Genomic DNA, 72,089 nt, shown 5'->3' with positions numbered 1-72,089 from the left:
GTTCCTTTTGATTCTTCACCATATATTTTCCGGCTGGCATTAGGGATACATCTCAGAAACACTTATAATGGAATGAACAATATTTATCTACATCTACACACTACCCCGCAAGCGATCGCAAGGACGTATGGCAGGGTATGTTAGGCCACCAGCCATTCCACACCAATTAAACTACTTTCGCATACACATGGCACCCGATTATATTCCCTGAGACACACCAAGGCTCAAATCTATGATATCATAACTAACTCAGTCAAGGGTAACCTTCTGTTCCCGTTCTGACTGAAAGTCTTCAACCCAGTTGAATGCGCTCTTATTTACGCCGGCTAGCTTTTATTTATCAATTATTTCTCCAAAAAAACAATTATCTATTTAAAATCTTAAAATATGCATCTACTTACTTACGATTTTTTCCCGATAAAATTAAGCCATACGTGAATAAAATCTAATTGAGTTGCGTTGCGGCCTTTTCTGAATCCGTGCTGATCGTTACCTTTGAAATTTATGCTGTCGAGATATCCCATTATCGAACTGTCATTTATGCGGTCCAAAAATTTGCAGCAAATCCACGAAATGGAAATGGATCTGTAAGTACTGGGATAAAAAAATAACCTCACCACAGTTTGTTCTCAAATCTTGGAATTCTCGTCGCTTGGAGAATGTGGCCCCGTAACTAGCACTCCATCCAAAGTCTCGAGTAGACTTGACGCGTCTTAATTCATGTGGGCGAGAGGATTTGGCATTTGCAGCGGCGAATGGCGGGAGTAGAGTAGGAACTTTCAAACGTGATGTGAGCTCTCATACATACGTTATCTCCAACTTCTCCTACATTCATCCTCGTTCATTTCCTTATGAAAACATTTTACGAGCGCCGGGTGTCACCTGCCTTCCGGGATCCCTCATCAAAACTATGAGTTTTGATGACTTTGTGACCTGGCAACTCTCCGCAATGTGCATTCGAATCGCATTAACTAACTATTGAGCTCGTCGTCGTTGAAAACGAGTCTCTTATAAGATAATGCGTTGAGGGCCGTGGTATCCAAGTGGGTTAGTATTCGACCATTAATCGGAGAGCCAGAGTTAGAATACTTGTGAATTGTACACCCGCAAATTAAACCAACCCTTTTTAATTTATGTCATACTAGGTCTTCCTGGGGAATGAATTTTTTTAGGTTTTACAATTTTAGACTCAAAATAAAAATTACCGTATTCCATCTTAACCTCCTATGGTTAGAGGGGCGGAGTAAAACGTAGAGCGTTCGTCTACCCACCGAAGGGCCTGGGTTAGATTACCGGTGATGTTTTAACCAAAGCAACTGAGTTTTTGGTTATATTGTGCTCGTTTGAAACCACAACTTGAATAAGGAGAGGAACTCTTCACCCTTACCATCATGTTTGATCCCCATTTTACATTGGTTTTCTTAACAATTACTCTAACAGAGTCATAATACTGACCCTTAATCAAACATATATTTTTTTCAAACTAACCTTCACTTTTTACTTTAGGGTCATAAACTAGGTATGCTCCCGAAAAAATTGAGCAACTGATGATCCTTCTGCACACAAAAATCGAATCGCAGCTCGCACTTCGCAACTGGCGGGAGCAACGCTTTTCGCGGAGATTGTTATCTAAATTCATCTACAGTTAAGACGACTACTGCATCAAAACAATAACTTCAGTGGGTTTGGAAACAATATATAGATGGCGCTGCATGCGTAAAAAATCTGCTCTGACCCGCCAATATTTAAATATAAGTAAACGGCCCTTTCTCTCTCGAATGTGCCTCGCATTAGTGGTTGATGTTCATTTTGACTATCTCTTATTTCATATGCCTGAAAAATTTTGTAGCATTAACAATGAATTAAAATTACGTTTATCGGTAACATTTATATATGTATGCATCGCCATGCACGTCCTTTTATGGAATTTTAAGGGTTTTTTTCGCTTTCTCTTAACACCCTCCTCCCTTATATCTTTCACCTGGTACTTGCACCATCTGCCACACATCTTTTTGATGGATCGACGGCCATCTTTGAAGATGTGGATGTGTTGTGTATCTTCCGGTTACTAGTCATGCAACAAACTTTAAACACATGATGAATGTTTTACTTTTAATTACTTCTAAATACAGAAATCAAACAGGAAAACCCATGAAAAGGGCAGGCTGGCATTCAACGTAGTCCTTAATTATCTGGCAGCCTTCTAATCATGCAGGACGGACAATTCGCAAATAGATTAGGCCCACAATTTTATTTACACGACACACAATCTTTTGTCCTTAGAATGCGTGGCGGGGGGCATTAAGACGCCAGCCATGAAGTAAGCTGAGGGGCAATTCAAATTCTATGTTCGTAACTGTTTTCGCCAGTGCTTACCCAATTGTGTCTCGTTAGTAGAGTTATATAAGATCTAGAATTCCATACATCATTCACCTTGTCGTGCCCTAGTATTAATAATTTTTATACGCGTTGCACTATCTAGGATACCCGATCTATTTCGAGAATTTACTTTGACATGAACATGTTGAAGTTTGTGTGCGTGCCGAAGTAGTTATTCCACGTAGGTATGCTGAGTGTTAACGTTTTCAGTATTATTCTAAAAAATTACAAATGGACCCTTTCACATTCTTTGGAAACCGTTGTAACCCCTCTTATTAAAGAGGTGCGTTTCTCTTTGAAGCTTCATATTTCATCCTGAATATTGGGAAAATTATGGTATACTACACTTTTGCTGATAATTCATGTAAAAGTTTCAATATTTTATGCCTTTTTCGGTATGTTTGTAGCTAATAAACCAAGAATATTACTATCCTTAGTTTAATAGCACAAAAGCTAGTGTAAGAAGTACGACGTTTAGGAATGAAATTCATCTCATAGGTACCGTTGTCTTTACAACCTGTGCTCCATCTATACAGTGAAATATCCACCAAATTAAGTCTCTTTCGTTGCTTAGGATTGACAAGCATTTGATTTGCTTATGTCTAACTTTCTCAGCTTAACTTTAAAATTAGCTGACGCAATATTTTTTTATTGCAAGTAGCATACCCCTACAGTTGTATGCGGTCTTTAAAATCTGTTAACCCAAAAAAGATTTTGGGAAATTTTACTTAGGGCCATTTCAAAGGATATCCAGCTTTAAATTGCAACACAAATACCCAGGAATACATAAAAAATGTGGGTGGTAGGGATTGCAAGTAATGCCCCCCAGTGATGCCTGTATTGAGGATAACCTGGAAAAACAGAATAGGGGAGGTTTTCCTCCCCGAGTTTGTTCCAACATTAAACCCGGGAAGATGGTTGCCGCCCCGGTTCGGTTAGCCTCGATAGAGATAGTCGTTGTTTATCGATGTCCCCTCTTTCATTTACTTTTTAACGTTCTTTTTGCACCGATGACGGACAGATCATACTTGGGTTTCACTAATATGCACACCTTCCTTTTCCTTGCTACTGATCCCTTCACTTTCCAAACCCTATGAAGCACCACCGATCTTTCCAGCCAATAGGGGTTTTCCACCCTTGAATTCTTTCATCTACATCTACGAAGGCTGTTAAGAAAGTAACAAAAGTAACCATCTTGGTGAAATTAAACCTGTATTTAAACGTATGGTTAACTACTGGCCCCCATCCCGATCAAGAGTATCGTGAATCTGCTACCTTGTTATAACCTTATAACAAATTTTCCCAAACCTAGCTGCTCCTATGTTTCACTCGAACTAATTCCAAAATTAAGCTTACCTTGCGAGGATTCCATGAATCCGCAGTATACTTTCAGTGGAGCCTAACTAACATGAAATAACCAAGCTTTTTGACCCTATCATTACAATTTCCTAGTATCCATTGTATGAATCCTAGCTTTTTATTTGCTACTCCGCAAATTTCTCAAATGTTTTTCCCCAGGACATACATGTAGTTATCGTTACACTGAAGTATTTTACCGATACCACGTGCGTAATGTTGGTTCCCTGTATAGTTTAGGTGTTTTCGGGCAATTTACTCTTCCCCAAAAATTAATCGATACACATTTACTCAAATTTAGTTCTAGATCCCATGTCTCGCACCACTTTTGGATTGCATTTAGGTCGTTAGTTAATGATGCGTCTGAGATAATGGTGTCCAATGATACCACCATTTGAATAAATTGAGTAGCTTCAGGCGTGATGTGGTAGATGATGATGTAATACATCAAAACCCGGTCGTAAATAAAAATATTTTTATCAAGTGGGAAAGTGCTACGATCAGTTATTCATTATACCACCATTTGTTCGTGATCTTTTAAGAAATGATTAATACAGTCTATTGTACACTTATCTATCCCGTAGCTTCCCAAATTTAGGAGCAACTTTCTTTGAGGGACTTCGTTGGATGCATTTTAAAAATCTAGATATATAGCATCGCATTGAACGCTATTTTCTCTCGAGACCAAAATATCATGAACGAAAAGTTCCAGTTAGGCCTCGCAAGAACTACCCTTTCGGAAACCGAGTTAGTTTTTTGTGAGTAGTCTCTGAGAATCAAGGTATTTCATGATTGAATTGACGATCATGTGATCAAAGATTTTGAATGAGATGGATCGTGAGAAAGATGGGTCGGTAATTACTCGGATCTTCTTTGTTTCCTTTTTCAAATAGGAACGTGCTATTGCCTACTTTCAGTTTTTCGGTGCAGCTCCATCATTTGGGGATTTCTTAAATATTATTTCCAAATAAGGAGTGATTTCAAAGGCCATTGTTTTGTATACGCGAGTAGGGATTTGATCCGGCCCAGGTGATTTGTTTGGACTGATGTCTTTTAGTATGTGTTCGATTCTAAGAGAAAAAATTACAATTTTAGGCATAGTCATAGTGGGTTGTGACTCGCATTTTTTTCTGTGAGCGATTATTAAAAACGCTATGAAAATAGTGGTTTAATGTACAAGCATTTTCTGAACTGGTTTTGATTTTTCTTTCCGTTGCTATTTAGGGATGGCACTGTAGACTAGTTTCTCAGAACCTCCCGCTCGAATGACCAAATTGGTTTTGGGCTATGGCCAAGGTATTCACCTAATCTTTTATTTTTGAATTCTCTTACGCCTGGCAGCATTTGTTTCCTAGCCAACCGTTTAGCTGTTTCACGGTAACGTATTATTTCATATTGTTTGTTACTAGACTCTTATTTTGCATGATCTTCTCATTTTTTAATACACTGACCTTCGGTGTTTTAATGCTTTACGTACTTCCACCTTGTACCAGTTAGGTTCCGTCCCGTAACTTTTAAACTTACTAGGTATGTATTTTTCTATTGCAGCCCGCGCAACGCCGAGAAAAGCGTCCCACAAACTATCACTGTCTCTGCTGGTACTACTTTCCTTAAATAATTCATAAGATGCTGCAACTCACGCCTCAATCCGTCGTTTTCGACCCAGTCGGACAAGTAAATCCTTTCTTGGGTTTCTGAAAGTTCTTAGTCATCGAATTAATTTTGACTAGCGCTATTCTTTGGTCACTAAGTTCTTCAAGTTTTGCTGTATTTGGGACGTCTTCCGATAAAATTGGGGCTAATAAATCAAGTATATTATTTCCTCTGGTGGGTGTTAGTACTAACTGGTTTAACGAATGTGATTTAATAACACGAAACAGGGACTTGCATGACTGCTTGTCCTTACCTCCTGCTATAAAACTATAATTTTTCCAGTATATGATTGGAAGATTGAAATCCCCTTCGACAAATGTAGAATCGCGTAACGTGAGTTTGTGGCGCTTGTTCTTCAACCTCCCAGGTGAGATTCCCATTTGACACCTGCTATGTATAGGGAATAAATGGTTTCACTCGTGCGTATGAATTCATTTTACATTAACCGCGTATGTTTCGATGATAAATTCTCGTAAAGAACCTCCCTCTTCCTCATCCTTTACCATTTTCACCTGGTGCTTGCACCCCCTGAAACACACATTTTTGATGGATCACGGGGTATTTGTATATATTTAAATGAGCTCAAAATGAACCTACTTAAGAATCACTCTTGGATTGATAAACAGGTAGTTTCCTGTAGTTTAAATTGAATGCAAAGCACTTGAGTTTTATCATGCTATGCTTTCGTACGTGGAACGAATAATTTACTTTCAGAGGACTTCTTTTTAAACACACGCGCTTGCAAATGATAATATTAATAGGAAAAATCGGTTAACGCATACATCTTAACCTTGAAAGTCACCCAGGAGGCTTGTGGCAGCGAGTCCACGAGATCCCTATAATCCATGAGAAAACTACGAAATATACTTTTGTGAATTTCATCTTACTATTTATAGGAATTTCGTAAAATCCTCCACATCTATCTTCAGCTGTCGTCTGGTTTCGTTGTCGTCGCATTGCGAGAAGACTGCGGAGGCGGTAATGACTCCCGTAAACACTTCAGTCATCAGCGAATATGTGACCTTGCCTTGGGATCGTATGTGCAGAGTAGACGTGGGGACATCCTTACCCCCTCTCCCCCTATAAGGAAGTTTGGCGCAACTTCTCCGAGTCCTAAAGCGGAAACATGCGCGACGGAAGTGCAGGCAGCGATGCTCCTTGCGGTTCGCCACCGGCGAGCCTTTGATCCCACTGAGTACTCCTGCGATGAGTGCGACTAATTTTACTCAGTATCTATCATGGGCATGTGCACCTCAGTTCGCTCAGCGGACCTTGGTGCTTGGTTCGATTTCCCATCTCCTTAGCATCCACTGTTTGCTTCAGCCAATATCAAAAACGAACTCACTATCATGCCGTGCGTAAAATTACGAGGAGAAGGGGAGGAGCGATGTAATAGTTCTAATTCTACTAATTGCACTCCATTTCTCAAATTGTTCCTGGAGGGCTCGGAAATCATGAAATTTATTAATTATTTTTCAACTGATTGAACTATTTTTCACTCTCTTCTAACTATTGGATTACCTAACTGCATTATATTATTATTTTTTCTTATTTTCCTTACACGACCAGAAGTGAATTTCTCTGAGGTAACACTGAAGACGACGGCCTTGTGCGTATTTCCTGACTCGGAAACTTTCTATTCAATTGCAACTTCACGGTGGCATTCTAACCGCAGAAATTGTATTTTTTGCTTATGCATATTGTATTGATGATAGTTTTATTATAGGATGACGAGAATGTAACTTTGACAGCCAATTTTGAAAAATATTTTTTATATTACAAAAAATTATCTTTGAATGTTACAAATGTATTGTTCTCTTTTAATGGCTTCGAAGTTAAGTTATGCAGTTTATTGCAACTTCAATAGGTTTCTATACTATCTAAGAACCCAGTCGTGAGTGGGAGTCGACGCCGCACATCAATACACAACGAAATCTTTAGCACGACAAATTCTGATTTCACCCAGTCTCTTCCCCAAAACTTTGCTGCCACCAGTGCAACTCTATTTCGCGGGGAAACATCAAGAAGACGTGTTCATCTTTAAACCGGAGACGTGGAACAAACTTCGCCACATTCCGCGCGCAATGCAATCTAATCCGCGCGGCAGCCGACCGACGCCGTGGGCTGGCCTTGTGTACAAGAGGAATCATTTATCCGTCGTTAAGGCGACTACGACGGCTCTCGGAGGTTTATCTTAGGCAACGCGGGGGGGAGGGAGCGGCGAGAGAAGTAGGAGGAGGGAGAGGGGGCCGGAAGAGCGGGATTCTGGAGACGCCGAAGGGCCGAAATCGTGTAAGGAGACCTGGTGGGTGGATCTGGGGGGTGGCTCTGGCTGAAAGTCGGCTCGTCTCTCTGTATGGATGGCATTCTTGAAAGCGACGAAGCGGGGGGTTGTGAAAAATGTGAGGAGGGCGAGTGGGGATTGGGGAGGGGCCGAGGATTATGCTGGGGAGTATGTGGTGGGGCGTGTACTTTGGGGACGGAGTGAGCGGGGTGAGTTCCCTCTCAGGAAGGAGGTAAGGGTACAACAGGGATGGGTTCGAACAGGGGAAACGGTTTGGGAGGGGGGTGAGTGTGGAGCATGGAAACTTTCCTTGAGAGTTCTGAAAGGGTTCCCTTTCCCAATGAAAAGGGATGAAAGGGTTGTTAAGTAAAGCTTTGAAAAGAGGAGTTGGAGGGGATGCCTGGAGGGTGGCTGTGGAGTATATAGATGGGGTGGAGGGGGGTGGGGAGGTAGACATGTTTTGAAGGGCCGTCTATGGGGAGCGATGGGTGGAATATAATGACATCACCCAAGGTTTATGGGACATAGCGTCGTGGGGTGCGGGGAGAAGGTTTGGCGGGGAGCAGTACACGCGCGCGTGCTTTCTTTTCTTGGAGAATGGAAATGGTTTCCTTTTTCAAGCCTTCTCTACCCTTTCTCCAACCCTCGCCTTGGTGTATCTTTTAGCGTAGCTCGTGAGAATGGGATGACGGAATCGGCTTAAGGGACCTCCCCTCTCTTCTTCCCTGCCGCTCCTGGCTGAAAAAAAGAATATTTCCTCTGGCCCTCTGGTCCACCATCTCAGTTTTCCCCCAAAAGTTGATCCTCTTTGCTTCTTTGTCAGCTACAATCCTGATTCCTCCTTACGACCGTAATATCACGTCCTATTTCCACTCTTTCTCTCCACCCCTTGAGGCGAGCAAATCCTCTCCCTTCAAATACGCAGTGACCAGAGCTGGAGCCATTACACGAGTTTTTGGTGAAACACGGAAATGGTCGACAGCGATTTGGATTTGTTTTCTATGACGTATACAATTAATGTTCGGGTATTTGTGCAACTCAAGCTTGACATTGCACTTCGACGTGTTATTCGAAAGACGAAAAAAGCAAGGAATGAGCTTAATTCTTAACCGAAAAATATTGAAACCTCATTGAAGTCTATCAATATATTTTTGCACTCTTTCAGTACAAACGCACGCAGTAATCGAAGTCATTCAGCTGAAAAAATTTCCCTATTAACCTCTAGTGGTCCTTATAAATCCTAATTCATGTGTGTCGTTGGAGAAGTGAGAGTAAACTCTTCGCCACGTAAACGTAAGACACCGTTTCCGAAATCTGAAACAAAAATCAAATAAGAGAGAGCAGGCTCAACATTTTTTCTTGAAATTGTTATCATTTTGATGGTACATGCTTTCTTTCTTTTGATAAAGTAACCTGAAATATTTCAGCTCCAAATCCAAGTTAGTCGAGCGGATTAGTCGGCTGAGTAATGCACCCACCCTCTTATCTAACTCAAAGGTGGGTTGGGGTACCGCCTCGGGGATGCACATCCTGCCAACTCATGATGTTTGGCCCCTGGGTAACCTTATGAATTGTCAACCGAATATTCAATTTCACTAAAAACATATCAGGTGATAAATTTAATATTTAAATTATAATTTTTTAGATATAGAAACATAAAATGAACTTGAATATTATTTTCTCCCGACACCAAAATATCATGAACGAAAAAGTTGGGTCTTACAAGATCTACCCTTACGGAAACCGTGTCGGTTTTTCGTAAGTATACTCTGGGGATCGAGATATATCATGATTGAACGTAAAATTATGTCTACTATGATTTTGCTTGGGATGGATACGATGAGTCGGTAATGACTCGGATCTTCTCTATCGTCTTTTTTAAATATGGGCATTAAATCGGCTACTTTCCAGTCTTTGAGTACTGTGAGATCATTTTGGCATTTCTTAAATATTATTTTATAATAAGCTGCTATTTCTGAGGCCATTGTTTTGTATACGCGAGTAGGGATTGATCAGGACTTGTGATTTGTTTGGACTGATGTCTTTAAGTTTGCGTTCGATTCCAAGAGGAGAAATTATAATTTTAGACATAGCCATGGAAGCGGTGGGGTAGTGACTCGAATTGTGCTTGTTAATTATCATTAAAAACGCAATCATTTTAATGTATTTATATCGCTCATCACCAGACTCGTCTCTATTAACATTCTCGCACCATATTATTTGGTGTTTTAGGACTTAACGTACTCCCACATTGTACCATCTAGGTTCCGTCCTGTTACTTTTCAATTTACGAGGCATGTATTTTTGTACTGCATACCGCGTAACGTCAAAAAAAGCACTCCATAAATTCTAAATGCCTCATTTGCGCCTAGATTCCTCAAATACTACTTCGTAAGATGCTGCAAATCACGCCTTAATCCGTCGTAATCAGCCCTGCCTAACAAGTATATCTTTCTTTTGGGTTTCTGATTTTTGCCAGTAATCCTATTTAATGAGCTAAATATGCTCAATAAGTTCTTAAAGCCTTAATATGTTTAGTCCGTCTTCCGATTAACTTTGTTGCTAATATATCAAATAATTTTTTTCCACTGGTAGGAGTTATTATTAACTGGTTTAACGAACGTGACATAAAAACAAAGAAGAGACCATCATGATTCCTTGCCCTTGCTTCCATAAAATTGAAGTTGTTCCAGTCTATGGCGAAAAGATTACAATCCTGATCGATTTTAATTCTCCTCTTGTTGTGATGGGAATTTACACCAGCAACCTCACTTTTTAATTTTAAAATTAATGAATCTCCGGAATCGGGTAGACCATAATTGGCGGATACATGCATATAGAATTCTGGACCCAGAGCTTTTAATGAAAAGCCAAACGCTATCGTACTATAGGAGAAAGATTCATTTCTGCTATCATGAATAACCTCAACAGCTATAGATACGCCTCAAAGTGGTGTCGAGTAACTCGGAAGCCTTTCTGGAAAACATTGCTCGTTTACGATGTCTTGCGATAACTAGCTCTCGGTTCCTTAAATAAATAAATATATCGGCTACGGTTCTATCGGTTAAAGATATCGGCTACGGTTCCTAGATTGTATGCTTAAAGTCGACTACTTTGTTTTTCCAACTTCGGCAGTTGATTACCACTATGGAGATAGCTTCATCTTCGCATAATTTTCTGTATTATAGTCTTTGCGTGTCTAATGGTGCCCATCCTAGATCTTTAAGCAAATTGTCACGCTCGGTGTTATTTCGTACAAATTTATCACAAATCTGACATCTTCTCATGATCAATCGATAAATATTCCTTGAATATTGCTCAGCTTTATAATAAGTGTTTATTGATATGGATCCCTGGCACTTGCCGCATATGCTAGGTGAGGTTTTACTAAAGGAAAATAGCGCGTCTCTTTCACTTATTCATCGCTACATTTTCCAGCTTTACGTTTGATGCCCCTTGAGGGTCCCTCCGCAAATAGATTCAAGGATGTAAAGACGTAACAAAGTGTCTCTTTTTATTGCATCGGTGTTACCTTGAGATTAGGGCATCTTGTGTGTAAATGTTTTTGTTCGACAGGTTTATGACATGACGCAAGGTCCTTTAGACTTCCCTCTCAGTTCAATCCTTCCTGTTTAATTCAAACGGTCGTGCCCCGTGCCTCGGGATGATATTTGTGCAAACCTAATGCTTTCGTTGCCTATCCTTTTTCCTCCCACACCGAGCGAGAGATTGAATGCGCCGAAAGGCATGTGTGTGTGTGTGTGTTTCCCCAGCACTCTACTTCGTGCTCGCATTGCAGCGCCTTCGTGCTTCTTTCCTCATTGCTATTCTCGCGTGGCTGTGCGCGTCGACTTCAACTTGCGCGGAGGAAAATCAAATAACCATATAAGCATCTCTTGAGGTGTGGCAACGAATAAATATTTATGAAAGACTTTCTGTGGCTCTCGTTGATAAATCTAGAGTGAAAAAATGAGAGGGCGCTTCGGTTGAAAAGTTCCACGTAGAAGCGATGAAACAATAAGCGTCGTAAAGTTTTGGAGAGTTACTCATACATACGTACGTGGAGTTGGATGAAAAAAGCGAGCGTTTCAAAATTCAGTAACACACTGATTCATTCAATTATCTTCTTACAGGGACTACCGTTGGTCACAGTCGAGAATTTTCAGATATTTGATATAAAATGAATTCAATGATTTTGAAGACAAGTTGATCGGAAGGACGTAATTTGGCAGTCTGAAGCAGAAATTTACTTTTGCAAATAGTTAATTCTGCGTTTGGTTATAATTTATGGTACTATGGTTCATGTTGTAAGGCATAAAAATTGGATTTTTTTCAAGAACTGCATCAATCGTACGCTAAAACGTGATTCACGAGAAATCTAATTAACGAGAAAAAAAGGCTGCACAAACTTAGTAGTAATGTTTCGAGGATTGCATTTTCTAAATTTGTGTTTAACTTAATTGTAGACCTTTTTGGGATGCAATGAAAATTAGCCGGAATAGTCACGTTTCCATAATGCCACGTGCTAATGTTTTGATTTAGTCTGACGCCATCACGTTTGTTGGGAACATTGGGACAAAATATACTCGCAGAGCGCATTTTCTGTTTGCCAAAATGCGGGGGACATTCACCAAGGAAGACGAATGGACCCCGTTGTGGGACCGAGGTCCCATGTGGTGGGATTAACCCGCTTGAAGGGACAAATCCCCGTCTATCTGGTCGCTGTATGCACCAAACAACTGTACGGACTTTTTGAATTAAAGCTCGGAGACAGTTTCCCGCAAAGCCACGTCCTCATTAATCACACTCGCCCGTTAGTTAGGAGCAGGTAGAGCATTTATTCGCAGCTCTTCTGCTTATTTTGGACAAAAGGCAGTATAGTGGTGTAAAGTTCGAAAGTCTGCGGGCAGTAAATTTTCAAAGGAATTGAATAGACAATATTTGGATAAACCTCGAGTTAAAATTAATGAGTACCTTTCCATTATTTTGGCGGTAAGTTTGATTTATTAGTTGTTTCGCTCTTTTAAGCTCTTATTGAAATTGAGATTGTGACATAACGTTAAATGTTTTGTGATCTTAAAAGTAATTTTTATTTGTGTTTCATCGACCATCGAAGTCTAGGAACTTTTTCTTAAAAATGATGTAATCACGACCTGAACTCATTCTTCGGTTTATATTTCTGTCTTAGAGTATCATAACATTTATTTTTGGAATGAATAGTCCCAGAAGTCTTGGGCTTTATATTTCTCATGATGTGCTTTCCAGGTCAGTTGACTGGAGTAAGCATGAATTATTCGTTTTGTATTTTGTATTTCTAAAATTCTATAATTTTCTATAATTTTTTTCTTTGATCTTGGAGTTTGTTTAGTATAAGGAATTATTTCCCTTTTATCTTGATGACAACCTTAGTCTAAAAAATAGTTGTTATGAACATTTTGGCCGACCCAATTGACGTAACAACACGTCTATCCTATGTAGAAATGAGACGAACTGTCATGGCAGTTCCTCGTCTATCCCAAAAAGAGCCAGGCGGACGTGGGCTGCAATATTTTATAATGAAAAAGTATTGCGTCACAGTCCCACCCACTTCAGGATATTAAAAATTCAGTCATTTAGATTTGATAAAAAAATCTTGAAACTAATAGATGAGTAGTTCCTTTTCTCGTTTTGTACAAGAAATTACCTCTTATGTCTTGATTAGTACTTCACACATGTGTTACTGGCACAGATAATTAGTTGGCCTTTCCGTTACCACTTTTTGTAAACAATATTAAATATTGAAATACTGTTATTTATTTTCCAATGTCTCCTCTTCCTCTCTTTGAATCCGTTTTAGTGCCAACCGTCTACCTTATTTGAATCATATATAGCCTTTGAAACATAAGGAATCATTTAATGGGAAAGCAATTACACTACTTTGTATAATTACTACAAGAACTTCGCAGGATGGATTAGCTGAGGTTTATGGCAGAAATAATATAGATGTGTATACAATGATAAAATTATTTGTGTAGAAATGATCTTTCAGCTTTACCATGCTGAATAACTTTAGTTTTGCTGATTCCACGAATAGAATGATTGAAAAAAAATAAATTCGTGAATAACGCTACATTCTGTGTTTAGACACAAGAATATATACATGCTCTTTCGAGTCTGACAGTTTTTACTGCATTTTCATCCTTTCAATACGTATCGAATACTGTCAACAGTTTTACAACGTGCCCTTGCATATTTTGGACGAAAAATCATTGCAAAAATTTGCATTTATTCTTTAAGTGAATCCAACTAATTTTAACGTAAATATTATTTTCATAATTCATTTAGCATGCCATCTCACTCACTTCCACCCTATGGAACAGAAATGTACTTCGAATATTAAGTGGACATAATGAGAAATGAGATAAAGATGTCTAGACGGCCATTACAATAGCGCTGCATTTTAGTACTCGGAGAATGTAAACAATCGTTTAACGTGATTCTGCCTGAATATAAAGATTAATCGAAAATTCGTAAAAACAGAAAATATTAAGTCCTGAAGGCACCTCAAATAAGACTGCTTGTTATTTCTGAAAGAGCCTACATTTGCTTTTATTTCTTCTCCTGATATGGAGTTGTATTCACCCATTATATTACAGGCCATTTTCTGAATAGTGTGCCATCGTAAGGATTTTCTACTCTTTATTTATTTCTTCTGTATTTGAAGGCAAAACGTGCAAAATCTTAATATCTATGTCTTTAGGAAAATTCTTGTCCTATTTGTTGGGAGTACCACGTGAATAGATAGACTAGATATAAGACTTATTGCTAAAGGAGATAAATTCATTAGCCTTGGAGAATAAATACCGTTCATAGCAATTTTTGAATGATCGTAATTTATTTTCCTTTTAAAAACACCATAAGAAATCTTCTGCAAAAATTTGATGAATATATTTTGTAATGCAATTATTGGCGAACCTTTAGGAAGGCCCTCGAATGTAGTTGAGCAATGATTGGAGAAAGAAACTTTTTAATGAAAAGCAATCAATCCTTTATTTCCAGAATTCTCCAAGCGATTAATTTAAACAAGTTCACCGGAAAACGGCTCACAGTGGGATTCAAACTCATTGGATTTAATTTATTTCCGGTGATTGAACTTGATTCAGATGGAGCAAACGAGTGTCCTTATTGGGATTTTTAAAACGAATGCAAAAAAAGATCATCGAAAATGATATCCCGAATGTTACTTTTTCATATCGCCAATTCCCACTGCAATTGTAGTTGTATCTAATTCTCGCTACTTGTAACTGACGTCAAGGGACATTGAAAATCTGTAAAAAATCAGTATTAACCATTTTAAATTAGCGACGCACATTATTGAAAGTATCGCACAATTTTCTCGCTTAAAAAAGCTCATTTTAAAAATGGAGAATCCTCATACTTCGTCTACAATCGCATGACGAATAATGTTGTCTTGGAACAGGACAGTTGCCTCCTACACTGATCTCTTAAGTAGAAGAAGAAAGTTAATTTAATAAATTGTAAAAGGACTTCAATAAAGTCATCATGGGCTATTTTATTCACATTATTCCTTGTGAAAATATCTATTTTTATATTATATTGTTATGATTATGTGTGTTTCAAATTTCGCCGAGTACTGCGTATCGCCAGCATTGTGTCAGCGGCAGTTGTAGAAAATTCAAACATGTTCAGTTTGCTGTAAAAGTGCTTTTGGACCATCGATAAATTCCATTACATTTGTTAAATCCTCATCTCAGCCCTCAGGTTATTAACTCTTGACGCATTAAATCACATACTCGTACAAAGAATACATTACAAAAGAATTAATTAAAAATTGGCAATTTTCCACAGAATAAAATTCATTCATTGCCAATTTTTAATTTTTAATTAATTATGATTTTCCACCATATCACGCCTGAAACGTCTCTTTTTATTACACAAGAATGTCTAAAATACCTTATTCCAAAGTTGTATTGGACATTCCACATCAATGCAAATGCGTTACCCTTCCATTGAGTAGTATTAATAGTTAAACATTAGCAGAGGCGACCGACAGCACCGGAAGGGGTATGTTAGTAATACGGTTGGGACCAAGGGGTCTATAATTTAACATCCCATCCGACGGGCGACGAACTCACTTAAAGTGCTCTCCACATAACACCCCAAGTAGGAATCGTGTTATCACTAAAAAATCTGCCCACCACTGGAATTCAAAACCGGAGCCGTTGGCGTGGGAAGTATTTAAGCCACCGCTTTACTACTCGTTGCTGAGGTTGCATTTCATTCATACAAGACGCACAATTCAGAAATACATTAGATCTACAATTTATTTCCACGACATCCCGGCCCGAGGGCGCGTGCCAGGGGGTGTTAGGACGCCAGCCATGAGGTGAGTACATAAGGCATGTTAATCATATGTTCCTAACTATTTTGGCCGGTGATTACCCATTTCCATCTTAGTGTTTCCCGTATCGCCGCGAATAGTACGCGGAAAAACGAATGCTTGAATATATTCGTTCGACCGTATATCTACATGTATCTTATTTTGTGACAATTGTAAGTCCTACTTATAAAATTGCCGGACTAAATTATATCTACCAAGTCGGATGCGAAACCACACGAATGATATCTTTGCAATAGATTTAATCTTTCTCGACCTCTTCGTATTTCTAACGATTCTCAGATCTTGTAGCAAATGTGTGACGCTCCGTGTTCTTTCGAACAAAATTTCCACGAATCTGGTGGCCCTTTAAATCTTATTCAATTCTTTAGGCAGGGATTTTAGACGAAATCCATATGCTCGTTTAGATATAGATGTGAACACCCCATAAGCCGTCGCAAGGGCGTGTCGCGGGGTATACAAATACACTCGTACACCTACACACATGGATGTAATTTTAACCATAAACACCGTAATCAACCCGAAGGTCGGTTGGGTAGGTGATGGTAGAGTTTCCACAATGAGATAGGTGATGGTAGAGTTCGCCCTACGTCGGGTGAAATTCACTTATCGGGATAGGTGGGCCAGTTCCTTTCCATGTGCCGTCTTTGGTTTCCCAGGAAGATCTGGTACTCGAAAAATCACGCTGCTTGGATAGAGCTGAGGGTGCCCGGAATGGTTGCCCGGGAATCGAACCCGGACCCTTTGCTCAGTAGTCCAACATACTGCAATAACGCGTCCCCACATGTGATATATCGGCATATAGTGATTGACTAAATCTTTATATTTTTGCTTTTAAGTAAATATATTTGGGTGCTTACGTTCAGTTTTGTTATGGTTGCGTATCATGAGAGAGAACAACGCTACTAGGATCTGTCTGCGAAGGCGTCTTTTTTATTTTATCTCCGTGGTCGAATCTAACAATACAATGTGGTACCATAATAATAGTTTCCTCGATTTTCCAAAAAAATTTAGGTAACCTGTAACTTATTTATTAGGATGTATCCTGTACCTTGTATAGTAACTTATGCATAGTCTTACCTGTTATCTTCGTGAATTAATAGGTTCCTAATCTAATTCCTCCAACCTACCCGTGATGTTTTCCCTCTTTTTGTGGCAATCTTTCACCAACTGGGAGAATTTTCTCTGAAACTTAACCACTTCCTGAAAATAAAAGTTTCTTCCATGGATCCCAAACACTTGCTGCGTACTTAAAATGTGGGATAACTAAAGTGGAGTTACATTTCTGTCTTACTAATTCTTAAATATTTTCCTACAGCCCGTCCAATGAAAGCGTGGATTGATGGTGTTTGAAATGTGATGAAGGTTGGAGGAAAAAAAGGGAGAAAAAGGTCAAACTCCGAGATCATGAATGTGAAAGAGGAGGTTTATGGAGAAAATTAGGAGAACTCGGAGATTTGGAGACAGTGAGAGGAACGGTGATGATGCATGAAGGCGTGATGAAAGGGAGAATGTAGCGCACGTGGGAAGATGGAGGAAGGGAATTGGGTTTTGAATAACAAATAAAGATACAGTTAAGCTGTAAAAAGGATACAGTTTCAGGCATTGCTGAGTGGAATTTCATCTTAAACTTGATACAAGAAACAACCATTCTGTGGATTTGATGACTCTGCTATCAAGTATTAGAGCTATATAACCAAATAATGTACTACAAAAAGAGGAAGTACACTTGAGATGTTACACTTTATAGTGTCAGGGGCATCTAAAACCTTCCTTTGAAATGAAGGTCCCCTGTGATGATTATTTACATGCATCAAGAAAATGTTTAAAAATAGCAAGTCATGAGTAGGCGTCCATTTTTATCGCTCTGTAATTATTGATTCATTCGTTGTTTTACTTAACATAATTTTTCAAAGCTAACTTTCCATCCTTGAAAAGCCCATGGAACCTAAAACTAAGCCCTGCTCGCTTTTGATGTGCAATCTGAAAGGAAACAGTTCATTTGTATTCCTCTTAATATGCGAGAGCGTTAAAAGCAGTTTATTCTTACGATGACGAATGAGAGTATGAAAATGAGGTTAATAAGCAATTTTATTGTAAATGACACCTTGAGGAAGTATGAAAAATAAATAAAATAGTGAATCGATAAATGTCGAGCTCTGACCATGGAAAATGCGTTTAAAAATAAAAACGATATCTTCTGCTCTAAATAACAATTTAATGCACACCTTTATAACTAAACTGACTGCTAAAGTTTGTCATTTCTCAAATAAAAAACCTTATGAATTATGAAATAAAGTTATAGCCATAAAGAAAGATAACGAATTTAAGAAAATCTAAACCGATCTATAATATAAAACGTAAATAGGCACAAATGCACCATATATGCATTATATATATGTTCACAGTAACTATATGCATTCACCAAATATTTTACAATATTAACCACATTTCTAAGATATCACTATTAAATATTCGTATAAGGTATTAGTTTAGTGACTAATGATAAACGTTAATAGGAATAGAATTCCAAAAAAATAAATAATGCCTGAAATTTAGTTGTAAAGTCATCACTAAATTAATTAACCAATGAATACCATATATTATAAAAACATAGCACTATATATTTATGTGATTAAAAACTATTTATGTTAACCGTAAAATGAACTTAAGAAATGAAGCTTACTAAACGATCATAACGACTGATGCCTAAAATGTCTGTGTGTATTTATACTGTAGCCTCGCCATCAACTCACTAACCACGGTGATCTATCTTGAAATCCTCCTATAGTTAGTGTCTCACTTGTTTTTCTCTTCGTAGAGTCCACTCCATTATTCTTCCCAATCCAGGATTCGACTCATGTCGACTCACCGCTGCGTGCTGGAAAAAACTGCAGTCCGTGACGAGATGCCCTGCGGCAGGCGAAATTTTCGATGCGGTGGCGATTCGGCGCTAACCTTGACTTTTTCTGATGCCCGTGGGCAGCTTGGAGGGGGGGGAGTGGAAAACTGGTCCTTCACTTCCATTTCACGACGAAATGGTTTGACCCCATTTAACGTCAAAAAATAAAATAAAATCTGACGAACGAAACAGCCGAGTCTTCCCTACTCCCCTCACCACACCACCTCTTAGGGGGAGGACGTAGGCCGCTCTCGGAGGGGCTCCCGCTATTGGGTTTCCGCGTGTGAGATCGGTTGGAACATCGCGAGGCCGAGGGAAACGGACGGTTTAGAGGGGAATTACGCGGCGGACATATTTGGAAAATGGTCCCGCTCGATTTGTTTCCGCAAACGTCCTCTCTTTCCTTCCACCCCTGGGGGTTCTCATCTCCTCCAACTCTTTCCCTTCTCTTTAACCCTTTTAAATGCGTCCCCGCTTTAACTCCGAGATGGTAACCTCTTTCGCCGGGAAATTCTGTGTATCGGCGGGAGGTGCAAGAGGCTCTCACGTGCTTTCGAGGTTGAGTAGGTCATGCGGGATTTCAGAAAAGTGGCGTGGGTGGGGAGGGGTATGAGGGAGGGATGAAAATGAGATTCGCGGGTGTTGGTTACGACGTTCCTTGCGCCTCGCGCGCGAGCCATCCGCCTTTCCTGGGGGAGAGTTTCTCCCCGCTTGACCCCCTCCGGCCCCTTCCCATGAGGGGTTCATGCTTGACTTCGAGGGAACATGCAGGAAGGCGATAACGCCCCCTTTCGCATTCTCGGCTCCTTGAAGTGCGCCGTGCGGTCGTTCTTTTCTCGTAAAAATGAACATTTTACTGCGGCACTGCCCATGTCCTTTAGGACTCCGTCTCGAAAAAATAAACCTCCAGCTCGCGACGTATCTCGGCGACATCTTCGGCACATATATCGCCGAATGATTTACTGTCTTTCTCTCTCGTTCTTCTCTCTGAATGTCACTTTAACATAATTAGAGCTTGAGAGATCTATTACTGCTTTTTGTTTGCGGTTATTAAGGAAGTCCTGATCCAAATGCTAACTTACACGCATGCAAATATATGAACAAGCAACTAATATAAACAAACAAATGCACCAACGAATGCACTAGACGCAATCTACGCAGCGTTTAATATTGTTCTCGATTGTAGCAACATCGAATTCGATTTTTTGCTATTATCATTCCTGATTGTTCGAGGAAAGGACGGATATGTATATTTATTTGTACTGGAGTCTATCTCCCCTCTGTCAGGTACCTTCTGCGTATTCTATATATGCGCTGACTTAAGCATGGCTAATACCTCCCTATTACTTTTTCATTTAATTTTCCAGTAACCTCTGTAATGAAACCCAGCTTCTTTGAGGCTGATCCGTACGTTGTTCTGTTGCGTGCATCCCATGGATGGTTTGATGCCAGTTTAGTTTGCTAACACGATTATCTGACCTGCTCTAAAAAGCTTAACTCGATCCCATGTATTTTATAATTTAAATATTACCTTTTATTTGATCAAAGAATTTATTGCTTTCTATTTTCTTATACTTAGTTCTTAGCTGAATACTACTCCAATCTATGGTCTGAATAATTAGAGAGGGGCACACTACATGCCATTTTCTTTCTTTCTCTGTTAATCACTATCGTTGGTGACCTAACACCCCCCTCCACACGCCCTTACGGCGTCTTGTAGGGTATTGTGTAGATGTAGATATCGTAAGCAAATAATCTAAGATTGTCGCTAACGTTAGAGCTTTGGTCTTTTGGGTATAGCAGGGAGCGTAGGAGCCATATGAATGTTTTCTACGGCGCTCCTGAAGTTAAACCTAATCTGATGAACTCAATACGTCGGTGACTACTTTTGTTTACAGTTGGATAAGAAGTCCCTAACCCAGTTAGTAAACTTCTCGTTAACACCATATTGTCTTATTTTGTGTATCAATTTCACGTGAGGGACCTTGTTGAAGGTTTTCTTGAAAATTTTGAATAGACGGTATTCTATTTGTGTATTTCTTTCCCCCGATTAAAGGATATCATGCATAAAGAGTCGCGGCAGTGTTTCATATGATCCTTTTTACTTAAACCCGTTATGGTTACTGCAGAGAATGCTTATAATGTCCAGAAAGACCATTAAACTGCCAGAAAAAATGTTTTATAAGTTGCGGGATATTGATGTTGAAGAAATCGGTCTGTAATTACTGGGATCCTCCCAGTCGCCACCTTTGTAGGGAGGATTCGTGAGTTAGCTTCCAGCCGCGAGGTATTGAATCTTCTTTTAATGACTTTCAGAAATCGTTAGTTGGAAAAATTTGTCATATATTCCGTAATTGATTCAAATATTCTGGCTGGGATTTCTTTCACACCAGGGGTTATAGTTTGTTTTATTTTTGGAGTTACTTTCATAAACCATTTCCAACATTAACATTAACAATTGAACAGTTTCCAGGAACAATAATACTATATGTCGTTCTTGAGCTCTTCAGGTATGTGATGGTATTCGTTTTGTTCATCAATGATTTTGGTCCAGGCTCTCTGGACAATGACGTTCATTATTAAAAATTATCGAGATTATGCCCGACAGATGCTTAATTGGTTTGAGTGTCATAATGCCAAAAATCTACAAAATTCATTGATTGGGAGGCATTGCTTAAGGAAAAACATAATTTTGAACTTATACAATGTGACCGTGACTAATTAGACTTCTTTAATTACTAAATATATGCGCTTAAAAATTTCTATTGGCTGTTGCCCCAAATAAATTTTAGCTACATTTTTGTAAAAAACTGACAAATAAAAATAATTTTTAAAAAACTCTAATAAACGATTTCTCGTTTTTAAGTAATAATTCAGTAAAGGTGTCAAAATACGCCGTTTAATTATGCATGGAAACATAAATTTAAAAAGTAACTGATATCATTTAAATGGTCACTTCCTCGCTCCAGTGCGATAAAAATTAAAATTTCTGTATATATGAGTATCAAAAACTAAGTACTAGTCTCTTACAAGCACAATCTACAAAAAATTTTGGCCAAATCCTTTAAACTTTTGTCTTCAATGATAAAAAGAAAAATTTACTCCGAATTATAAGAGCCAACGTAGTTACAAGCCTTTCAAAGTAATCACTGGAGCGGGAGCACTACTCTAAATCTGGAACTCTGATTATTTTTTTAGGAAAAATTATCAAGCGATACCGAAATTCATATGTTGCATTCACATGCAAACTATAAGTTCTCAATTAGCATAGTTATCACAAGCGTCCGGAAAAGGGCTCACAATCATGCTAATTGGTAATTTTTTAGCAGTTTTTTTCCTGCCACCTTTGATTTTGACGGGTTACATATAATTGATATTTGAATTTATGTATGCTCTTTGGCTAAAAGTCATTTATTTGGAATGAGCATGCCGGAAAAGTCTAAATATTTTTAAATTATCGTAGGTCTGAAGTGAATAGTGTTAGCACCAGCATCGCGATCTTATTAACAAGATGGAGTTACTCAACACACAAGGCACTCTGAAGAATGCTCCCATACCAAAGGGTTCTCTTCCTTTTGTAACGTAAGCTCACGAAGGCTACACAATTTCATACAGGGAGATAATTAACTATATGCTTCAATTGTTCACCAAAATTGAGATGATTATTTCAAATATATTGTTAATAAGATAGAGTAAATAGTAAACCTTAAATTGAGTATCAAACTTTTTTAGCTTAGTTTCGAAGAGATTTACATCTGCGCAATACCCCGTAACGCATTACAAGCGGGTTTGGCTGGTGGGGTAATTGGACGCGAGGTTGTAGGAGCACCAGCAATATATGAAGAAATATTTTAGTTTATAATTACGCTTGAGTTGATGGTAGCTCACATACAACTCTCATGCACATAAATGCCTATTATAATTATTAGGTAATCTTCCGGTTAAGGTAGGTTTCTGGATGGATACAACTACCAAATGCCTATATCAACCTATAAATATTGTTGCGTATGACAAATTCAACAAAATCTAATAATAAAGTTAATTTAATTTTTTTTGGCTCTTGGGTTGGATTTTGTAATGTTTTTGCATCGTGCGAAGGAAAAATGAGTACTTAAATCTATTTGTGGCGGTGTATATCTCTCATATTTTATTCCGGTGGTCGGACATGCTGATACAATTTGCTACCATAATAATTTCCCCTGTTTTGCAACAAATCTCAGTGCCCTGTTCCTTTCTAAAAGTCTACCTTTCCTTCTTTCTTTGAGAATCAAGAGGCTTTGTCCTCCAGGATACCTGTGAGACCTACTCGCTCATTTTAGCAATATACGAGTACATGTAACAAAACCAGCGATCTTTCTTTGACCCTTCTGTAATTCTTTAATATACGCATTGAGGTAGTGAGATATACCAAACTTCATTATAACCTATGCAATTAGCAACACACAGCTCAATGTTAGTTATGCAGATATTTACTGGACATAATACAGAGGACAGATACCCTTAAAATGTATTCAGGCATAAGTGCAACTAGAATGCGTGAAAGAGGGTGGTTCTACACTAGGAAAACACCATTAAAACTAAAGTATACATAAGTGTAAGGAAACAGGGGAGACATTATGTATAATTCAATATGTTATAAAAATCATTAATGGGAAAAACTTTACAGACACTAAAGAATATCTAAGTTTCAAGCTCTATGATTTTGCGAAACGCTTTTCGAAATGTTCAGAATACAATAACAATTAAATTGAATAATGAAGACGAAACAGGATATTTATTTTAAGAAATCGTTGCCTGAGTGACTTTGATGTTTGATAATCTGATCCATTATCGTTCACGGAAAATTGATATCTTTAAACTCTCCCTTCTATAGCTTATCTTTCAAATCTTATTTTCGCGATCTCACCTGTTTTGATATCTGCATCTACACAAATATGCTGCAATTCACTAAAAAGATGTAAGGCAGAGGTTCCAAGCATCAGGTGAATAGGGCAAGGGATGAGGGAGAGAGAGGTTGTTTAAGGGCTGAGGAAAAGGAAAAATAATATCAACTTAAGGTCCCTAAAAAGGACATTTATATTGGTACAAACATATATGTATACGTAGTAGCGATGAACTTAGTCTTCAAAAAGTGTTTATTTTACTCACTGCAGAAGTTCCCAGGAATGTTAGGGGAAATGACATGGCTTGTGATTCATTTTTAACATAATCATTAAAGAGGAATTCTATTGAGGCGCCGAAAGAATCAACGCACAATTATCATTAAAGGTTGCTTTACCATATTCCTTAATGTGATTGACTTCAACTTCGTTGTTAAATTTCCATGTGAATATTCCCAGTTCTGCTTAGAAAACGATTGATTTCTTGAGCATTCATTTTGGCTATTTCCCTGCCCTATATCAGACTTAAAAGTCGGGCAAATAGCCGTGGGAGAATGAAAAAGAACTTTGGAATATAGCCAGCTAAAATCTTTTGGGATTAAATGAAATGGAAATAATGCTTACAATACTGGAATGAGAAACGAGGCCCAGAAAAAAATTAGGTACGTGGCAGCTCTAATTTATTTTGCGGTAAGAAGGCTAAAATTGAGTCAGACCATTGCAGCGTTGATATTTATTAAACTGACATGGAAATATCGGACTTCGAATAATGCATAGCACACATAATAATTCGTCGTAGATAAATATTTTTAAGTTCCAGATGGTTTCTTTGACTTCAAAAAACTTCGAAAATCGCTCTGAATTTCTACTGATTATGCGATTTTGATAATGTGTTCTTTTTAAAAATTCTTTCAGCAGAGCAAACCAAAGTATTATAGCTCCGAATAGGTGCCATAGTACCTGTATAGGCATGGCTGTAATGAGCGGAAGTGAAAATAACAGTAGTAATAATAATTTAATACGAGGGAAAAGCTAAGCTAAAATATTTTCATGCAACATGAATATTTAAAAATGGATAATTTAATATTAGACTTATATTAGAGGATGCAGCCACATTTTCCTGTAATGAGAAGCGTTTGTACGTGTGTTATTTCTCTATGCATGAATGCACACATGTGTATGCATAAGTACATACATAAACGCATGTGTATAAAGTCCGTGAACTCATCTCACCTGAATCAGATTTCATAAAGGACTCAGTATTTACTTACATTTCAAACGTGTTACTTATTATAAGAAATAAAAGATCGGAAGATAAACACTTGGCGTGGAATGTAAATAAGCGCATTAAGTGTTACTGATTCCCCGCCAAAGATATTGTCACGTGCTCTTAAGGTAACAGTTACTAGAAATCATCTCCACTCAACCGGCATTGGCGTCCATTAAATTAGCCAAATCAGTGTTGCAGACGAAGCCGCAGCCAGCAATCTTCCAGTCAAGGGCGGAGAATCAAGAATGACGTCCATGGATCCTCGCAAGAGATTAATCATCTACGGAGTGCCCTCTTTCTGTCGCCCTGGCGACGAAGCACTAGGTGATTGTTCTCCCTCCCGACTGAGACCTGGCGGGTGGCGCGTCCCTGCAAATCCCATGACCCTTTTTCTGCTCCCCCGATCACGTATCAGGGATCGTCCCTCTCCCACCCTTTTCCATCAAATCCGTCGTGAAGACTACTTAACATCTCTCTTCCGGAAAATTGAAGGGCTAATCCTTGGGCCATTGTTTGGACGCCACCCTCGCCCACTCACCGAGCACACCGACCCGCTCGCTCGGGAGTCGCTCTTCCCATCCCCCCCACCCACACACGGCCTCTTTCCAGCTCGCGTCTCGTCCGCGCTTAGAAAGAGGAGAGGGGTTTGTAGGTGCCGAGGAGAGTCCAATATCCATCCGAGGCTTGGGTTAATCCTTCGCTTGGCAAGGTTTCTTATTCCTGCAAGGGCGGCGAAGTCTAGATTTGCTCCCAGAGATTGCAGAGTGGAAGTCGGGGCAGGTTGGTTATTGCCGCGTCGAAAGGATTTTCGTTTCCTTTACCCCCTTCAAAGAAGACGTAAGGGTGCTTCCTCTCCCGCGAAGTTTCTTTGATTTTTTTAAATTACACTTTTCCCTTGCATTACCAAATATTCTATTTTTTCCCCTCCTCTATCCGCGGATAAGTAAGAAAGTACATGGTGTCTCTGGATAAAAGTGAGCTTGTTTTTGACCTTGCATTTATGCGAGCGTAGGTTTTGAGACATTTTGACATGCAACTATTATTTTTATGATAATTACTACATCCGTATTACTATCTACATAATTTTATTGCTAATAGTCATTAACCGTTTGGGGTAGATTTTGGATCGTCGTTAAGAATAACAACCGGTACACTTCTAAACCTAAAATAACCCAATACAACGTGACACTCTACTACCTTTCATTCTGTCCAACATAATTATTCTCTTCCTAAAGGCAAGAGATTTTCCTCTCCGTTATATTCTTTAACATTCCATCGCCACTCAAACGCTCTATAGCAACTTTTTTTTGCCTTTTGTAGACTTCTTTGGCCTCTTTTCTCCCTTCAATCCTCTCCTCTCCCTTACCGTGCCTGGTACTTTTTTGTTTGCTATCTCCATTTAATTTTTTCCATTATTTATTATTTAACTATTTTAATCTATTATTATTACATTTGAAAAAAATTGGAAGACCCCGAATGATATACGTGAAACAATTAATTACAGGAATAAGAATAATAAAACAGTAATGCATGAAGATGTTTACTAGTAGCTGAACTGAGTAGCCAGCTGCTGGCTCAAAACAGTTTAAGATTGATAACTAAATCTAAGATAAAAGATACATTTCTGTAGTATAATCATCTACACTTCATTAGCTCTGTTGGAGGTGTGGTTGATGTATTACGTTTCAACCAATTACCGTTTATTGCTTTTTCTAAATGATACATTTTTAAAACTCTAAAAAATCAACAATGTAAAGCATTTAAATCAATTAATAATTATGCATTCATGTATCTATTAGTACTTATGTACGATGTTATGCTTTGTATTTTCATGTTATGTTTACAAATTAGAAAAAATGAGAGATTTTTTCCCCTACTATCATGTTGGAATTACGAAGAGAATCTTAATAAACTTATAAAATTGCGGGAGAGTCCACATTTTTAACCTAATTGTGCCTTCTCAACAAATGGGCTCATCTCAGTAAATAGTAAATCGAGGTAGCCGTCAGCGTCTCTGAATTGGTAAGAAATTACGAGTGAAGCCTCCTTCATAGATACCAAATTTAATTGTTTTTTTTTTACCTTAACAGTAAATTTCACTGCCATGTCGGGAGTTTGGCTTCTTAAAGGGCTGGAACCTGCTAAATTGGACCGGGAATACAGAAGAGGAAGGGGGGGTCAATAAGTAGCTGGAAAAAGCAAACTTATCTTCTGGGCAGCCCCTTGCTCCAGAAAAATTATTCCCACCACTCCCACCCCATCCGATCTTTCCCTCCCTACGACATTCACGGGATTAAGGTCCTCCGTCGATCGTTTTCGGGGCAAGGAAGTGAGGAAAGAGAGGGAGAGAAGTTGGCAAGGAAAATGCCGCAGATTTACGTGGGCGTAATTTTTTATGCCGCGTTCGATTCCGGCTTGGGCAGCGATGAGTGGCAGGGGACCCTACGACCCGAGGAAAATGCGATCGCACCGGTTAGAACTTCCATTTTTTCCCCTCCGCCACTCCCCTCCCTCCCTCACGTAGTGGTTGAGCGTTTAATGGACCGTGTCGTTGTCCCTATTCCTCCAACGGCACCGTGTGGGCGTTCCATATTCCTGGATACTTCTACGTTGATCGAGAAATTCTGACGGCAAAATTGGTAATATATTGAGGCATATTCGGGGAGGAGCATTTTTGTCGGGATTGATTGAGTGAGGGATCGAGAGCGGAACGTTGCGAGCATTTGTTGAGTCGTCCGGGAGATCTGCTGGGTGTTGTCGACGGAAATGACTTAGGATATTTGGCCAAAGACGAAGATGAGAACTTCAGGTCCGATCTAAGGCCCGAAGAAAATTGATTAATGGGCACAAAATTCATTGCTTACAGCTCGAAGTGTATAGCACTTAAAATTCTGCTTAACTAGTATAATTCAGAGTTAGCTAGAATTTTTATGGCATACTGAAAAATATTCCTTACTGGAACAGAAAAAAATGGACCTTCATAGAAATTAGAAGAATTAAATGAAGCTGGAAAGCAAAGCCATTGGGATACCGTTAATAGCCAAGAGTATGGTGTAACTATGCATTTCATTTAATAGAAGAGTTAAAGTACACGAAAATACTTCCGCTATGATGTTTTTCATAATGTAGCCAATACCGAGTTCTCAAAAGCTGGAAATATATTTTGTAGGATATATTTCTAAAACATGTTCTAAAAATTCACCCAGAATCGCATACCTTGACGGGGGAGGAGTGACATTATGAAGAATGTGATACTTGAAAAAAACAAGGTGCTGGGGTGAATTCTACGTTGAGAAGATACCCCATAAATCAGAGGGGACAAACCAAAAGCAGCCCTCTGGAGGATAAGGGAAGGCTTAAGAAACAGAAAGCAATCTTTCACGCGGAAAGCGTGATCCCTCTGTCGGCCGTTCGAGAGTTTCTCAGTGCGTCCGAGAGAAGCGTGTTCTACTTTTTTTTTGCCCCGCGCCCTCGCCCTCTCTCACTCCGCTGCGGGTTTCCAGGCACGGTCGTGCCTCTCGTGAGTCGCGAGATAAGTCATGGTTCATGTTGAAATCCCTCACCCGCACACGTTTTGAGGACCGCAAACGGAAACCGGGCCAAATATTAAAAAATGACTCGAGCAATATAATAAAATTTAAACAGAAAGTGGTCTGGAATTAACTAACAAAAGAATGTACGTTTATGAACTTCTTAAAAATAAATAACATAAGACAAGCCGATTACGCACTCGGAGGAGTTTGGATGAAAGCTGTGGAGGACATTAAATGCGTCTGTACGCTACACCGTAAGACGTCGAAAGCTCGCGTGGTAGAGGGAGTTCGATCACCAGCTATGCTACGTCTAATCAAGAAACACATGAAACCTTGTGGTTCACTCAAAAGAGCACGTTAGGGAATTTCCAGGAAAAGTCGTAGCATAGAGCCCGTTAAAGAAAGCAATGGTAATATATTTACAGCAGAACCCAAAAAAAGCGAATGCACAAATTAATTTATCAAAGCGTCTTTGGTGACGGCACAAATATAACCGGGGAAGGGCCAGAAGAAAGATGGATGACATAATTACGCGCAAAGCGATAACGTGGCAACTCCTCCACATTGAAAAAAAAACAAATTTCTTGGACCTAGTGGCTGAAAGAGCACTGAAAAAGCTCGAGCTCGGGATTGCGTTTTTTAGAATAAATAATTATCAATTCAGTTTGAATGGCAAAGTCTCTTTTGCCTGGAAAATAGTTGACGTCTTGCCTATCGTTAAAAGTATAAAAAAACAAGTTCCCAGTAATTACCGGCCAATTTCCTTAACCTCCCCCTGTAAAATCCTGGAACATACCATATTTAGCTACTGTGTGACATTTCTCGATGCAAAATTTTATCCAGAAAACAATACTGTTACAGAAAAAGGATATCTTGTGAAACACGGTTGGGGATTTTTATACACGATTTCCTATTATCGGGGTAAAGGATCAAACAGGTAGATGCATATTCTTGGATTTTAAACGGGACTGGTAAATTGCCACACGCCAAATTGAAATATAAGTTGCGAGAGCACGGAAATAACGATAGTGTAATAAACTGGGCTCAGGACTTTTCCTTCCTTCCTGTTTGCAGATGACTGTGTAATATACATTCGGAGAAATATTTATCGACGCAGATCGTCAAATATATCAAACCTTGACTGAAGTAGCATTGAAAAATGATGAACAGAATAGTGTTCGGGTTTTAATGCTGAAAAAATTACGACAATGCACATCTTAAGAAAAAAATAATAAATCCGACTTGGCCAACATACAAACTCGTCGGAAACCACTCTTTCGTTGATTTTTATTTTTTTGGTGATATTACCAATGTAAAAAAGAAAAAGGAAAGGGCCAATGACGCTTCCCTGAGGGACGTCAGATGTTACTTTTACATGATGAGAAATTTAATCTTCTATTACTACAAGCCATTGATTCCTATCTGATAATATTTAACTCTGTTGCACGTCGCCCTTTTTAATGGGTTTACTTATATTTTTGTGCTGTGAGTGGAGTAGTTGCTTACAGTATAACAACTGTTATGTTTACAATGGCTGTTGAATGAATGGTATGTTTAATCGACCCCCTTCCCCTTTTGGTGGATCACAGGGTGCTTTGCGTCTATGAAAGTATTGGAGTAGATGAAGTATGGCTAGTGGCCTAACACCTACTGCGTGCGTCTGCCTGCGTCCGTGCGATGGTTTGCGGGGTAGTGTATAGATGTTGATGATATTTAGATATGAGATTTATTCTGTAATTGAAATTGCTTCATGACTCTTAACCTAGATTCTCTAATATTGTACATAAACCGCGTTGTTTATCATAACAAAGTTTTAGAAATCTAGTTCCCTCACGCTGTACGAAATCTAATTCGGTAATCAATCAAACTTCATGAGGATTCCATATGATAGCGCATATTCTATATGATACCTAAGTAGTGAGCGATAAAGTTAGCTAACATTGAGAAATGCGATGAAGAAGATAATTGAGAAGGTTAAAGTTTTAACTTTTTCATTATATTCCCCAAATGCTCTTACAATGATCCCTAAATTTTGATTTGCTTGTCCACACAGTCTCCTCATACATTTCACCCGGGAGAGGCCGTTATTAAGGAAAACATAAATATTTAATGGAACCTATACTTTCTATTTAAGATGGCGTTCTGGAGGGGACTGCTCCTATTCTTAAATTCATCCCTATAAACTTTTCCAAGTTTTATTCAAACTATTGTCGTAACAAAGTTGCATTAAGGTCATCTACTAAAGCTGATTTATCTTGAGGACTACGGATATATCCGTAGATCAGTGCAGACTATTGGGACGTTAGTAAATAAGAGTATATTCCTGTTGACCGTGGCATTAATGTCGTTAACTCAAAGAAGGATTAAAAGAGATTCGATAATACGAGGATTCGTACTTCCCGGAAGAAAACCTCAAGTGACTTCTACTGCATTAGAGTTAACACCATCTATGACTACCTTTGAAGGCGATCATTCAAAAAGTCTTTAATTCAGGCTAGGATATTTTTGTCGACACCATTGGCTTCTAGTTTTATGAGCAATTTACAATGAGATACTTTGTCCGATGCTTTTTTGAAGTCTAGAAAACAGTGTCCACTGAAATATTGTTTTCTCCAGAATCAAAAATGTCACGAACCGAAAGCCTAAGTTGTCTCTCGTAGGATCTACCATATAGCAAACCCTTTGCTATATGGTAGCAAGCCCTTTGGATTCTCATTATTTACGCTTAACGAACACTATGCCTTGTGTTCGTAGGAGCAAACATATTTATGTTCCATGACCCTGTGTGATACCGAATTATCACACAATGTAGTGATTTTGGTAGCAGTTGAGTATCTGGTCACCTAACACCCCTTGGGGTATCCATGTGACGGCTTTTGATGTGTGTTTATAGTGTATTGATAGTATGTATTGTAATATTGAAATGATAATTTATCAAATAAAGAAGAATTGTATTTTGTCCAGCATGTTCCTGATGTCATCCCAATGGGCGATCGGGTTTCACAGAATGGACCGGTATTGAGGAATTTGCGGTTTTTGCGGGCCAGTAAGTGTAGCTTTTTGAATGAATCTAAATTTGACAGAACCAAATATTTAATTTCATTTATTCGTATTTATTTTTCTTTATTGTCTGGTGTTTTAATCAAACAAATTTAAAATATAAAAGAATGAGGTATATAGATATTCAATAAAGTAATCCTCCTTACCTGGGGGTAGAAATTAACAAATTTTTCAAAAAAATTCTAAAGATATATTGAATATAGCCTTATTAGCTTACAGAAAATATAGTGCAGCCTCCCATCACGGAGATGGCTTTTTAAACATGTAAACTGTATTTACGACCGATTTTGAACAAGGAGAATCATTTTCTGGCATAGGCTATTGAGTTTCTGTCCGATTGAAATATTTATTTTTTATGAGAATGATGCAAGGAAGGGAAGAGATATAGGAGAGTAGGCTTTGGCTTAAGGGATGTACTTACATAGCGGGAGTGTAAACTCATCTACATCTGCACAATACATCGCAAGGGGTTGCAAGGGCGTATGATATTTCGCTTCATCTACATCCACATAATTACCTCTCAATCCCCCAAAAGGTTGTGGCTGTTGGTGAAAGCACCAGAAGAAATGATTGAGGGTTAAGGGAGATGAAGGGCTTACAAGGGGAAAAGGAAGGAAAACAATTCACCGAAAATCCCCGTAAATCACCTGCGAGGGAAGAGGAAAAACCGACTCGGTGTGCATGTACAAGTTTCTGGAGGCTAAGCTCCGTTTTAAACACAACAATTCTAGTCACTACAGAAGCTCGCATTTAACATAGGAAGGGGCAAAAATGAATAAAGCCTACTAAACTAGAAATCACCACCAAACCAATACAGGCGACCACTGGTGGGGCAGTTTGTGAGCTGGTAGGGCACCAGCAATGCATGCCCAGCTATTACTTCATGCATCCACCTGAATTTTAATTAGCTCATATTGAAAAACAGTAACGCAAAAACATGCCAATATTATTGGCGTAATAAATGGTGAAATCGTTGAATGTTTGCCTTTAAGTAAATATATTTGGCTGTATAGGTTCGATTTTGATAATGATTGCGTGAAGATGTAGTGTGAGAGAAGAACGAACACCAAAGTCTCTCGCATGGCGTCTTAATAATTTAGTGTCACAATGATTCCCTCGGTGTCGTATAAAAACTCATATACTCTACGTCTTACAAAAATTGTAATTATTTAGTTATGTATTTATTTTATTTACTTATTTAGGTGCCCTGCAAGCCACCACTAGGGTGTGTGGCAGGGGGTGAATACACACCACAATAATTTTGACCCGAATATGACTCCCACCTCGGTCGGACAATGTAACTCTGATCCCTTATCGTTCGTGAAAAAAGTCATCCTAAATTTACCTGTTCTGCACTAAATTTCTCAAATTTTATTAACATGATCTCTCATACCGTAGTACGATGGGGTTAAGAACACATTTTCGACATCACTGCCAAAGAGACATTCTTCCAATTTACGCAAGAGATTTAATCTTCGCACCGTTAGTGATTCCCAGCCTGGCTGTTCTAATATTTTGGATACGCACTCAGTTTGTCATAACAACGTTTTAAAACTCTAGCTCCTCTACGCTGCACGCGATACGATTCGGCAATCAAATTGACTTCGAGAGGATCCCATATACTTGCAGCATATTCTAAATAAGGCCTAACTAGATACAGATAACGTTTCTCTTTGACCATTTCATCACATTTACCCAGTACTCTTCTGATAAATCCTAATTTTTTGTTAACTTGTCCACATATTCCCCGTATGTGTTTCACCCAGGCGAAGTGAGTGAGGGTAACGCCTAGGTATTTAATTGAGTCTACATATTCTATTTCGGTGTTCCCAATGCAGTAGGCGTTCGGGTGGAAATTCACAGATATCACGGTAAACTACCGCATCGTCGCCAAATAAACGTATCTTACTAGTGACCACGGATTCAATGTCGTTAACGTAAAAGTATGAATAATAGAGGTCAGATAATACTTTCCTGGGGAACACCTGAAGTAATTTCTACTGCATTTGAGCTGATTCCATTTATGACTAATCTTTGTACCCGGCCATGCAAAAATTCTTTAATCCAACCCCGGATGTTTTTATCTATGCAGTATTATCTCACTTTAAATGAAAAAGTATCTCCCAACTTAATCAATTCAACTCTTACTCTCTTCTAGCAAAAACTCACGTGGCACTCGATGATGGGCAGTTTTTTGTTTATATCCCAGTGAGGATAGGAAGCGACGAAACGGGCGTTGAGTGTAGGTCGAATGCGGGATGAACTCGGCAGGCTCGGGATGGAAAAGTACTTTGGTCGAAGGTGGGAGTGCGATGTCGCGTACCTGAGGAAATGCAATCTTCTCGGAGGCGTCGTAACGAAGTCACAGTCCCCATTCGAACTCGTCGGCGTGTGACGCGCACAACCGCCCTCGACTGTGGAATCCGTCCAAAATGCTCGTCGACGACACACCCTCATTACGGTCCATCACGCGTGAATCCTCAGCAACGACACTCTCCATTGAAAACAATTCGGTTGGCAACCGTCGAAGGATGTCGGAGGCGTCAGCGACAGAACAGTGCATCGCCTCCATTTGCTATCCTCTGCTACCGACCGACCATTGTGCGAGCCGTAACACGTATCACTGATTCCCAAAGGGCTTGGCATTTAAACAGGTTGTCACAGAATATGGAGTTCGTGAGACATTAACGCATCCCAAATAGGTCACTGCGGAATCCATGAACGTTTCAATTCAGAGTTGAAATTCAACTGCCTGAGTCATTTGATAATTATCATTAAGATGAGCAACTGTTGTACCGTGTCGTGATCGCGTCCATACGGAAGCAAGGAAATTCAACGCAGATTTATCCACTTCACAGATCTACGTCTACATGATTACACCTCAATCCACCAAAACGTTTCGTGGCACTGGATGTAAACACCAGGTGGGAAGGGTCAAGGAAAAGGGTGAGAATGGATGCTTAAAAGGTTAGGAAAAAAGGAAAAACATCCATTCAACATCCCCGAAAAGTTGTGCATGGTGGTACAAATGCATATAAATGTTATTGGAAAACTTAATTTTAAATAAATTGATTTTACCCTCTCTCTCAGGTCTCTGATAAAATCAATGAGGGAACATTTATGAACCACAGCCATTTATACCATTTTGATTACCCCACGAGTAGAAGCTGTGGCAACCTGTTGTTGGCAGCAGACCGCTTGTGAAGCGTAACCCGGAGAGGAATGAGGAATCGAAGGGGAAGCTTGAAAAATAGCAAAAGGCATTAGGGAGTGTTTTAAAATGCACTACGTTCGATGCGTGTCAGGTTATGCACAGATGATGTCCTTCGTTTAACATGTGAGTCATATTATGTCGATCGGCTGATTAATGCTTAGGATTCTTGAGCTTCTTCCCTGTCCTTTGTTTCAAATACTCTTACAAATCTTTCAGGAAATAATCAGGGTTTTTGGAGACGCATGATCACATGTATAGAATAAATTGAATACGAAATGAACGCCTCATCTGTTTGCTTCTACCAACGCCTGTTATCAAATGGAAAAACTTCAACTCCGGATTTCCAGGATTCGGAATTTCAGAACCCGCGGATGGAATTCCCTACGAATTACCCTCCTCCAAAAAATCATGCAACTAAGGGTTTCGGTCGTTGAATACGTAGGCAATTTTTACGTTTAGGTATCGTAGTGCATGTAGATGTAAAAATTGTCCCCTCTATTTGGATTCTAACATATATATCGGTACCCACTACATGGACTACAACATTGATGTGGTGGAAGGGCTTGTACGTTCTGATGATCTCAAGAGGTGTTCTTGTGGGGAAAAAACTCCATTATTCCTCGTAGGGTCACTCATGCCACAAAGGTCGAAGGGTGGGAGTTAGACGTAAGGTAGTCCACGCAGCGTCTGCTCCGCATTGAGGGGGCTGCAAATATGTCTGACCACAGTGGGGCGGCCATTTGAGCGATGGTGCCACATTAAAAACACTATTGACCAAGACAACTGGAATTCCTTAGATATTTATCCAATGAATGCTATTATGGGTTCTATTGAGACAATGACTCGTGTGTCGTGCCCACCAGCGAGAGAGACAACGTACCCGCTGCCGTCATCTCACGAAATCCTTGCAAGGTGAAATCGACTCGACAGCAGCAGCATTCAGAACACAAAAATAGGGATGTAACGGTTGAAATATAGACTTAGAATGTTAGGACAATATTGGGGATGGGGTAGTTAGAAAGATGAAGAAGGAGATGAAGAGAATAAATATAGATATTTTAGAGCTGTGAGAGTTGTGGTCGAAGGATAGCAGGGATTTCTGGAGAGATAGTTTTCTGGAGTTCTGGATAGAGTAATATACTTGAACAGCAGAGGAAAAGGGAGCCAGCTGGCAATGGCCAAAACATTAAATAAATAGTTAGGAAAAAGGTACTATTTAATGACCAAATGATTTATAGAATATTATCATTAGAAGTAAAAGCGAAACCAACGAACGTGGTCATTGTTCAGGTGTCCATGCCACTAAGTGATCAGAGAGGAAGAAGCCGATAGGGTGTACAATCAGTTATGGGACATAATCGCTGATGTTCCTGCGGGGAAACATTTAATATTGATAGAGGCAACAACCCGGATTCCTCGATATCTGGATGAGTGCTTTAATCAATTGAGCCACCGAGGCCTCCTTTTACACTACGAAATTTTTCGTATGTAATTGAGAATGATTATGGTGTGATTCAAACTTGCTACTCCGGATCCTGGGCGTCAAGGAAATTGTTACTGGACATATAAGAGCGCCATTTTGGTTTTTTATGTAATTAGTTTATCCATATCGAGGTTCCGGTTTTGAAATTCCGGTTCTACAACATTTTTTCCTTGCTCTTTTTATTATTCTCAAATGTTTATTCCAATAGAACTTTCATTCACCCCCTGCGGAATGAGACGGTGGGTGACGGCACTTGGCGATGCTTTTCTTTGCGAGCAAGGCGGTTTGCTCGCCTATTTTGCCATCACTACCGAATGAATTTGCTAATTATTTAAAGGAAATAGATTACACGAAATGAATGCCCTTAGAAATAACTGCTGATACCACTACTTACCTAAAACACGTCGACAAAGATTTTCCCTAAATTTACCTGAAAATTATCACTGCCAAATCTTACCTCTCCGAGAAGTTCATCACAGAAAACTTGAATAACATTTAGTAATTTTAGATGCTTCGAATCTAGTCCATGAAAATATTCTGTTGTGAAATTTTAAGCTCCATTATTCGAAGGTACTGGATGTGTAGCATTTTAGCCCGAAACAACGTTGAATTCTGTACCTATAAGCCTAAGTTTCTTAAAAGAAATTGATAGAAAACATTTATGCCAATTCTGATGCCCCTGTGTACTTCAGGCACCTTCAATAATTAGCAACTTTGTGTCATTTACCTTGTTTAATTACGAAGTCTGGATTCGTGCCCGAGTGATTTTGATTGGATGTGACGAACTAATTACTTAACACTAAGGCGCACATTCGGTTTCATCAAACACACAAACCAACCCCCAGCCCCCCGGTAATCAAAATGTTTTCATACGTTCCTTTCCGGTTACGACTCATACCTCTCCCACCAACGTTCCTGGCTTTCACAATTTCGTTTAATCCTCCTCTACCCTTTCCTAAAATGTCTCTTTCCCCTAGAACTCCCTCCCGTGGGAAGGGGGCTCCATCCCCCACCGTCCCGGCCACCTTCCTCAGGAAAACGGTTCGACAAACACGGTGCAAATTAGAGGGGCCGCGTGGGGGGAGGTGGGCGGGATTCGTCGACTCCTCCAGACCTCCCCTTAAGACTTTTCCGCATTTCCTCTCCAGTTAGTGTCGGCTCTTTTAATATTCAGGCCGAAAACATTCAGGGTGAAATGCTGACTTGAAGATCAAGTTCATGGAAATCTCAGTGCTTAAAGACTTTAAATGAAGGATTCTGGTCTTACCGTTTTGTGAATCTCTTCAATGAAAAATCACCCCATTTACTCTCAAGTTACATTGTTAAATGCCAAATTATCATAAAACAATTTGCTGATAAGAACATTTACTACTTAGTAATTTAAATAGATAATTTATGCGACGGAACAACATTCACAGTAGCAGTACACCAGCATGCACAATTATAGCGTGAATGATAGCTGAAATCGAGATTTTGTGGAATTATATTTATGACGAGTGACAAGTAGCACAGTATATTTGCGTTCCATAGAAAATTATTATTATTCTTCAATTAGTTTCACTAAACTGAAGCATATTTAGAAAAAAAATTCTTTCAAACATTGATAATATGTCGAATAATGGTTGGGAATAATGGGTGACCATTATCCCTGAAGATGCATGTGGAGTAAAGATAATTTAAGGATAAATATGACTTTCTTTGGAACGCCAAGTATATACATTTTGTTACTTTTAAATCATCCTTACTTAGAGTATATTACATATTTTAAATATCTAATCATACCTTTATGCCTCATAAATTTATGTACTCAATATGGTAGGCTATTACGGCATTGGTGGGCAGTATTTCACCACGCTATTTTGGCCTTTAGTTATCACCGTTTCGGGAGCACTAAATGGCCAGGAGCGACACCATACTAAAAAAAACCTTAGCAACAACGAAGTCTTGCTTAAGCTTACATTCAATTGAAATATGAATGAATGGAAGCTCATTAATGGACTCGGAAAAAAATATATAAAATAAAGGTTAATAGGTTTCAAAACAGGTGCAGAGAGAGAAGAAAAAATAGCATGCTAAAATGCTTATTCACACACACTCAGCTCATGTGTTCGTGAATGCGAGAAACACTGCATTGTTCACTTAAAATGCAGTACGAAATTGAAGTCATGCATCCGAATATATTAACTTAGAAGACTAAGATCAAATGATTTATTAGATCACTGATGATGTAATTGTGATATATATGTGTGCATGTGTACGAAGGTTTTGTAAATGAGTTAATTTAAATATAGAACTATATAGATGTATTTTAAGTTAAGTTTAACTTAAGTATCGTTGTATATTTAGTGAATTCTTTGAAATATTATTGATAATGAACATTGAAACAAAATAAATTTAACTTTGATATTACTTGCCTGGTGTGAAAGCCCCCCTTCCTTACCCTAGCGGTAGTCTGCAGGGTAGTATGTAGAAGTAGAAGCTGTAATTCACGAGGGTTTCTAGGGTGCTACCGTGCAGCCCGAAAGCCGGACACCACGCAAACCGCTTGCTTAGTGCCGGACTATGGTAATAGGAGTAATCTACACCTACAAAATAGCCCAATAACCGCCGCAAGGGCTTTTGGCAGGGTGCGTTGGGGCACCGCAGCGGGTAGTGCGCTCAGTAGCTGACCATAGTGTTTCGATTTCCTTTAAGGGCGTCGCTCTGGATACTGTCCTCCGAATTAAACTGCGTGATTTTATCTACACCTATAACTTCATAGGAAATCGTCGCTGAGACGTTTTGGCGGAAGAACTGTGTGAATTTTGCACGCCGTGACGAGAGACCTTTTCACACCTATACAATACCGCGCAAGCCTCCACGAGGACGTGTGGCGGGGGTTTTAAGATACCAGCCATGCATGTAGAAATATTAGTCCAGGCATATATTGGAAAAGCTGTTAACTCGTAAACAACTCTCGTGCAAGTACATGCACATATTTACATCTAGCATTAATTCTTACGCTTGAAAAATACATCATATTCTAGTGTTCAATTTAATTTAAATTTTTTTCAAGCTCTTGGGTTTTGATTTTGTTGTTTGCCTAACGTGTACTAGTACTTGAATATGTCGAAGACAATATATCTTTTTTGTCCCGGTGTATGAATTTACCAATATATAGTAATTTGGTGTCGTGATAATTCCCTCTGAGTAGCAAGAAAGCTCAGTTGTCCTTGAAGCCAGCAGAAGTCTAAAACCTTGCCTACTCCCTTCGATAAGCACAGACGCTCCCAGCCTAATGGATCCAACATGTCCATCCGCTACGGGACGATTTCCATCCTCATTCATCGAATCCGGCCATCAGACAGGTGACAGGTTTTCATTTCTCACCCCCTTCATATGCTGAACCTATTTCTCCTGATTCCCCGTTTATTTTTCTATTGATGAGTAATCCACCGGGCGGATGAATTACGCTTTTGAGAAAGACGATACCGCACGTGGATACGCTCGTTGCAATGGGAATTGTGGAAGCGAGCGCTCAACGAATGCTAACATTTCCTCTAAAGAAATCGCACCGAATTGCATTGTCGGCAGCCTGGAGGATGCATTGCGCTTCTAATTTTTCCTTCCATTAAATCGCCACCATCACTCCTAATGGCCGAGTCCTTCTGTTTCCACCACCATCTTTTTTATCGCTCTTGCCATTGCGAATTTTAAACGGGACTTAATTTAAAGAGGCATTTTCAACTGAGTCTCCGGTCGAAAATTCCTCTTTCATGATTGAGACGAGTCTCGGAAAAATAATAATGCGGCTTTTATATTAACGATAGCTGTGGGGATAGGCGAGACAATCGTGATTATATCTGATGGCATAATCACCCATGAGATAACGTGGGTAGTTTGGAGGAAGGTAGGGATTTACGGAGGGGCGGAGAGGAACCTGTCGGGGCTGGAGAAATAGAACGGAGAATCAATTCAAATAATAATTATTTTCTCGATGCACGCATGCATGAAACACAATGGGCATGATCTTTATTGGAATAGCTGAATTGGATTCTCGTACAAGTTTAATTCTTTGATTTGTAATTCCTTCCTTGTACCTTCAATATCCATTGTTGTGTATTTATCAGCTTAAACTCCATATTCTCTCCCGATATTACTATTTTTATCCTGATGCACGCATTCGAGACGAACTACAGGCCCACTTTTCAGATGCAGAGAGAGAGAAAGAGGGGGATGGAGTAGGAGATACTGAAGTTATAAGTGTAACGGTGAACGATTTTTATCTGGTGTTCACAGTCACGTAGAGGAAAAACAATTTCTCTTTGGAATAATGAAGGGAGATAAACGTTATATCTAGAGTAATCACAGTGCAGCGTTCACAACCTTATCTACGCTGAAGTTTAAACACGGCAGAGTGTACTTTAAGGAGACCTTATCGGTCGAAACGCTCCGAGCTCTCCCTCTGAAATGCTGCGAAGTGTGAAACACAGTGTTATATCGATTGCTTAAGGATTGGCGTGCTGGAGGTTTTCATGAAGTTTAAATTCATTGTCAGGCTAATGTAATGGGAAAGCAATTGAAAAGTTACTGGCAAAAACTGAAAGCATCTGTAGGGATAATTAATTACTTTTTATTACTCCTTGATACAAGCGATTTACCAAAATACAGCTTATGCTTTTCGTGAAATGTTGCGGCGAATCATCAAGTCGTGGTCTTCTTAAAAAAAGCTTAAATGCGCATAAATTTTAATTATAAATTCATCTCAAAGTATTTTTTAATTGAATTGTTAGAACACAAATAAGTTGTGCTATAAGATTCTTTTGGAAGTATGAGAGTTTATGTTTAAAGATACAACACTAGACATATAAATTAGTCAAAAAGACAAGGGTATCGCAGATAAATTTTGAATTTTTTTAAGTTAGGGATAAATTTTGAGACACACGGAAGAATATTTTATTATAATATAAATGTGAAATCCAGTGATACTGTGGCATGCGCCGGAAGGACAGTGTTACCCCTCTTTGGTGATCTACCTGTCAATGGCAGGTTTTGGAACGTGCCCCAAAACAACTACAAAATAAATATCGCGTGAGTTTCCTCCTGTTAGCCTTATATTATCTTCCTTTCAGTTTTTTACTTTTCTTACATGCTTTCATGCGAACCAAAAATCCTATTATCATCCTTTCTCTCCCTCGCTTACTTATCATTGTGCTTTTTATTACGATCATCAGTATCTTTTTGGCAGAAATAAAGTATTTTCTTGCTCTTATGATGAAATGTTTACTTGATAAACACACCTCTAATCTTATAGCGACTTTACCATTGTTCCCTGTTCAGAAGTCTTTGATGGCAATTTCTTGTTTGGCGCCTGCGTTCGCTTTATGTGTTGACATAACTCACATCCTGGTTAACCAAAGAGCTAAATTACAAAAAGTAATGCACTAAATTTATTTCTACGACAAGTTAAAAGCTGTGCAACTGGAATTATGAACCTTGTATTTGACACCTCTCGAAATAGATTGATGTATGTGAAATTGTCCTCCCGGGAGAGTTTTGCTTAGTACAGTTATGAGTGGCCTGAACTGGAGTGATTTCTGTGACTGACAAAGGGATTTTTATCACTATAGTTACAAATAAATCACAATTATTTAAAGGATTTTAATTTTTCCATATGATAGATGAGTCAGTGGTGAGTCTAGGAGGAAATAAAAAAAATCCCTTCGTTCTGTTTGAAGAAGAAAGGCAGATAAAACTCGCCATATCAAACTGGGGAAATTGCAGAGTTCCATTAAAAATCATTCATCCCTTTTATCGCAGAATCGTATCCTACACAAAATGGTTGATTGATGATTTTGAAACAAAATTCATTGAGCATATTGTGAAGGTATTAGTTTCGTTTGAAAGGTAAACATTAGAATAAAAGTCTCTAGTCGGATTGAAACGCCTCTCTGTCGCATCGTTTCGAGGCTAGCACAATAATGCGCTTGAATGTTGTTTCCGTTCTGATTTCTTGGTGTTACTCCTAGGTAACAGTTTGAAAAGGAATAACATCTGATGTAATCTCAAACTGTGGTTCTTTCTTAAAACGTTCAAATGCAAAAAAATTAAATACTTTTCTTAGTTTTATAAATGACTTAAGCGAAATTCTTTTGGATTGATTCACTAATCTAAAACACTTCAGGAAGGGAATAAAAACTACATTTAATATTAAAACATGTTTTTACTCATAAAAATGCAGTGAAGGATTACTGTCCTTCTTGTTTTCAAACATAGAATTTCCTAGGTCTTACTCCGTCATCGTCTTTAAGCATATGCTGTCTGCTTATATAAAGTAGGAGTTCGCCTACGGAACTTCGGTGCCCGACAGCTTAAACCGGGTAAGGAACGATTCGAGAATTCTTCATTTGGGTCATTTCCTGGGATACTTTAAATTGCTCCCCCAGTTACAAACGCAGGGCAGACAGTAAAATTAGAGAGATATGCCGCCGAGCGGATAGATTCAAGTAGGTTTTCCGGGTGGGAATTCCATCCCTCTGTCCTCGGGAGCTTTCCCGTTCCCGAATCCCGATAAAAGTTGGATGGGAAATCGGGAAATTTGCAGCAATAAATAACCAGGAGTTGAGAGAAGTAACTAAAAGTTATTTTAGACTGTAAAACACGCTGGAACACACTGGAGAGAATGATAGAGAGATTTTTAAAGGTTATAAATCCGATTGAGACTGTTTTATGAGATTTGAAACTCGATCTCTTAAGGAAAGAAGAGAATTATGAAATATTGAGCGGTATGCAGAATTATTTACAACCTGTAAGATTATCTGTTGAAGCCTTAAATAATAGGGAAGCTAATGTTCTCACAAGTGAAGGGCTTTTAAGTTCCTGTTCAGTAATTTAGAAGAACAGAATTCTTCAATGAGCCAAATTGTTTTAAAAGGAAATAAAATTGTGCGATACATGTAAAACACGCTGGATACTATGAGGTTTGGTTGAATTAAGTTTCTATTAAAAACTTTGTTTATATTTTGAGAAACCTAGGCAAAACGATGCTATAGTGACCCCTGTTTAGCGCTGGGGGCAAAAGATGCGCTAGCCGTGAAATTCCGGTCGACGCCCATTTTCGAAATTTTATGCATTCAAGTTTTGCGTTGACAAATGGTAGTGTCTAGAAACCTCTGAAAGACTACGCTGGGACCAGAAACCCGGTTAACCCACCTTTTCTATGGCTTTTCTATATATTAGCATTTACTGTTACAGTCATTATTACAGATTATAAACAATAATTAAATAAAAAAGATTATTTCGGGAATTATAGTGAAATATAAGGAAATGCGGTTACCCGTTCTCGATTCCAGAAGGTTAGAAAATATTGGGGATTAGGAAACCCTAGATTCATTTTTCTCGCGCACTATTCGTAGAACTAGTTCAAGGAGGAAACGCTTAAACGGAAATGGGTGGGCACTTATGAAAATAGTTGGGAACATACAAGCTACATTCCCTTCAACTTATTTAATGGCTGGCATCCTAACCCCCCCCCACGACGCACTCTGGGAAGGGCACTTTGAGAATTGTTCATTCTGCATGAGTAGATAAATGATGACAGCGTTGCATGTGGGCTCGCCTTTTTTAATGGATGTCCACTTATTTTTCTGTCCTTTTAATTTATATTCTCAGTTGTCAGTGGAGAAGTTATTAACAGATTAACATTTGTAATTTTTGGGACCGATATTGCATTAATGTTGTCTTTAGTCACCCCCATTCCATGTGCCTTTTAGTTGGATCGCGGGATGTGTAAGCATTAGATTATATAAAGTATGGCTGGTGACCTAGCACCCTCTGTCCCATGTCCTTGAAGCGGCATGAGGGGTCGTATGCAGATGAAATAATATGAAGCAGAAATGATTAAAAAGTCATGCTTATGCAGTATTGTTGCAATGACATCTTGCATCTCTATAAAATTTTCCCCAAATTTGAGCGCTCAGATAGACGACCGCACGCACACTGACGGGTAGGAAGGAAGTGGGCCGATCCCCCGCAAAAATAGCGAAATGATTGTCTACTCGAAAAGTAAAATGTAGAGCAAAAGAAGATTAAATTAAATGAAATTCATGAAAAAAATACGAAAAGTGCTATGGTTAAATTAGGTATTCTTGCGTGTAACTCTTAAATTTTGACCAAATTTTGGGGGACTGCGGGTCCGTGGACAGGCTTCAAGGGACAGGGGAAACTGTCTCCATCCATACAAAAACACATTTCACCTCCAAATTATAAAATTCCGTTCCGCCTCCGTTAAATAAAATTATTACGGAAATAATTAAGGAATTTATTCATTAAAATTGGAAAATTACCTCATTAAATCTTATGCGTCAATTTTTTTCGATATATCTTGTAACATTTTTCAAGCGATATGCAAAAATGAAAACAGAAATTTGACGGTTTCAACTTTATTGATTAGTAGTAAGTTATGGTGATAATAAATATAATTATGACACGGGATTTCGGAGATTCATGTGCATATCACGATCAAAAATTTGTGCTACGAAAGACTTATATTTTCTGGAATTAAATGTTTGGGGCTTTGATTTCAAATTAAATTTTAGAAAAATTGACTAAAAATGAATGCAAGCCTTCCTCTTATTTTGAATAAAATTAACCTATTTTTAATCATGAGGCAAACATTTCAGATAGAGATAATTGTATTTTACAAGTTTTGTTATTATTTAAGTGAAAATTTGTAAAATCGTATCTTTTAATTGTGAATCAGTTCCAACAAATTGTACCCGATATCATTTATATATTTAAATACTTAAAGTTTATCTGACTTAGTATAAACACATCAGTCTTGAGGTCACCAAATATGGCCTAGCGGGGTTTAATTCAAACATTGGAGGGTGCAGATTTATACGTATCAGTACCAAATCTCAATACGAGGAGTTTGTAGAAATTTGTGGTTGAAGTTGAAATACGGGGAGATACTTCATAAATACACATCATAGAAGCCTGTGCTATACATTACATTTATTATTGGTTCTGGAGTACGAATCGTTTACAATACCCAAAATTGCGTTGTTTAGTGTACAAAAACAGCTGATAATTTACCCTCTCTACTAAGGTGATTTAAAAAACCAACGAAGTTCATCGTCAATTGAGTGAGACACGCGTTAGAGAAAAAGAGATAGGGTTCAGCTGAGGGAGTCCAAGAGCATCACCCGGAATTTGAACCTGGTGAAAACGATGAGATATTGTATAAGTTTCAACTATCTGTTGTGAATAGTTTGCGAGAAAAATTACAAGGCGCTTAAACTTGAACAATCATTTAATAAAATCGTAGTAAGAAACATAAGAGGTAATTTGTGGCATATAAATGTAGATCTCTGGGAGGAAATGTTGAGTCCTAATCCCTAACCTTTGCATGCATTATATACAAATTCATAAAATCCCAGGACTTTTATTTTAAAGGGATATTTCAACTTATTACGGCCTTAATTCTTCCAAGTTGTGGGGGTCACCCTTTAGAGGAAATCCATAGCTTGCTCGTGCATTGAAAAGCTTCCTGACATTTTAATGCCTCAGTTGTATGTCAGATGCGTCCAACTACTTCTAAGTTCCTCCCAACCGAGAGAAATACCTTATACGATAGTTAAGAGGTGCTCATCGGGCAGCGTCTCTTGGCTATCAGGGCGAGAGAGAGAGAGAGGAGGAACATTCCATTACTTTATTTCCTCCAGGCGCTTATTTGTTTACATCTGCATCTCCAATTTCGTATTCCTCGGTATTATTGAAAAATGGACCTATTTTCCGTCACTGGGTCTCCGTAAGCAAACGAGTTCCACCAAAATTTACAAGCGAAAAAATTTAATGGTTGCGCCCCTGTAATTTACAACGGCTCACAGCAAAAAAAAATATTACGCCAACTCCTCGAAAACGGAGAAGCCGAAATGAAAAATTTACGGAATCAAAATTTGGCATATACGAGAGTAGATGTATTATACTACGAGGGAAACTACAGATAGAGCACATGAATACCGATATCTCTGGCCACTTTGTCTCCGTATCCGATGAACATTGGAAAACTTCAAATTCGTAATTCCAGCTTTTTGGAACGGCTCATAAAAAAATTTCTTGAAATCCATCGCAAAACCCTTGTTAACTAAAGCTGGTTAAAATTTAAAATACTTCTTCCTGATTGTTGCCGAACTTGAGGATGAAAATAATCGAAGCTGACTGACTGCAGTTAGCCTTGCGGGTAGAGCGTTTGGATACTGTTCGAAAAGTTCCGGGTTCATATTCCGGGTGATACTTTTAGACTCTCCCAGATGTGTATTCCCATGATAAGATCTTTCTTAGAACCACAAACAGCGCTGCGTTACGCAAACACAGCACTGATGAGGTATATCCTCATCTTAGATTTAACCACAGTACCACCACCATTAATCCCTTGCAGACCCAATAATCAACCTTCGGTTTGATTACTATGATTTATCATTAAACTCACCTGAGGCAAAATGCTACCTGCACTTTCTAAATGGGATTATAATTTAACGATTATGTACAGGAGGTCACGTTTTTCGTGTATTTCACCCAACCCTGATTGTTTTCGTTTCATTTTATCATGCCTGGGGATCGACTAAATATTTCAACTGATTCATGATGGGTCGCAAAGTCAAGTGAAAGAGTGTTTCAAGCTACGTTGCGAGTTAATTTGATATTTATTTTTCATTATTTTTCTTATCATTTCATGTTATTTTTTAGTTCTCTTTTCAATATATTTGTTTTACTCCCCATTCATCCCAGTTGTGAGTGCAATGAGTTCGGCCGTGAGGGGGGAATCCTCTTTTGCATTTCATAGAAATTGATGTAGATAGGTAAAGCTTAAAAGTTATTTTAGGAAAGGCATTACTTTTTAATTTGTTTGAGGGAAACACCCTCTAGATATAAAGCTACTGCTATTGGGCATCATCTGGTGGCTTAAAAGATATATTTACAAGATATAAAGCTTCATCGAACAGTAAGGATAAATAAGATAATTATTAGGGATGAATGATAACATACTATTTCTTCATATGTAAGTATTTGAAGGTCTCCTTCAACCCAAATAGAAGTGGTCATCAATTTTTTACCGGCCAAGTATTCCCATAATCGTAGAATAGAAGTTTTTGATATTTAGCTGCGGAGAAGAATGGAAAAAATAAGATAGACCTAAAGGCCTGCAAACGGATGTCTAGGAATCGTAAGGGAGATGAGAAGATTGTTGGAAAAAATTAGAAAAGAATAGGACAAATTATTGCGAGAGATACTGAGAGGCAATAGGATGATGTAGTCTGTTACAGAAAGGAGAGTTTTGGGCAGGAGATGGAGAGAAAGGGAAGGAAAAGGTATTTGAATAGGGTTAAGGTAAATATAAAGTAAACAGAGCTATGAAAATTGTTTTTTTTTCCAATGAAATTAGGGATTTCAGCGTATTTCTTTTCTAGTTAAACAGAGCTTAGAAAAACAGATGTGTTGCATATTGTCTGGGTGCATCGAAAATCGGCTTTAACCTCGTAAATTACCATTAGTAAAAATTGCATTCGGTAGTTAAATAGAAAACGTTAAATTTGTCGAGGTGAGGCTTCAAGCTGAAGCAGGGGTTTGAAGAATAGCATCTCTTGGTCATCGGATTCTTGTCCCCTTACTTGACCGGTAGAGTCCTTATAATAAAGAAGTGAGAAAATTATGTCTAAAATATTAGCAAGTCTATGTTTCCTAGTTCTTTTCCATTTTGAAACTGTCCTCTTATTATTTTTGTCAATGAGTATTTGTTCCATGTATTATGCTGGCAGTGTGTATGAATCATTTTTTTAATCGACCAAGCCCAATTTTTTCGCCATTGTAATTACTCTGACACACTCAAGGGATTTAAGCCTACGCGACGGAGAGTTATGGTGACATAGATCTTTTTACGGGCGTAACGGGTGCTTTTAAGCTCTTTATAAGTTCAACTAATATTTGGACGTTGTAATCTATTGATTTACTCCGGAACACTAGAAAGGGATCGAATTTATGAGTATAGATGCGGAGAGGATTAAAGAAATTCCGTAAAGGTTGAATTCAAAGTTCAAATACATCAAATTTCCAATTATTCGAACCCAAGTTTTCAACAGCAAGACGTTCACCTTTAGTCCGATCACACTCTTGGTGCTAAGCCGGACCTCCCTCCACTCCTCTCTATAGTTCCTACGAGGTCCCTCGCCGACTTCTCCCTCGTATCCCCACACTGCCCCCATTCTCCTTCCCTCTTTTCAACGCCGACCATCCGTTCTCTCTCATCTCTTTCCACCTGACGTGTTGTCGGAGTATTGAGCCTTCGATTTAGCAATCCCGGGGGGAGGACAGGGTGTGAGAGGGCATCATACCAATCATCCCCTACGCCCCCTACACATGCAGAAAAGCAAGCTTCCTCAAATGTCACCGAAAAGAGGCCCTCCTAGTTGAGAGAGGGGCGATTCGTGCGCTGACGTTCGCTTTTCTTTCATGGCCATCTTTCTCTACTTTCTCTTGACAACTTCAAATAAAAACTTCGGGCATAGGTAAACATGTTTACATATGTGTGTGTATATGCATATTTTTCTTACGCGTGTATAGTATGTGCGCATACGTTAATACACATATATATATGCGTATTATTTTTTTAAGGGGCAATTTTTCCGAAAGAACGACTGTATGTCGCTTGGGTTTCTTCTTTCATCTGCTTGTTATGTTCAGTAAGCCTTGTATAAACACCATCTGTTGATTTACGCTGGTGTCATATTCGTAGACGCTTCCTGATAAGTGGTTAGCCCCTCGATTTCAGTCAGCACATTTCCTCCTGCGAAAGAAAACACTCGCAACTACCCGCACCTTTAAATGTGAAAAGGGTGGGAGGTGCAATTAAATGGAAAATGCGTTTGTTTCATGAAATACTCGAATCCTTGTAAAATATATTTCAATCATTTGAGTAAGTTTGATCTGCTGACAGCGATGAATAATAAATGAACCTTGACATTTGGTACTGCAGTAACTGAAGGTGCTATGATTTTGTGAGAATTTTTTGATGTGTCTACAGTACGATAACGTGAAGCTTAGGACGTTCTGAACGAATACTTGGTAACGTAGTGTAAGCAGTCAACATTGCAATTTGCCATTCATCATCTTTGGTGAGAAAATTATTTGTTTGGATTGATTTCATCGCAAAAGCAAAGTTCTCTTCCAAGTGATTGTCCTTTGACTTATAGGCTCATAGTAATGCACGATTTCATTAATGTATGTATATGCTTACTGTACATAAAAATTTCCTCGACTCTCTCTTGAGAATGATGAGAGAGATGACAAAATTTTTATCAAATTCTGATCATTTTAAAGCCTCTATTTCAAGATCCTCTGGTATCCCCGGATAACCATTTATGCTTCCAACTTTCACTGTGTACTTAATTTTATTTAGATTGAATGAAACTGTTCGGCTATAGCTATAATAAACTTGTCATTCAATAAAAAGTTTTTCATTCTGTTTCTTTCTTTCTTCGAACCCACTATAGAAATGTGACTTCTCTTTAGATTCTTGTTCATAGCTTTACAGAGGTTTCTAAAATGTCTTTTATTTAGAGAATTAATGCTATTTCGTCTTATGATTCCTAAATGAATATGATGCAAAAATATATCTCAAGGAAACGTGCCATTTATTGTGTGAATTACGAAATGAGAACAATTTTTGTTCCATTTTTCCTCAAAAAATAGAATTTTATTCGCATAGTAAAACAGTCCTCTCTTCATCAACAGGGATATGGGAGTCCAGTGGGTTGTGTGCGGGGCTACTGATCGGGGAGTCCGGGTCTAATTTCAGGAGACACCTCTGAAAAACCTCAGCTCACCCAAGTTGTGTGATATTTTGTGTACCAGACCTTCCTGGAAAAACACAGGTGACATTGGGACAGGAACTGACCCCCATACCCTGTGTGTGAATTCTACGCGCCGACGTACTTACTACTAGGCGACACCTATCAAACCCTCGAGTTATATCTATGGTTTTTTTAATGGGAAGAGTTCACCCCAGCCGTACTCTTATAAATGGGCAAAGGATGGGTGGGGGATATTGGAGAAAATAGAAACAGTAAATCGATAAAAATTATAAAATTAAATAATTAACTGAAAATAAGACTAACAATAAATATAGTAAAAAACTGAAAATAATTGAAATATTTAAATACCGCAAACGGTTAGAACAATGAAATGGAGGGGAAAAAAAAGGAAAAAAAAGGAAAAATAATAATAATTTTTTTGAATACTAAAAAAGTGAAAATTAATCACGCATTCTCTAGCTTGGATGTACTATGCAGCAGTGATCCTTGCTAGTCGCATACACTCTCACTCTATCAGGGCTTACGAGAGGTTTCCCTCTGCGTCAGGGGCCCACCAATCACACGTATTGAAATAAAATTAAGAAATATAATAAACGAAAAATGATCACGCGCTCTATAGCTCGGATGTACTATATAGCATTGATCCTTGCTAGTCACAGGCACTCACCTTCAATCAGGGCTTAGGAGAGGTTCCCTCTGCGCCAGTGGCCCGTCAGTCACACGTATAATAATACGTAACTCTTCCCATTATATTTATACGGCCGTAGTTACCGTTCGCTTTGTATATGGTTTTTTTGTTCATCAACATTGTGACCTCCAAGCAAATAAGCTAGTCAGGGGCTCTTGCACCTACCCGAGTTCAATTCTCAGCATAGTTCGTCGGTCTTAATGCCTTGAAATAAACCATTGAAAATATATTGGGGTTTAATCGACTCCGATGCAGTTTAGTCAACTCCAAAGAGTCCAAAAACATCGCATTCTGAGATAATTATCTCATTTTTTTGCCGGAAGGGCGTTTTAATTGAATTCGCGCCGCGTGACCTGGGGCTTCTGCATTCCACGTGTACTTCCTTCTTTGCCTTTATTGAATTCAAATTTATTCCCTTGCTGGATATTCACTTAGTATATGCCCTGAGATAGAAGAAGAAAATCTTCCACTTCAGCCGGTCTGGTTCTATTTACTCTACATCAAAATTTAAATTGAAATGCTTTATTTAATGTACAAATTTATTTGCTTCATTAGATTATTTTTTTGATCAAGCGACAATAGTTTAATTATATTTTATCGTGTTTTGCATGCAACCACATCAAACACCCGTTCATTAGTTACTGAGTCTGAATTTAGTGAAAGAAATAATGTTCGAATGAAAAATACGATAAAGCTAACAGTTTCAGGCTTAACTTTGTGGAATTCTTTCATGGTGAGGGTGAAAGAAAGAGAAAAAACACTTTGCACTTCCACACACTTTTAATATAACACGATCATGGTTTCGATGCTGCGCATCATCATCAGGTGAAAAATACGATGGTGATCTGAAAAGTTTTCGACCTAACAAAGATACAAGACATTTTTTCTGTACTTTCTGAGGTCTGAAACCTCTCAGACCACCCTCTTAATAATGTTTCGTTCAAATATAGTGTATTCCGTCATGAATGATGATGCTAAATCATATTTATGGCAGTCATATCGTCGTGTAATATCTGGTATTTAATTAATGATATATTTCAATTCATAGGCTCACTCGTCAAATATTTCATTTATTTTAATCTTCAACGAATAAAACAATAATTATTAGTCTAAAGAACATTGCCAACATACCAAAATTAACTAAGAGTATTCTCTGCTGTGACGTCATAAAATAGAATCACGTTGTTTCTTCGTGATAATTTTACCTGTAACTTACTTCAATAAAAAAATTTATCTCTATTTTCTGGCGGCACTACGTAGCTAAAAGTAATGGTAATTTCAGACGAATTTTCATAAAATTCAAGCATTTCGTTCATTCAGTGTTTCTCTTATTACAGGTAGGTGGAAGTATTGCAAGTAAGCACAAGAAATTGATTCGGTTATTCATCGGAGAACTGCGCTTCTTCTTTGGATCCTTCTTATTGCCTTCTTTCACTTGCCTTTTTATGGAATGAGATTAAGCATATTCTTTTTTGAAATGAGATATTTTATGGTGGAACTGAACCAAAGAACGAAGCTATATTATTTACCTGTCAAAAAAATGTTGCTCACAAATCTGCCTTTATGGAATTCTTACGGTTTACGCTACACCGCGACAGAGATCATATGAGACGTCTCCTTTAAATTTCCTTTTTGAATTAATACTCAAAATCATCAAAAGATCTACTATTTCATATATATTGGAAGAACTTTCCGCATTCTTTTGAGACAAATAAAAATTCATACAAATCATCAATCCGTTCCAGAAGGTTAGATTCCTCAAAGGTCCGTTTATAGACAAAGGCGATAGAGGCATTTTTTAAGCAATTCTTTTAGCTCTTCTCGGAATTTTTTCTTGATTTCCTGCTTTGGGACAATATTATTTTTCAATATCTACTTATCGTTTGAAAGATTTCTCTTCCGTAACATGAACTTCATGCTCAGCCAAATAGCTTCAGTGTGAGGGTTCCTTCCATAATTTATCGGCATACCTGTCTTATGTCACTTTTGGTTGTTGTAAGGAATTCATTTCATGCAAAAATAAAAATTTATATTCAAAATATTGTTTAGATAATTACATAGAATGATTTATTTAGTTTGCGGACCTCAAAAGGCGCCCCTAAAAAATTTTCATGAGGATTTGACATTGAAAACCTATAATTTTGTAATTTTTTCGGGAAAAGATGAATTTCAGAATTAAAAAGTTAACTTTTAAATATTCGGTGCTTCTCGTTTCTGTTTATCAATCGTTGAAATAATTTATCGTTTAATGTTCAATTCACTTCACTTTTGGTCTACAGGTTGCAGTGTATTAGATACTACGAGTATATATATTTAGTGATAGGTTATAAATGACGGAGAACGTAGCTTAAACGTAATAAATATTAATGTACAATTGAAAGTAAGTGTTTCAATCACTGAAGCGCTAGAACGCGAGCCAAATGAATCATCATAGGTGATCAAGTTCATGAAAAAGGGTGAATAGACGCATACTCATTCACTCCGTAACACTAACTCATATTTCTATCATGGTAAATTTTACGAAGGAGTGCAGTGGACTCAATTAATTAGAACGCATAGACATTGATTCGGTTGACATGTCGGAATAAAACCTTCGAATGAGAAGGTCTGTTTGAACTGTTCGAGTCATCTCATACGAACCTCAAACGCAAAAATCGAACATTTATGAATTTTCCGCGTGGATCAAAAAATTAATGCAGGTTTTTGTTCACGGGATAAAAAAAATTATGTGGAATTAAAATGTGACTTGGAGGTGGCATATTGCATTTCACCAATTTATTCGCACAGCTTAGTTGATACGCATATGCGCTCTGCACGCGGGATTTACGATCAAGAGCAGCAGAGATGGAAAACACGCTCTGGGTGTCTCCATTGTGATATTTTTCCTGTCATACCGCTTTCATGTTTATTTTTTTGGCAACAATCTAGCATCTAGCAGCGTAGACTGGTGGCGAGGCAGCATTACCTTATTTCCCTTTGTCCACCTTTCTATTTTGTCACCCAACGTTTCTTATTCTGCTGTCATCCCTTAAGCTGATATGAACGCTAGTGTAATTTTCAAACAAAACTTTTATGTACCTCGAAAGTTTATTTCATATCTATGTGCTACATTGTTCAGGCGACTTCGATTCGTCAAGTTCTCGTTGAAACTTCCGGTTTATTATGATCTGCGCTGCAATAGATATTTTCATACGAACCAAATAAAAGTATATTTAGAGGGAAAAATTACATAGCCTCACAAAAATCTCATTACCCATTGAAATAATCGGCATTCATTATAAGGCTACTAAGTATTAAATCATTTTATCTACGCACTGAGACAGTAGAGATCGCAATATACCCTACCACACGCTTTTTCGGCGTATTTTAGGGTATTGTGTGGATATAATGAATAAAAAATATCCAGAACCTTGTGACTCTAAACTGTGTGTTAATTTAGTACAATTATCAATGCCACATATCCCTAGTTGCTTGTTATAGCACTCCTCCTTGGCTGTATAATTGCGCGGTGAGATTTTCAATGCCATTAATGTCAGTGTCAATAATGTAAAGAAGACTTACCTGTTTTCACTTTTTCTGTGCATGAGAATGAAAAAAACAAGCTTACTATAAAAAAAATTACATTTAACGTCCAAGGTATGCAGTATTGAAGAACTGCTTTAATGTAGCTTGTCGATCACATACATATTTTTCTTGGTAGACCTCCGGCTACGGTCGATGGAACTTTCTGTTTGCGGCTCTATGCAAGGGAGTACTTCTCGTTCCCGAAGTCACCCCGTGTACTAAAATGAGATGTCTACGTCGCTCTTTTAAGAATTTTGCGGTTACCGGATCGTGCTTTATCACATCGGGGATTTGGGTTGACTGAACATTCATTTCTGGCTGGAGCAGCATTTCGTCGAGTCTACATGTGGATCAATTCCTGCGATGTAAAGGGATCACTAACAAGTGGGAAGGCCGTGCCTAATGGCTACCCAATGGCTTGAGTGGGGGATGAGATATCACTTTCCCCATGCGAGAACACCTTACCTTCCGTCGGGCGCGGGATTCGAGAGTAAGGTTTTGCGAGGGGTAGGTCGAGAGTTCCAACCCCGCATTATTTCTATGCTTAAGGTCGCGATAAACGGACGTAATGCATCTGCAATACTCACATTCAGTGACGACTTACATGGGAAATGTTGAAATCTTGTAAGTATGTACGCGTTGAGTGAGGAAAAGTTGAAGGAAGTGGCATCGTGAATGTTAGATATATGTCTATATTATTAAACTTTCTTGCAGTTGTAGTACTGAGTCCACACACTAATATGTCAATTATAAAACAGGGTCTTTCTGAGTTAGTTTTTGATAAAAATTGACATAAAAGATCCAAGATTTCATGCATTGTCTAATGACAGTGAGGGACTACCAGCGGAGGAATAATGGATTTATGGTGCAGGAATACACGCTCTCAAATAAACTGATATTATGTGGGTTTATGAGTTTTGACAGTGTGTACGTAACATCACCTACCCAATTTTTTAAAGTGAAAAACAACCCAAATCGCATAGTTTCCAGAATTGACGACTCGGAACTAATTCAGAAATAAGTTAAATAGCAAGTTATCTAAAATAGAGCAGGTATATCAAAACTTCATACAAACCTCAAATTGATTACAATTTTTATATTAAATTCATTAGTGTTGAAGAACTTTAAATTAATAGGTATTATATGGTTTTTCATTATCCATCATTGATATATGAACCAAGTACAGGTATAGACTCGAGCAGTCACGATCCTATCTCCTCAAACCAGAATCCATATTTTCCTTCATTTCGCGTGAATGTACTGGTTATTTTATGAACCAACTGACGGGAACACTTTGTTATTGCTAAGTCTGAGTAAGAAAGCATTGGAAGATTACCAGCATGAACTAACGCCGGCATTGAAGGAATAATATGAGGGGCAATCAAATGAAAATCGAACACCCGCGACAACAACCAGTCCGTGCATCAATAAGGACATACATAACTCAACAACAGCATGCGACTGTGAGGTGGTATTTGTACTATGCCATTCTCTTACCACAGCAATGGCAGTTTTGATGCGTCAAGTTCTAGCTTTCAGCGGACGGTGTTAATTGGCGCATGGTCCGTTTTCATTTGACTACCCCTAGTAGCAGCGCTGTATTACATTGAAACTTAAGGGAAATTTGACCGCTGAACTGATAGCTACAAGGAATCATATTTCTCTCACGAAATTCGAGATCAAAAGGGCAGGAGATATAATCTTTGACGCCCCATCAATAATTACCCCATTTTCTGGTGGCATAATACCTCCTACCATATGCCCCCATGGCGTATGGCAGGGTAAGATTTAGATTTGTACCGCTACCAATCTGAAGTGACCCAAGCGTGAAGAGATGATTTTGAATGGCAACGGGACGACAATGGACGGCAATTCCACCAAGTATAAATAGGAGCTGGAATAAGGGAAAAAAGGATTCTTGAATCCACAACTAGAAGGAAAATCCTTGAATTTACGGCGTTAAAAGATGAGCGCTGCTAGAATAAGCCCGACCATGTCGTCGTATGCGATTCACTCCAAGTTGTATCGCGTGCAAGTACTTAACAGATTACAGAATAATTTACTTATGAATCGGATCAGACGCCTCGGAGAAAATATTATGCGAAAACTTTGCCTGGATGACACGAACTTTATTTTCCACTCTTTCTCGTCGTTTTCATTTATTTCGCCTTTTTTTGTTGAGATTCCCTCCACACACTCCTCGCCCGAAGAAAATTTTTGTCTCCAGGGCAGCGCCCCGGAAGCATTCCGAAAGGATTTATATATATTGGAAATTCCAACATTCTCTATAAGGGTCCCCCCCATCCTTCGAGATCTCTTTAAAAGATCTGATAACATAAGAGGAATCCTTCCCATTTTCCTCCCTCCGGGCGAATAGGAACGTCTTCATTAAATCCTGAAAGTTTGCTCTTTATCATTCCCTCCTAAAAAGACTAAAAGTGCCACATTCGTCTACCTTCCGTTTTGCGTAACATTCCTGAGGCACGGGGGAACAAAAAACTTCACTGCGCAATGTTCGTAGCCCGTAGGCCGTGGTTACAAAGTGATTCTCTCGCACGCATTATTATCCTCGTTACAGCCCGTCATCATTCTTTCTGTCACCCATTCTCAAATTTACGGCGCACTCTTAATCTTCTCTCTGGCTGGGTTCAAGCTCTAAGTTTAGACACCTATTACACCCTTAATATTTCGCGTTTTAATGACTTTGAAATCTTAAATTTTTGCGAGATAATATCATGTTGATTTAATGTCTGCGAGAAAATTAACATGGGAGTTTGCGGTTTGACTTAATATTTATTTTTCCTGCAGAGAAATATTTCCGCAGGGTCATCTATCTCTCAATTACAGCATTTTAATTGTATTTTTTGTTAAATTTAAATGATATTTTCACAATAAGAATGAAAATTATCACGGTATCTCATCTTAAGGAGTGATACAATAAAAAAGAACCTACCATTCCCTATTTTAATAGATGGGAATAGAGCCGACTGCTTTGTAATTGGCGTTGAATAGAACAATAACGCGTCTGAACCTGAATTGCGCTACGAATTTTCTGATTAAATCACTGAAACCTGCTATTTATAAACCTAAAGGAAAAAATATCATCATGTATTTCACTTTAATGTGTATGACACTTCACAATGTAGTTTCATGAATCGTAGGGGATACTAGATGAAGCGGTAAAAGGAATGCAATCATGGAAACATGAAATCCTGGACCCTTGACATGGATTGCATGAATCTATGGCACTTAACTAGGGTTAATTGCACTTCAATTTCAATAAAAGCGGAACACCGCCAATTTGAGATGATATTCAGTATTACACAAACCCGAAGAAGTAGATATGGTGATTAAAAGCTGGACGATTAATTGCATTTGGTCGGGTGGTATAAAATTAATCGATAAAAAAGTGAAAGTTTCACATTGCGAGTTCATTGGACGTGCAAACGGCCTCTTTCATTTTTATTTTATTTGCGAAAGCCATTTGTATTGGGTTGTGGGCTCAACGAGTGACTGAACTTATTGAAAAGTTCATCATTTCCCGTCGAGTCCAATTGAACTCATTTCCATTCCGCGCGCGTTGCAACTCATGCGTTCTATGACACAAAGGGTACTCAGCATATTGATTCAATGTCACCCGAATACGTTAAAACGTGACAGGCTATTGGTTAGCCCTCGCAAAAAAAGCACGGATGCCCTCTTGCTTACATCTGTGGGAATGAAGAAAAAATAGGCGCTTCTACGGAAATTACTACAAAATTGCATCGACTCTCTTGTGAACCTCTAAAATAATAAATGGTTAAAGAGCTAATTCTGTTTTTGATAAATCTTAACATCCTCGCCATTTTTGCACAGATCCCTACACAGATGTACACATCAGTCATTTTAATGGATTTTATGACGAAACATGATCATTATGGAGGAAAAGGATGGTAATAAATGTTTGTTAAATTTGTAAAAGAAAGGTACATTTCATCAATATATATACACACACATTCAAACACGAAAAAACCGCCATATGGTGAACAAATTTACATTCCTATGGATATGAGCATCGGCCCGGCAAGTCGAAAGATACGTGGTTAATGTTACGGTCAAGCAAATATTTTTGCACGTGGGATCTGCTCGATTCTGGCCTGGCTACCTCTCCTGAGTGTGTGTATGTATGTGTCTATATATATATATATATATATATATATATATATATATATATATATATATATATATATATAATCTTCGACATAGAAAGCTCTCAACATATTAAAACATCAATGAAGACATTGAAACACAGAAACACAAGGAAGGACTCTCGCATCTGTACTTTTGACGTTTCGACGGCACGGTCGTCACCTGATGATGTATATGGTGATTATGCATCATCAGGTATACATTATGGCCATAATGTTTGCATATATCTATATACATACTCAAACACACACATACATACATACATACATATATATATATATATATATATATACACATATAATGTATAGGTATATTTATATATAATATTTATTATATATAATATTTATATCATATAATATTATATATATATATTTATATATATGTGTGTGTATACACATTCAAACACAAAAACCCGCCGCATGGCGAACATAACCTATATTCTTTCACATGGAAATATGAATAAGGAAAATGGATGGGAACACACATAAAAGGCGATAACCGGAATGGTGGGGAAGGTGGAATCGAGCAGATTACAAGTAAAAAAAAAGTTTCCTTGACTCGAACTACGGATCTTCGACTTGTCAGGCCGATGCTTTAACCATTGAGCTATCGAGGAAACGTAAATTATACCGCGATTTGCGGGGATATTATGCAACACTTTGCTCCTTTTCTTTCGCCAGAAGATGGCGTTGGGGAGCTATTTCACACACCAAAGGAGAAATGGACTAGGACACAAGAGGAAAGGAGAGTGGGCAAAGCAATAATTTGATGTCATAAAGGATTGCGTTTCCTTTGGATGGATTGCATTACCTACTGTTCTTTCCTGTAGTGCCTAATGTTGCCATCAAATGATGATACTTGTCGAGGTAATTCGATAGAATAATACGCTTGTTCTTTCTTAATCGATACTCCAAGCATTCACGACTAGAAACCTTAAGGTTATAAATTTATTTTAAAGTATATTAATCTATTTTTCACTCCGTGCAAAGAATCCTTTCAAATTTCAAATTACTGTTACTTTTTAAATAGCTTGGTTATTTTTAAAATATTTATCTTGACTCTTAATAATGACACAACCAGTGAATGGGGTCAATATAAGCGCGATGGGAAAAATAGATCTTAAGATATGTGTATAACTGTTTTCTAGCGCATTGGAAACGGAACTTAAGCTTACGAGAAATAATACTTAGCAAGGTGTTCTGTTGAGATTTAACAATATTTGAAAAGAAGTGATGACTATATCCCTAATAATTTGATCTATCATAATGTGGAATAAACATACTTATGAATTATACTTATTAGAATCGTGTATTTAAGTCAATAACATATTGATTCATGATATTGGGTATTCTAGGGAGAATGAGTTTGCAATTTGTATTTCTTTGAAAAGATAACAGTAACTTTAAAAATCTACCATTATCTGTTAATAAATACTAGTTTTTTGTATAATTGTATAAAAATTATCAAATTTAGACGTTTAATTTAACATTTATGTTGTTTTCATTCATGTTGATTTCACATACCAATTCACTAATTAAGTACAAACTTTTTAAATCATCTTGCCATTCTACGAGTATTGTACATATAATCACAATCCATGGTAGCACAGTATCCCACATTATAACAAATCATGAAATGTAATTTTTTGGAAAATGGCAAAACTAATTCTTTTAGTGGAAAAACATAAAATCAAGGATTAAGTTTTAACTAGAAAACTGAGACAGGCCGTATTGTTTTGAATCTGGTAGTATAGAACATTTTAAAACGTCTTATTTTTATTATTAGTGCGTGTGGTAAATATATGAATACATTTCGTGAAAGCGACACCTTTCATTTCAGCTCGTGAAGTGTACGGTTGTTTCGACTACAATCCCCTGGGAGAATATTTTCCATTTACTTAGACTGATTGCCTTTGGAATCCTTTTAACCTCTCTTTTCAAATTTTCCCTTTCCCGTTGTCTTTATTTCCTCTTCCGTGCATTTCCAGAACCATTCCAATTCTCCTGTTAAGTGGAACACTCGTGTCATATTAAAGAGAGCCACTTGTAAAAAATCGAACTCTAATAAGATTTCACGGGATATTTTTTCTAAAATTTATAATATTATTTTAGGAGAACATATATGACAAAAACTCATACATTGCACGATATATTGACGTCGCTTCGCCTCCCGCCGACCGTTTGTCGAAATGGACTTTTGTAAACATTCTGTGCAATTCGGAAAACCGAGTCATTATGTAATTTAGCCGTTTAACTGCTTGCTATGCGTCACGATTTCCGGGTAATCCAAAGCCCATAGGGCACCGACTTGAGCGACCTGTGGGTGGATTCGGTGGTGGAAAATTAATAGCCAATTAAATCCTCTCGGCAGTTTTAAATGAGCTCATTCGATGATTTGATTAATGAACGCCACCATGCGTGAAAGCTTTCCAGGAAGAGCTTCAATTCCTGGTAAACTCAGGAAGAGCCGTTACGTTTGACAGTATTGAGCGCTCCGAAATTTTCCTTTACTCCGAAGCTACCGCGTACCTACGCCTTACCGAGCCACAATAGAATCATAGTTCCCCTAATCCTTCCCTTAGTACTATTTACTCCTCTTGGTCTACTGCGATACTCCTCCATCTCTCTCGATGCGCTACCAGATCTCAAGCCTTCTTTGCGTGACTCCAGTCAGCATCGCTCGCGCGGCTTCCATTCCGTCTGCCTTCCTCTCGTCTTCCAAAAGTGTTTTGATTTATAGCATCGATGTCTTTCCTCTACAGAATATCTCCCACATAACTTCTCGTTCTGGATATTTGGATAGAAAAGGTGTCTACTGTCGTAAAAATTTTGTCCTTGAAGGTTTTAGTCACCGGGGGCAGAATCGTGTTAACGGGAGAGGTTCGGCATCGGTTAATAGAATTCCACTCCATATTTTCCATGTGGAATTTTCCATTAAGAGACTTCAAGCAAGAAACTCAAATTCTCTCAAACATCCACATTCCTAACAATCAGATCAGTTTTGATGTGTATCTCTGTTTTGTAGTGTGTGCGTCACCTAATAATTTATAGAATTTGCAAATTCAGCAGCTCTTCTCTCGATTCCTTGATACCATACATTGACTCCAGTTTAATGAAGCTAAATTCCTTAAAACAAACCCATATATTCTATTAGGTATGTATATCCTACGCGGCTGCACATTAATTATACATATGCATGTTAACATTTAAATTATAATTTTGGTATTAAAATAATGCTAGTTCAAATAAAAATAGGTTCATAAGAAATTACGCACATAATGCTTTGATATAATAGTGACGTGGGTATCCACAAAGCCAAGCAATGAAAAGAGTAGAGATGAAATATAAACATGAAAGGATACGAAAGAGAAGAGAGTTAAGGGAATGAAATTATTTGGAATGAACCGAATGTGTAAACTTTAAAATGATTAGTATAGAGCAATAAAGAGAACTGGAAGGGTAAGGATGGTAGATACGCATATTCAAAAAGTGAAATATGCGCACAAAACGTAGCTGCTTGTTAGGAAAATTATAAAAACGAAAATGTTGTAACGACTCTCTGGCTTGGTATCTAATATTTTATTATATATTAGGCCGAAAGACTGCGCAAAATCCATTTAGTGTCAGAAATCCATTTGCAGTGACCGCTCAAAAGCTTGAGTGGTGTTAAATATAAAAGTTGATTACGCTTGAAGGTTCTAGAAACAATCTAGGAGCAGGAAGTTGATCTAATGGGGAGGTTTTAGTCAAACGCTAAGTATATACTGCAATATCTAGCTCGAATTACTTATTCTAAGTTGCATATTAAGTTTAGTACATACTTACAGGTCATTTTTGCCAAGGTAAAATTAAAGTTCCGGACCTTTGCTTGCCAGCCTGATAATTTATTGACATGACTACCACAACCATCTGCTTCAATTCTTTTCGTTATAATAAAATTGTTCCACAAATTAAGTTTCACATCGACGATAGTTTCAGTACGTTGGGTCATTACCATTTTTCATAATTACATTTTAATGTAAAACATTACTCCGATATAAGAGAGACTGCTCAGATCTGGAGGCCCATTAACCTTCCAGGTTAAAAAGTATATCAATTTATCATTAGTACTGGGTAACGTATCTTCAAGCTCATCATTGCTCTAGTATGTACTTTTTATGAGGATCCGGGCAATTCACTCTTGGAAAAGGGTTCAGCCTATTAGCCAATAAAGGTTTCATTATTACCTCTGCTCCGCTATTCTCCTGTTTTCATGTTAAGGACTCGCTTTAGTATCAGACCTTTCCTTAAATGCATCTCTCAGCAACGGTAATAGTGAACGCTGATGTTGTAAATTCTGACTCGGAACAAAGCGATAAGTTTTGTTGCTTGGTTACCTCACGCATTATAATTTTAAAGGGAATGAAGGAGACTTGTAATTCATTTTATCAATAGAAATTATTATCATTTACTTATTATGCGTGCAGGAGATATTTTTATGCAAAGAGTGCTACATTCTTGAGGACTGTACCTACAAAGTAATAATTATTATTGTCAAAGAGCCTGCGTGACGAAGAACCAGTTTAGAGTTAGAGCAATCTGTTATTGGAGAAATTCATAAAATTTATTCAAATATAAGATTTTATTAGACACAAAATTGTAGAGTAGATTTAAAAATTCTCGAAATATGGGACTGACGAGTCGTACTATTCGCAATAACTCACTATGCCATCGTGAATTTCTATTTCCCTATGACAGTTTATAAAACAATGATTGCAACGTTTTTTTTATCTTTTTTTGATTTAGGAAGATCGATCTACATTGGTTAGATAGAAAAAAATCCTTTCTAAAAATTGGCGTAAAACAACATTCATTAACATTTTTTCTGTGCCTAATGGTAATTATGGTGATATTTCCGGGAGTTATTAATGTAATTAAAATACTCCGGAATGTTCGCTAAATATATCTTGAGTTGTATATTTAAACGTATATTCACTCGGAAACTGGTGTTTAGCAGTGAAATTTGAAGATTGCAAATATTTTTACTAAGCGGAGCGCAATTTTTCTGCCAGATGTAAAAGAAACTACCTTCCACTGTAGCAAGGATTAATCATCTAGCTTTGCTGGACAGCTAATGGAGAAGAGCTATAACAGCACTTTTAAACCGGATGCACAGCATTTTACCAACGAAGGACAAAAATGGACGCCTAGGGGCAACTAGAAATCAGCCACCGCGCTGATGGCCCTCTTCTTCTCAACGACACCAATTTCCTCAGCATCTCTCCTCTTGTGGTCCCATTTCAAAGCCTCAGTTCCAAAACCCTTTCTAACCCCTTCTCCTCGAAAGCGCTCCTATTCTCCGCCCAAGCCTTTCCCCTCGCACCCTTTCCCACCAAACCGAGGCAACCAGTCCACATACACCTCCCCCATCCTCTCTCCTACACCTCTACACTGCCTTCGGCGGCAGCGTACATATGAAGGCCCGTTTCATTCGTATTTTATCACCTCATGATGTCCCAGCGCCTAAAAACGGCTCGATAATCCAAATAAATTGTGAAAAGCATAGCGTTTGTTCTTTTAATAATGGATAAATTCAAAAAAGGTTGAGCACTCTTTTCATTTTAATGAATATCGTTTGCGGTCAAGTGCGGGTTCTGCAATTTTGTCGAGGCTCTCATTCAGGCGGTCAATTATGTGTTTAATAGCTTACCACTCTCATTTTTTTGCCATATAGACGTCGGCCTCGAAACCAAAAAATAATACCTTAAAGGCTAAAATATACGTGTAAAAACTGCTCTTTATTTCAAATAGCAGCAATTCTCGAGTGAATAAATTATAGAAAGACGGTTAGTCCCGAAGATAAGGAAGTGATATTGGGTATTTGTGGAGTTCTTGGAGCCATTATGATAAAATAAGAAGCACCGAGGGTACTTTTTGACGGAGGTGGCGGAAATATAAGGGAAATACTTTTTCAAAGCAATTTATTTCTTTCCTCTCCACTGAATTATATGAAGGGAAAGAGTCTAAGATGTAAATATCACTCCATCTTGCACTTTTTGTTTTAGCCGAGGCCATCACCACGGCAACCTCACTACTCTATCACCGCTTGCGTCATTAACAGAAATTGAAATGACATTGGGTGATTATCAACTTGATGCGTGCTTTACGCCTTCATTGACTTATTCGTACATATACACGTGTGCCTCTAGGTTATACATTGTTATTGCCTCCAGCTATTAAAGCAACAGAAAAATAAATTGATATTTTAAGCTCTTGGACATAAGATCAGTCCGAGGTAATTCCATATATTGACTTAATAGAATATTATAGAATTGATTAAACTGTTGATGTCGATGCTTTTATTTAAAAATACTCTTTCGGTTAAATAACTCAATTTTAAATTTCTCAGAAATATAATGGTGAAAGAAATTTTCAGAAATTATTTTACGTCTTACTGTGACATTTCCGAATTTAAATGTGGGTAAATTGATAAAATCTTAAGTAAAGTTTTTTCCGGGTGGAGACACACAATTACATGTATGAGTGTATATATATATACAACAATCTTGGATTTTTATAGCAGCCAGCGTTGATGCAAGTCATATGCATAATGCCCCATTTATTATTGGATTATAAAAATTCAATACTATGCTGCCCAACGAGAAAAGCTCTGTTGCAAAATAAATTAATCATAGCTATCCTAATTGTGAAAAGATTAAATTTGGAAAGATTTTTAACAGAAAATTTAAAGTTTTCAGCAATATTATTTAAAATGAATCTTAGTGGCTGATCATGCTTCTGTTTTTCCGGCCTGTTCTTTGGTAGTAGGGGTCCGTAGGATTTATATAAAATAAAGTGGGAACGATAGGGAATTGAAAATATCGTATGAAAATTGATAACAGTAAGACTTCCTCCATCAACAGATCTTGTTGCCTGAAGGCAGAAGTACATACATATCGTATTGCTCACAAGTAAGTTATCAAGTGATGTTATATATTTGCGAAATTCTTGGAGCCATTATGATAAAATAAGGGGCACCGAAAGTAATTTTTGACGGAGGTTGCGGAAATATGAGGAAAATACTTTTTCAAAGCAATTTATTTATTTCCTCTCCTCTAAATTAGATGAAGGGAGAGAGTTTAAGATCTAAATCTCACGACGTAAAATACAGTAATCTAATATTTTTATTTTTCATGTGTTCTCAGAAAGGTAAACCCAAAAAATGATCTGAACTTCACCCGATTTCCCTTTCTGTCGTCTTCTGTTATGTGTGCGAGCAGAGTTAGGCTCCCATTTTCTCAGCACTTACTTATTTCTCTTTCATCACCTAATTGAGTATGTCTTTATTCAATCGAATGGCCATTAGACATCCAGCTGATCATTTGTGTAAATATCTTTCGGAAAATATTCTCGCTAGATTCCCTTTAATTAGCCCAATGTTTAAGGGTGAAAACTGAGAGCGTTTTAAATCATATTTGAAGCAAATATTTAGTCCAAAACTAAGGTGGTGAAAATTTAACCGCAAGAGATTACGAATGAATCCCTCCGTGTCATTTTGCCGCCTGAAAGATTAGGCCAACATTGTGTGGAATCATTTCCGTTTTCTCACCCCCAAAGCCGCGCTTAAATCTGAAAGATATCTGTTCGAAGCCCTGGAATAATACTTGCAGTCAAAATAAAATGTCTTACTTCTGCCCTCCTTGTCCTCTGGACCTGTCCCCTCGCGGGAGGGTGTCTTTCTCTTCTCTTCGCCCCGCATTAGAAGGGACGCAAACTTCATCCTCCCCTGCCCTTCCAACCCCAAAATCCCAGATGCTCGGGGCCTACTTATAATCGGGGGGAAGCAACAAATTTTTCATTAAACTCAACTTTGGTTGGTCCACCACGGTAATGACCGAAGTATTAATAAAGCGTTTATTTGCCCCGAATAAACCTATTATCAAGATTGTATCGTTTTAAAAATCAAATGTTTACACCAAGCACCTGAACATGCCAGGAATGGGTACAGAAAGTAAAAATAATCATTTGTCAGTTAAGAATCCATTTTATGAAAAATATTACTCGTAGATCTACAACGTGAACACTGGTTGGAACACATGTTAACGAAACAGCCTTTGGTGAATATCGATAACCAATGCGTTTATGAATAGTGGACTAATAACTCCTTCCTTAAACTCTCCAGAGTAACCCTCAATCTTTTTTAGGAAATCCTCAGAAATAATGGTGACTATTCTAGTAAATAGACAAGCGAACATCCTCGCCTGTTGATGTCGAGGGTTTGATTTCATCCGTCAGGGGGAGGGGTTTGATTTTCTCCGCCGTATACGTAGTGCTTTGGTGTTTCTATCCGTATTCATTGCCGTTTCATGTTGCCTCATGTATTGAAATAATTCCTCAAAAAGAACAGTGGAAAAATATTATAAAAAATGGAAAAATAAATTAATAATTAAATGGTGGGTGTATCGCCTGCTTGTATAAAATAAAATATGTATTGTTGAGGGTGAAAGAAAGAGTGGTCGTGTTATATTAAAAGTGTGTGGAAGTGCAAAGTGTTTTTTCTCTTTCTTTCACCATCACCATGAAAGAATTCCACAAAGTTAAGCCTGAAAATGTTAGCTTTAAAATATGTATTGTTGTTGTAGGCACCATTTATTGCAAATTATCGTACATTGTGTCATCATATATCTGTTCCAGTATTCCGTCCAGCTTGCATGAAATGCTATCTAAGAGGGATTATGGGAAGATTATGATGTTGTCAAATGGGCCAAGCTAGAAAGTGTTTGCCTCGACATTTCCGTTCGCCCCAAATCCATCCACATCTCCGTGGACCAGGCACACGCACCCACGGTAGATAATTTATAAATGGCACTCTGTCGGTCAAGGTAGGATTTGAAATGAATTTATCATTGTCTTTTTGATGGATTGTTTTGGAGAATTAGGCTTTGGAATTTTGTGTTATCCTTGAAAATCTTAGTGTTAGCCTAATGCCTATAAAGTTCACGGGTGCCAGATGGTCCTTTCTCATTAAGGGCGACTTCTTACATGATCTTCTAGTTTAATTACTAAAGAAATATGGCATTATTGTCACAGGAAGTATTGTATTTTGTACACTGCTCACCAATGAGTTATTTGTTTTTGTCCTTTACTTACATTTAATTGACTCCAGACTTAATTCGGTAAATATTGATATTAAATCGAGCTATTATTTATTATTGAGCTACATCACTGCTGTCGATTTTTTTGTGTGGATGTTACAATAATAATAGATGCTGATGCAATAGGCTAATTTAACCACTCCATAGGATATATGCACAGGGCATCTGAGTTATCTTGCGATACTGAGGCAATTATTATGGCACTATACACTTGTATCATACTGGTTCATTCGAATAACGGAATAAATCGGAGGGATGGACACCGTCTTCGACAGATTCAAGTATTCGCCCTTCCCTCTCAAGACACGCAGCAATAAAAAATCGGACCAAGTACCCGAATTTATTCACCCAAAGAAGAAAATGTAATGATTTAGTCAATTATTGTATGATGTATACAGCCATATATGTACGTAGGAGTATGTACGCGAGTATTTTGTTATATAAACTACTATATTTTCATATACATGTATGAACTAGTAGTGGTGCACATTTCTATATTGAATGTACAGAAATTTATTAAGTCATACATTAAAGAAATGTGTGAGGGCATAAGTATTTAATGATTCCTGGACACCTTTATAAATAGAGGCGGTAATGCCCATATGAGCACACAACACTATGTATTAATTTTGTAAGGCAATAGGTTTTGAAATGGGTATTAAACTTAAGCGACGTGTAGTAAATAGTCTTTCCGCAGCGAGGGCCCATGCTCAAATGCCAGAGCTTGCTGGGAGTATAACACTATACTGATGCCATATTTGGCCCCGTATAGTGAGCATTTCAAGCGTAATATTACTTCCTTTGGACGAAACGTTTTTATTCACCTCTATTCGTCTCACAAGTGTAAACTACTCTTTGATGCTTTAAGATAGCCACGTGCATCTCTTAAGTACTTAACGGATTGAAACAATATAATTTCATGGTGAGCGCCGGAGACTAATATGGTGGGTTCCTCAAACCTTCCACAATGAAATACCGCGGCTGTTTAAATTTCACCATTACCCAAACTTGTTTGGAGTTTCGATGTTAGAACGAGGCATTTCATCTGCGGCATCTATCTCTCCTTATAAAACTCATATATCTTACCAGCAATACTAAACAGTTGGGCTGTATCAGACAGTTTCAACCTGCTTTAGCCTGAAAAAAACTGCTTTGGAATTCATTTATAAAAATCTGAAACATACTGATTTCACTGGTACTTGAAAGGTCTGTTACTTACACGGTAAGACTCTTTACCCATAGACTACATGCGTATGTATTTATCCATCGGTATTTGCTAATTTTCAGTGCCCTGAAATGGGAATTAAAAATACACCCTGGAAATAGAAAGGAAGGGCAAAAGTCGTATTATTTTTACTATAGACCAGATATCTATTGATATCTGTGGTATGGTTAATTCAACGACAAAAATGTTTTTGCTATATTCATTTTACTTGAAAATTTAGTTCTGAAAATCTTTTATAATGCTTTCATTTCTTGGCTAAAATTGAGATGTTATACTATCTATGGCGTGCTTGATTAAAGTAAAAGATTACGTAAACCCTCACTTCACCTGTGTAACTACTTCACATATCCACTACTGGCAAAAGTGTATTGGGATTGTAGAATGGAATAAAGAAGTCGAATAGATGGACAGCGAGCTAATGTCCATTTCAATTTCCGTGGATGAGCTTGTTTATTCTATATTTCATAATGTTGGATGCCTTTAGGGGTGAAAGACGCCTCTAGATCCCGGGAGTAACATTCGACGTTATTGCGTTCGCATTCCAAGCGCTCAGTGGAACATACCTCGAGTGATGGAACGCCTCGGTGATCCAAAACTGTGTATATTAGCCCTCCAGTGCTCAGGGTTATATTAGAAAGGGAACTTGCCCTGGTCGTTAGTCAGTCTCTAGCCATAGCAGTGAATCTAATGTCAAGGGCATACCTTGAATGCCGTGGATGACCATCAGCATTCGACCTACGCAGATGGGTGGTACGACCCCTATGGGCATCGCTTGGTAACTGGCGGGAATTTTGGGCAGAATCCCAAATACAGAGGTCACACTGGGAGATTTACTGAATGGAAGTACAATGGAGTATTGTGCCATGAAAGTGGGATTTCGAGACCGCAAATTGGAAATTCCTGCGGAAAGTTCAACAAATATCAGAGGCAGACAAAGTTATTAAATGCTCTGGTATCTGTATAAATTTTTATTCCAAAATGTTCTTCGTTATTTTCCTCATTCAAATGCGTTAAAATATTATATTTTCACTGTAAAATTACTGAACTTCATGCAACAAATATGTGTTTGTTCGATAATGACACACTTCGACAATCAAGAGTCATTGATTAAAAACCATCAAGATTTCGGGAAGGGTGGATCCTGCGAGACACAACCTGGGATTTTGCTCTCGATATTTTGGGTACGTGAGAGAATAATGTGTCAGCAAACGCGGTTTCTCTAGATTATAAAAAAGTCTACAACAGATGTCTCATTGTCAGTTACGTTTAAAGCTATCAACCTATATCATAGATAAAAATATCCCGAGTTGGAATAAAGACTTTTCGAATGGTTGCGTAAGGACAGTAATACTATAGATGATGTTAGCTCTGATACAGTAATTAACTGCATTCCCGGTATCGGGCTCAAAGAAGTGTCATCTGACCTCTTTTATTCCTTCTTTACGTGGCCGACATTAACTCCGTGGTATATAGTAAGGCGCGTTTATTTTCCGACGGCGCTGTGGCTTACAGAGATAGACGTACTTAGGAGGAAATTAGACTTAAACTTGGAATAGTGTAGTGATGAATTTTTGGAATAGTAGTTATCGGAAATACGGAAATAGAAAGTGTACTCAATTCAAACCCTTTGCGTTACCCTTACTTATGAGTAAAATATGAACGTGGAATATGTGGATAAGCTAAGAAAAAGTTAGGATTTATTTGAAGAGTATTGGGGAAATGAGAGGAGAATGTGAAAGCGCAATGTTTTCTTTCACTAGTGAGGCCTCATTCAGAATATGCTGCTAGTGTATGGGATCCTCATGAAGTTGGATTGATTACTGAATTAGATTACATGCATTGCAAAGGAGCCAGATTTTTAAAACGTTGTTATGATGAATTGAGTGGCGTATGAAGATTATTATAGGAACTAGGCTGAGAATAACTCACGGAACGAAGGCTAAATTATAGAAAAATTTCCCGGCATCCATCGGAAGCAGGTCTCTTTATCGATGGTATTGAAAATATACTATTAGACCTATTGTACTTCGTAAACATTGATCATGTCAATAAAATTTGAGAGGTGAAGAAAAGAACAGCAGATTTAGGATTTCAATTTTCCCAATATCCTGATTTAATGAACGATTGCAGTTAAATGAGTATTGTTAACTGCTGCTACTAGCTCGAAGTTCGCGGATTTAGGACCCACCTCAAAAATGATATTTAATCTTTTACTTCGGCTCTTTGAAATAATAACGCCAAGGAATTTTTATCAGGGTTCCATTGGGTGTGTAATGCCACTGTAAGCATCCTAATTTCAAAAACTGTACAAAATGAAATGTACAACGCCTGATGCAATGACCTATATTCTTAAAAGTTATGATTAAATGAATGTAGAATGCCAATAAAAAATACTTTCCGCTCTATAGCATCTTTATAAACTGTTAATTAGAGTTTAATTTACAAGTTGAGTAGTCTAACGTTGTTTATTAATTTACCAGAGAAGCTTTGCAAACTTGAAATCACCGTATTTTTCATTGTAACCATAATTGAAAAGCGATCATTTTTAACGCATCAAAAAATTACACCAATCATCTCTGCATCATTATTCCCTCCTCGTACTCTAAAATCGTGATTTGGTGGAAATAGCTCGTGCATCGGGAATAACCCCTATTGCTGTGCTTGCGGGAGAAATAATAATAACTCCTAGTAGGGTCACCCGTGCCAGATAGGTCGAAGGGTAGGAGCCAGAAGAAACGTAGTTTGTGCAAAGGCTATTCCTCAGTAAGGCAGTTGCAAAGGCGTTTGACCCGTCACGCTGGTGATTTGAAGGTTGATGCTACGTTTTAGAAACATATCAAGGATGACAACTTGAAACTACCTGTATTATTTTTTCCATGGATGTATAATGGGCATGAGGATGGCAATGAGTCCTGGCAACTGCGGGACTCGTTCCACCAGGCCGCACCCGTCAGCTTGAGAGGAAATGCTTCTGCGGTCTTCATCACACGAAATCCTAGAAAGAGGAAACCGATAGCGGTAGCAGTGAA

This window comes from Hetaerina americana, unplaced genomic scaffold (genome assembly GCF_022747635.1).
Source record: "Hetaerina americana unplaced genomic scaffold, ioHetAmer1.1.p SCAF_83, whole genome shotgun sequence".
NCBI classification, from domain to species: Eukaryota; Metazoa; Arthropoda; class Insecta; order Odonata; family Calopterygidae; genus Hetaerina; species Hetaerina americana.
This window is presented reverse-complemented; position numbering follows the sequence as displayed.